Source organism: Onychomys torridus, chromosome 10 (genome assembly GCF_903995425.1).
Source record: "Onychomys torridus chromosome 10, mOncTor1.1, whole genome shotgun sequence".
In the NCBI taxonomy this organism is placed as follows: Eukaryota; Metazoa; Chordata; class Mammalia; order Rodentia; family Cricetidae; genus Onychomys; species Onychomys torridus.
In genome coordinates, this window is record NC_050452.1 from 88,890,734 (window position 1) to 88,962,822 (window position 72,089).

General features: G+C 36.7%; 2 protein-coding genes across 5 annotated transcripts; both read left to right on the forward strand.

Moving 5' to 3' along the window:
- The first annotated feature begins 14,461 nt into the window (after positions 1-14,461).
- LOC118592241 (UDP-glucuronosyltransferase 2A1) lies at positions 14,462-44,010 on the forward strand. Of its 4 annotated transcripts, XM_036201054.1 has the most exons (7): positions 14,462-14,491; positions 17,326-18,093; positions 37,901-38,049; positions 39,090-39,221; positions 40,661-40,748; positions 41,310-41,529; positions 43,466-44,010. In XM_036201054.1, the coding sequence occupies exons 2-7, from the start codon at positions 17,379-17,381 to the stop codon at positions 43,743-43,745; spliced, it is 1,584 nt and encodes a 527-aa protein (XP_036056947.1). In that variant the 5' UTR covers positions 14,462-14,491; positions 17,326-17,378; the 3' UTR covers positions 43,746-44,010. The 4 variants fall into 4 exon arrangements, with proteins under 4 accessions (XP_036056947.1, XP_036056945.1, XP_036056948.1 ...); XM_036201052.1 differs by lacking the exons at positions 14,462-14,491; positions 39,090-39,221 and adding an exon at positions 27,507-28,136 and having other exon boundaries at positions 17,379-18,093; positions 43,466-43,745; XM_036201053.1 differs by lacking the exons at positions 14,462-14,491; positions 17,326-18,093 and adding an exon at positions 27,401-28,136.
- An 11,250-nt stretch (positions 44,011-55,260) lies between these two features.
- Positions 55,261-71,426, forward strand: LOC118591943 (UDP-glucuronosyltransferase 2A3-like). The gene is made up of 6 exons (XM_036200371.1): positions 55,261-55,981; positions 64,152-64,300; positions 65,507-65,638; positions 67,146-67,233; positions 67,629-67,856; positions 70,891-71,426. The coding sequence occupies exons 1-6, from the start codon at positions 55,261-55,263 to the stop codon at positions 71,424-71,426; spliced, it is 1,854 nt and encodes a 617-aa protein (XP_036056264.1).
- The last annotated feature ends 663 nt before the right edge of the window (positions 71,427-72,089 follow it).

Consider the following 72,089-nt stretch of genomic DNA (forward strand, 5'->3'; position numbering starts at 1 on the left):
TAGATAATTACTGTAGACTGAGGTTCTTTGAAGATTGATTTTATTATTTCCTTAGATATTAAACCTTTCACTGTATAAAAACTGAGTTTCTGATGAGATTAGTGTACATGGAACCCATACCTCCAAGATGTTTGATTTGAATTTTTTTTTTTATAATCCTATTTTAGGCTATAAGCTTGAAAGTTACCAGGTTCTCTGCCTTAAAAAATATAGAAAAAAATGAAAACAGGAAAGCACAAGTAGCTAAATTAGTAGATAGGTAAAGCATATTCAAAGCATCCTGATGCCCAGCTTATATAGTTTGAGAGGCACTAAAGTTTTTGCTAGTGTCTCCATTTCCATGCCCGAAAATGTACAACATACACCCAAAAGGAGGCGCCAGTGATGTTCTGGTAAATCTCCCCAAATAAATACTGTTGAGTAATCACATTCAAGTCTTCAGAGAATACACAGAATGCTACCAGAATTGTAGTTCGCCTTCCTGATCTTTTAGTCAATAGTCCTGGGAATAGCAACCACAGTTCTGCTTTCTACCAGTAGAGGTTAGTTTATCTTGAAAAATTCACTGAAGAGGTTGGAGAGGAGGCTCTGCAGTTAAGAGCTCTGGAAGCTCTTCTGGAAGACCAGCGTTCAATTCTCAGAACTCATGAGGCAGCTCACAAACATCTGTAACTCTGGTCCCAGAGAATCCAATATTTTCTTCAGGCCTCTGTAGACGCTGAATGCACGTGGCACACAGACAAACATACAGCCAAAGTACCCACATACATTAAATAAAGTTACAAAAACATATAAAAGAAATAATATAAATAGAATATTTTGGCTTTCTGGGCTTTAAAAACTTCTAAAATTACATTGTGTATGTAAATATTTTCTGGTATCAGTTATTTGTTTACTATAGACATTTCAAATATACTCCTGGTTCCATGATTTGAGTTTTTGGTCACATGGTAGCTTTTTTTAAAAAAATCCTTCATTTTAATTATTATCTAATTTATCATATTTCCTTATTGTTTACACTTGAATCCTATGGAAGGCATACTTGATTGCTATTTAAGGTCATTAGGGCATGTATTTTTTCTTCATAAATTTGTAGTTTTCTTTTCACTCGAAATCTGTAATATATATTTACATGAAAGGACTAAAGCTGTATTTCTTTCCTCCCGGGATATGCAGTGCTCCAGCACAACTTACTAACAACATTGTCTTTCTTACACTGTATCATAGATTAGTTTTCCTCATGTATTTGATCCAGTGGTTTGAGTGAGACATGCTCCCCCATGGTAACCCCCATTTGAATACCTGGTCTCCAGTTGGTTGCATTATTTGCAAAGGTATAAGCGTTATGGCCCAGAGGGAAGAAGTGCATCACTGGGGATGAGCTCTGAGATTAAAATTTAGAGGAACTTCCAGTTCACTCTTTCTGCCTCTTGCTTGTGATTAAAGATGAGTTCTCAACTTTCTGTTCCTGCTTACCCACCATAATGGACACATCCCTCTGGAACCACAAATCAGAATAAACTCTTAGTTCCACAAGTTCCGTATTCATCATGCTTGTCACAACAATAGGAAGCACAGTTAGACAGAACTTGATACCTCAGAATGGGCTGTTACTGTGAAGAACCTGCCCAGGTTGTTTATAGGAGGAAATAAGGAGTGTGGGTGGTAGAGAAAGGCCATTACTGGCAACATCTAAGGCCACATGACCCAGTTCAGAAATGAGGACTTTAATTGACATGAGCACTTCTGACCTATGTTTTAAAGAGCTTGTTTGTGTACTTGTATTAAGGCAGTATTTACATTTTCTTTCCTTAATTTCTTTATTATGTAATACAATACCAATTAACATAATATTGATGGCTAACTATTGTATGTCTGTATTATAATATTGAACTTATGAGACATTAAAAGGCTAATAATTCCTCAATGACTTTGACACCTATTCTAAAACATAAAATGTGTTTGAGTGTGTATTTGGGATAGTGACATCATGTTACAATTATGACTTGCATATTGTTTTCACTTGAAAATTAAGCATGGCAAAGAGGAGATGTGATTGGGGTGTCACCTGACAAAGGGTGAACTTGGAATGGCTAATCTTGGTGGTTGCCAACTTAACTGCATCTGGTATCAACTAAATTCTAACTGCTGAGCACCCCTGTGATGGATTTGCTTCAGAGTGTTTGAAGCATAAACACCCACTCTGAATCTGGGCTGCACTTTGTGGTGGCAGCCCAAATAAAATGACAGAGATGAAGGAAACCCTGACCTTTGCCTGCTTGCCTTCACTCTTGCTGGCAAGGCCATCTAGCCTGATGTTGTGGCATTCCTTCATCAATATTCAAACTGACTTCTTCAGGATTTCAACATAGACTGAAAATTGGCTATGGACTAAAAAACTCCAAGATTCTCAGCCTTTCCTATGTGAGATAGCCACTGTTGGATTAGCTGGACCACGACTCATAAGTCAACCTAATAAATAAATCCAACACACACAATACACACACACACACACACACACACACACACACACACACATGCATGCACGTCGAGAGAGAGAGAGAGAGAGAGAGAGAGAGAGAGAGAGAATAAATATACATATTCTATCAGTTCCTTTAGAGAACCCTGAAAAGTACATGTGTCTGTTTTTAAACTTTATTTTTCTATAATTCCATGTCTATTCTTGTATTAGCACCACAGTTTTATATATAATACAGTTTAGTAACATAATTACATGTTTTGTAATAGAATTTGATCAATTTTGCATTTATTCAAAATTGCATTATTGATTATTGGCCCCATTCATTTCCACATACTTTAAAAAAACAACAACAATTTCTATAGTTCTTAAGGTAAGCATTATCATCCCAAGCAACATAAAGACGTATAAACAAACACTTAGATGTGTCTATTAAATGTGATTTCAGATAAATAAAAATGTTTCTTAGTGATTTTAAAACATGTTTAGTGTTATTCATCCCTTCTTCCCTCCTCCGTCTACTTATGTACTGACCTCCCTCTCCTTATCTGCATCTGACAAATTTTGGAAGTCTGTCCTTTAGTAATCCTCAATAAAAATTATATTTTACTCAATTTAGTTTCTAAATTCTCTCCCTTTGAAGGGGAGAGGATATAAGTTCTTCAATAGTTCATTACATTACAGGAAGTGACAGAAAAAAGCCAATCAGACCCTACAGAGACGGTGCTTTTAACATCAGCACCACCTTGTGTTATACATTATCAATGTATACATTATCAAATCATTGGCCGCACACTTAAAATAAATTCAATTTTACTCAGTTATAGAAAGAATCAGAGACCATGTCTCTAGCCCTCAGTTCCTAGGTGTCTCACTCAGTTCTCAGGCCTCTGGTCAGCCATCTACCATTGCTTTATCACTGAGGTTTTTTTCTACAGCCATTGCCTCCATCTTAGTTAGCCCATTTTTACTTCCTTTTACCTTTAGAAAACTGACCCACTGGTCAAGTATGAGAACTGAAACAGAGAGAAATCCAGCTCTCATTATATATATTGCTTTATAACTACACAGGCACCTAGCTCCAGGAAATAAATTATAATTTCCTTCAGGGATCGCTAGCTGTTTTTATATAATTATTAGGGAAACCTTAGGTAAATTAGTAACAATTTTTCAGGACACCAAGTTAGCCCAAGTTAATTTTAAACCTGCCTTCTAATTTGCTAATTACTTTGATCCTTGAAGAATCAAAGCACCTCCATTTTAAGCAAACGCCTAACCCCAGCTTGAAACAGGCCTGAGTTCTGAATTCTCTGAACTGCTGACATAAATTTCAGGAACTAGAAAGTAGAAAGTCAGAATTCAGGAACGGCCATCTGGCCATCTGGTGACAACTGATTAATCACAGAATGTCCCAACCCAGAGACAGCTCAGGAAAAAAGGGCTTAACAAATGACCAGGGTTAAACTGGACATGAGATAACAGCGAAATTCTGGAACGTTCCTAGACACCAGCCAATCAGGATTGTATCCATACTGAAACCCCCCTGATATGGTAATCTTGTGGTTTTTGCCTTTAAAAACTGTGCATCCTCAGGGAGGGGCACCTCTTCTAGCTTCCCCTGTGTCGCTGTGTCCTTGTGCTCGATGAGGTCCCTTTTGTGGTTTGAACTGCTCCAATAAACCTTGCTTTTGCATTTCAGTGAATTCGTGTCTCTGGTGGTCTCTTTGGGGTCTCATGACTTGGGCACAACAATCCTGCTATCTTCCTCTGACATGTATTCCTTGTATGGCTCTGGGTTATTGAAATTCTCTCAATCTCTGCTAAGAAGCCAATGTTCTTCTGCTGATAACAGAGATCCTTGCAGTGTCCTGGCAGTCACTAGAGCCTTCAGAGAGTCTCATTCCTCCAGCCTAGCTCTGAGTCAAAGGCCAACTGACCTTGCACGCAGGGCTGAGAGCCAGGGTTACAGCAGAATCATCAGTGGGGAAAATGGCAGAGGTAGGTAATATGGCATGGAGGAAAAGCACAAGTTTTCATATCACATACACCAGGGTTTAGAACTACTTACCAGTAATCTGATTTTATAAATCTCTGTCTGTAATCCATAATGTCCTTAACTGCATGAAAACAGAGAGAAATGACACCTGTACTGTGGAAAGATCATAGACTAGAACCGAGCAAACCATAAGGAAAACGCCAGTAAGCAGCACTCTTCCTTGGCCTCTGCATCACTTCCTGTCTCCAAGTCCCGGGAGCCAAAGTTACATACATGGTTATGAGGAACCGTTCATGAGCTCTGGGCACTGACCTCAGGTCTTCGGTAAGAGCAGTAGGTACACTTCAGTACTGGCTCACTTCTCCAAAGACTCCTCCAATGTCTTCTTAGAGTGTATTGATTTATGACTTTCCTTGCTTTGTTAGTATAAAATGTCATCATTTGGTGAAAAGCATTAGATGCTGAGTGTGAAAACAGAAGCAAGAGGTCTCATCTCAGCAGTTCACAGAGAAAAACTTAGCATTCAACACAGAATTTCACAAGTGTGAAGGGTCCTCCCTGCTAAGCTGCTGACCTACTTCAGTCTCCATCACCCTAGGTATAGGGATGCTACAGGTCTTTACATTTCATGTTTGTGCTCCAGAATTTTTGTCCTGTGGGTCAGCCTTTTTAATGGTAGGGATTGTATCCTTGGCCACCACCTGCTGAGAGCCGTAGCTACAGGAGGTCAGCTCTGGCACATCTCTTGATGTTCTTCTCACAGTGGCACAGGAACCAAGAGCTGGAAAGCCAGCCACCTTGTGACTATCCAAACAATTTTCAGATGCCTCAAAACCTAGACTCAAAAAAGTTTTCTTCTCATTTTTCCAAGAGCAGGCCTTACACACAGGGATATGCAGTCCTGCCCTTAAAAGATCAGTAATTAATAGCAAGTGATTTGTGCAAGTACTTTTTAAGTAAGGACTTTTTGAGTGCTTGATGGGGATAGGCCAGACTCTGAGTTAAAGTTTTCATTTGCCCTTTTGTTCTGACCTTACAAATATTAGGAGTGGGTCAAATGTGGGCCATTTATTTTGTAATATATATATATATATATATAATATATAAAACATGTTAGAAAGCATTTCATATTCTTCATTTTCCCTGCTGAATTGTAAATTTTGCTTCCTGACAGATGAAATGTTAGGGATGGGAAGGTTAATTTATTTTAGCCTCTGTGTGTTAACATAACCCTGAATAAAAGGTACATGGTGTACAGTCACCAAGATGAGCACTAAGTATCCTTGGCAAACAGATTGGAACTTTGAGTTCACATTCCAAAGAAATATTGTTCTTACAGCATATAGGAGAGGTCAAGTACAGTACTTTACAGAGTTTGCTAGTTCTATGTAGATGTAACCGTCTTGTTAAATAAGGAACACAGAGCCAATTGCAGAGTTAAAAAACAAGAGCTCTGGGGTGGAGAGGAAAGACAGAGCAGCAGTGAAGGGTAAGGTTTTCAGCTCTCAGCTATTGCTCTGACCTCTTAGTTTTTAACTGCAATTGGCTCTGTGTTTCTTATTTAACAAGATGGTTACATCTACAGTTCTAGGCAATAATTTTGCTTAGAAATGAATGAGAATTATGAGGGAGGCAGAATTAGAAAATGTATTCAACAGATGATGTTCAAATAAACCTCTCAGCTTCAATTTTAAAACTACCAGTTGTACTGAATTAGAGGAAAAAATCAAATTTATCTCTTAAATCGTTGTTATTAAAATAGTTTTATTTAATTTGAATTCATTTATATGAAGAAACTTACTAAAAGACTGGAGTATAAAAGTGGGAAAGAAATGGTGGCATTGGCCTTAAGATGGTTGGATGCCTCTGAGCTCAAGAAACCCTCTGTTACAGACAGCATTATCAGAAATAATGCTTGGAACTTAACTGTCATAGTTGATTATGGATTGTTTTTGAGAAATTAAATTTGGTTCTTTCTAAATCATTTATTTTCTGTAAAATGCTGAAGCTAAGCTTGACAAATCATAAACTAAAGCTTTACTGATACACTCAAGTTTCATTGATAAAATAAAATAACCCTTTGATATAGGATGATGAAACACGGTTGCTCTCTGTGTACTTTGGAAGTGTGCAAAACTTTGGAGTTAGTTGTTTTCAACTTAATGTTTATCTAAAAGAGAATACTTCCTCCTTTTTTTGTAGATGCTTTGGTCCCATGACTTTGCCACACTAAAAATCAAAGTTCTCTCTTGTACTTTAGAGTTGGTTAAGGAAAAGATACTTGATGTCTAAGTTTTTTATGCTTTATAACCACATCTAGAAACAGAACAATAAATAAGTCTCCAAAATAAAGTATATGTCTAATACAGTACAAAGTACTATTTGTCCCATAATAAATACAACTTTCTAAAAATGCTGACAGATAGTTCCAATATGCATAGTCATTGTCAATTACAGTAAAGTCTTCACAGGGTGATCGTGGTGGGGAGAGAGTCATGAGCCCATGCCCTCCTTAAGGATATCAAGAACCTAGTCGTTTCTGACAAAGGGAGGACCACCGTTCTCAGCAGTCCAACCACTGCTAAGTTGCCTTGCTCAAATAAATAACCTGCCCCCCAGCCCTACCATTTCAGAAGTGAATTTTTATAAATTCCTGCTGATAAACCCACACGACTTTGGTCAGACAGCTCAGTATAGCCACCTTCATTTGTGGAGGAACTCCCCTTGCACCGATAGCATGCCACCTCTCCAGAACTGTGGTAAATGCCGCATACATTTAATCTTTGTAAACTTTAACCTTTCTTCTTTTCCTCCTCCTTCTCTTCCTTCTCCCCCATTTTCTTCTTCTCTTCCTCCTACTCTTCCTTCTTTTTGTAGCATTATTCCTACATTCCTTCTGCAGTAAAAGTGCAAAGTAAAAATCTATGATGTGGGGCCCCCCATGTCCACCTCCATTCCCTGTTCCCTTTGAATCGAATTTGTGCTTATAATATTTTCTTCCAGGAACACTTCTCAATGAGACTTTGAGACATGTTATAGTTGGTTTTAATGGCAACTTATCACAAATTAGAAGCACCTGAGTAGGGATTGGCCACTGAAAAATTGTCCCAATTGCTTTGATGGACAGGGAAAGCCCACCCCAGTTGTTTGAGGTACATTCAGGCTGTAGTGCAGATTTTTTAAGAAGAGTATTTCAGAAAGGAAATTTGTCTCCTTCTGTCTGCTTGGCCTGCCTTCTTGCAGTGGAGTTGGTTTGTCTTGTTCATGCTGTTGCTTCCTTCACAGGTAGCAGAATCAGTGTATGAAGCTTTCATCATGGGACAGTAATGACAAGTGGCTCTTCAAACTTTCTGGGCTTCAAGAGTCAGGTTGGGCACACTGAGGTTGGCATTGGTCTGTGGGCTAACTTCTGGTCATGTCTCCTCAGTGAGAACCAGCTCTTTTGAGACTCTTCTGACTGTTGAGGCACTCATCCTCAATGACCCAGCAGCAAGTTCTCAGCCTCTCAAGTGTGATTTGGCTGTCATCATTATTTAAAGACTCTTTAGACACACATGCATGTACACACACACACACACACACACACACACACACACACACACACCTCTGATTAAAAGAAGTTTTTACCACCTTTTTAAATGATTCTGGGAAATTTCTCTGAAATTCATTTTATCATAAATTTTACAGCAAGTCTTAATTGTTTCAGGAACTCTTTCTCATCTTTGAGGAAAAATGTTGGTTGTTTAAGGAGCGAGAAATAAAACAAAACCACAATGAAATGAGAATCATTTTGAATAACTTCTGAACTTTGAAGCATTATCTTTTATGTATAAAATGTCCATCTATTTTTATTAATTTATTAATAGACTAAAGTCTACCAAACGCTCTAATTCTTGCAGAAAATTTTGGCTGTGATTTTTATCTTTGCTCTCTATTAGCTGCTTTCAGTCTAGTAACCAGAAATGCATGTGTCAGTGCTAACCCCTGCCTGAAACTCTCCTTCGCACAGAGTCAACACTGATAATTTTTCAGTGGCTACAGGAGAAACTACATCATTTATGTGGAGGTCAGAAGACAGGCTGTGGGCGTGGGTTCTCTTCTTCCACCACGTGGATCCTGGAGTTCTAGTTCACACTGTCAGCCTTGGCAGCAAACACCTTTACCTTGCACCAGCATTTGAGCCGTGGTTATTAATCCTCATTTCCTTCTGTGTAGGCGAAGTTCTTTATACATAGGTCATGTCTCTCAGCAATGGCAATTAAGTAGAAAAAAATTAATGGTGTCTGCTCATGCTTTTGTTGGTAAAATTTGCAGTCAAAAGATAGCGAAATAAAACGTGTGATTGGTTGATTTTGGTACTATTGAAGCTTTCATTTCCCTGGAAAAATCTCTACTTGTGTGGTCTTTCCTTTTCCATTCCAGAACTTTTGTGAGACCTCAAGAAGAAATGACAAGGACATTCAAACCGGATAATACAAATGTGTCCCGTCTCAGATCGGACACCAAATGTCCTTATCTAGCAGCCTTGGGGTGTGCTGCCCCCACGTGGATGCTGTCTAGTAGTGCTTACTAGACAGGAACCCTAGGGTGTTAACTAAACAGACCTGCTGGGAGAGGGAAAACCAGTTTTCTCCAAGGGAGTAACACTGAGTTGATCACCCTAACCGGGGCAGGCATCATGTGCAGCATTTCATCAATGTATAATGGACTCCAGCGGTTTTGTTGTTGTGTTTTATTTTGTTACAGTTAATGTTTTGGGTTTTTTTTTTTTTGTTGTTGTTGTTGTTGTTGTTGTTTTTGTTTTTCCTGTTGTTTTATTGATTTTGAGGTGTTTGATTGTTGTGGTGTGATTTTTGTTTGTTTGGTTTTAAGAAAGAACTTCTGTCTGGGAGGGTAGGAAGCGGGAGAGGATCTGAAAGGACCCGGGGAAGGGGAAGAATATGATCAAAATATATTTAGATTTAAAAATTGCTTTGAACAATACCATAATATAATGAAAAAGGGAAACAAGAAAGGGGTATAGGGGAGGCTTTAGAGCAGTGGTTCTCAACCTTCCTGATGCTGGGACCCTTTAATATAGCTCCTCAGGTTGTGGTGATCCTCAACTATAAAGCTACTTCCTTGTTACTTTATAACTGTCGTTTTGCTACTGTTACGGATTGTAATAAATTATCTGTGTTTCTGATGGATTTAGGCAACTCTCAAAAGGTTCCTTTGAGTCTGTGTGTGCTTCAGAGGGCAGAAATGGAAGGAGAAATGGTACAGTTATGCTATAATCTCAAAAGGTAAAGGCTGAATGTTGGTGGCACACGCCTTTAATCCAAGCACTCAGGAGGCACAGGCAGGTGGATTGTTGTGAGTTTGAGGCCAACCTGGGAGTTCCAGGACAGCCAGGGAGGTTACACAGAGAAACACTGTCCTGAAATACCCACCCTCAAAAATTGTAAAAGGAATATTTTTTAAATAATTAATCTAGAAAAAAAAAGTAAAAGAATTGTTTTAAAACAATCTAGAAAGCTGGATTCTTTACCTAAATAAGTAGATTATATTTTATAAAAACAAACTACACAAACACACACACACACACACACACACACACACGCAACATATAACATAGTGTTCCACGAGGAACACTTTAGAAATGGGTTAATTTAAGATATAAGAGCTAGCTAGCTGGGAGGAGGGAGAGCAGGGGAATACAGGTTGATATGTAAAACGAATAGAAAAATCTCTTAATTAAAAAAAAGAGCTAGCTAGCAAGAAGCCTGCCATGGCCATAGTTTAAAGATAATGTAAGACTATGTGTGTTTATTTGGGACCAAGTGGCTATGGGACATGGGTGGAAGAGATTCCATAGGACCGGAGAAAACTTCCGGCTACAGAACACTACTAAATGAAAATTATACAAAAATTAAAAGTTCATGTTAAAATTATGTAAGTACATTAAAAGTTATAGTTCATTAGCAATATATATATATGGTCTAGTAATAATATAGTGATGAAATAAATTTTAAACATTAAAACCTCTACTCTACTTTCAAGTTTATGGTGCCCTATTAGATTTTATTGCTTATCAAGTTAAATTACAATATTAATCCTGTTCTTCCTGGCTGAAACTGAAATTACAGACTTTTGGAAATTTTACTATGATCCTATTTTCATCAAATGGGTTTATAGAAGGCAGTTGCCTGTCTTTCAACTATCATTCAGTGTTACTACACAAGATTTGATTATCAGAATTCTTACACCAAAAAGAAGCAAAAAAGATGATTATTAGAAAATACTTGTATCATTCTTTAAATATATTAGGAACCAATAAGGCCCTCATTCTGTAAAAGCAATGCTTGGATGGAGGGTCTTCACATGACAGTATCGGTATGGTAGGAGAAAAGGAATTGCAGCTTCCCAGAGTTCAGTGGGAACACTTCAGACAATCTCAGCGGAGCTGATTAGTGAGGGTTCTAACACAGAGGGACCAACATGACTCCAAACCATGAGAATTATGTCTGAGAGATGAGCAGAACTGCCCAACCAAGCACAGTACCTTTACCCACAAAACTGACAGTGGGTGAAATGATTTCTTTTGCTTCAAAATATTTAATGATTGAATAATTGTAATGGGAATTTACATTTTGAGGTATAAGCCTTAGGGTGATCTTATAATAGATTGTTTTTCATGACAACTAACAATCGTTAAAGAAACCAATCATGTAAAACTAATATTCAAAATATCAATATGAATTGGTTAATAAATTAAACACTGATGAATTATACTACAGTATGTGAAATAAAAAGTATTGTTGAATGATAACCATGCTACAATCCAGAGTACCAGAAATACTAGATAACAAGGAGGGCCCAAAGGGGAACTGGGATGTGAGGATTTCCTTGAAAAGGGAAAATAGAAGAGATCTCTGGTGTAGACTATGGGTCAGCAGGGATGGGAGCATGAGAGATTGGGGAGCGGATGGAAGGGGAGAGCAATGAAAGAGAAGGCTTGGGGTGGGCATTTTGGGGTCAGGTAGAAACCTGTTACAAGGGAAACTCTCATGAATATACAATAAAGACCCCAGCTAAGACTTCTAACAACAGTGGTTAGGTAGCCTGAACTGGCCTTCTGTAATCAGGTTGGTAACTATCCCAATTGTCATCAGAGCCTTCATCCAGTGACTGATGGAAGCAGATGCAGAGATCCACAGCCAAGAATGGGCTGAGTTCAGTGAATCCTACTGAAGAGAAGGAGAAAAGAGTGTATGAGTCAGGCAGGTCAAGGTCATCACAAGGGAACTCACAGAACAACTAACTGTGACTCATAGGAGCTTACAGACTCTGGACCAACAGCTAGGGAGCCTGCATGGGACCAACCTAGGCCAGAGGGTGAATTGCATAGCTTGATCTACTTGTGGTACTCTAAGTGGTGGGAGCAGAGCTTGCGCCTAATGCTTTGACTGGCTTTCAGGAACCTACTCCTCATTCTGGGTTTCCTTGCCCAGGCTTAATACAAGGAGAGAAACTTAGTCCTACCTCAGCTTAATGAGCCATGCTTTGTTGACAACCATGGGAGCCCTGCCCCTTTCTGAACAGAAACAATGAAGTAGATTGGGAGGAGAGGAGGGAGGGAAAACCCACCGTTGGGATGTAAAATAAATGAATCAATTTAATTAATAAAATTTAAAAAGGAGTAGGATGCATGCAGAAAACATACTCAACAGCATCTTTGGAGGATCTTTGTTTCATTGTGTCATGTCAGGGCTTAAACTGTGGAGCCTCCATAGGACTGAGCGAGGCCCCCTGCATAAGTGAGACAGTCGTATACCTTGGTCTGCTTAAAGAGGCCTCCCATAGTAGGATCAAGATCTATCCCTGGTGCATGAGCTGGCTTTTTGGAGGGTGGACACCTTTCACAGCCTTGATGCAGGGGGAGGGGCTTGGACCTGCCTTAAGTGAATATACCAGACTCTGCTAACTCCCCATGGGAGGCCCTGCCTTGTCTGAGGAGGGAATGGAGGGTGGATTGGGGAGGTGGTGAAGGCTGGGGGGCGGAAAGAGGAAAGAGAGGGGCATCTGAGGTTGGTATGTAAAAGTGAATAAAAAAATTTCTTAATAAAAACATTTAAAAATCTAAAAAAAAAGTATTGTTGAATCAAAAATCAATGTAGAGACACCCAACATATTTTTAATAGATTAAAAATATTATTTCATGAATATGAGTATTTTGCCTGCATTTATTTATGTGCAACACAGCACATATGTGCCTGGTACTTGTTGAAGCCAGAGAAGGCATCTGGATTTCATGAACTGGAACTACAGAAGGTTGTGTTTTGCCATGTAGTGCTGGGAACCAGCCCTACATCAACTGCCAGAGCAGCAAGTGTTCTTAACTGCTAAGCCATTCTCCAGATCATCAAAGTTTTAAAAGAAAACAAGTAACATTTAAAATTAAAGTTTTTTTTATAGGTGAATTAAGTCCATTGATATTAAGGGATATTAATGACCAGTGATTGTTCGTTCCTGTTATTATTTTTAGTTTTTGGTGGTAGTGGGTGTGTACTCCTCTTCTTTGGGGTTTACTGCTGTGGTGTTATCTATTGCCGGTGTTGTCATGGGTGTATCTGCCTTCCTTAGGTTGGAATTTTCCTTCTAGTGCTTTCTGTAGGACTGGGTTTGTGGATAAGTTTTATTTAAATCTGGTTTTGTCTTGGAAGGTCTTGTTCACTCCATCTATGATGATTGAAAGTTTTGCTGGGTATATTAGTCTAGGCTGGCATCCATGGTCTCTTAGTGTCTGCTGATTTTCTTGAATTAATAGAATGTATTTGCACTGAATGATCTTATTATGTATGCATACTACAGGAGGAGGATTGCAAGAAATAATGTAAATAAAATGCACACATCTTTGGCAGAAATGGTGTGTGTTTTATATTTGGTGATAGGGAATGTTAAAAAGAAAGCACTGTATGCTTTAATAGGTCCCCCATATAAAACTAGGCATTAAAGAAATTGAATCTTGTTCATGCCATTTTCTATTAGCAGATTTGTAAGGTGAGGGAACTTTTATCTTATATCTCATGGAAATGACTTCTTGGATTTGCTGTACTTGGTTGAAAAAAAGCGTTTACTAGCAACTCAACAATGAAGAAACATTTCTGTAGGACATGCACTATTTCTAGTTTGAATTCACTCCGTGACTTGGCAATATATTGGATTACGTGTGTGCAATCCATGCATACTTGATTTCAAGGAAGTGTGTTGCTTTTTTTACTGTCTCTTTCCAATATTATTACAGAATAATGTCTCTTAGGAAGAAAGTTGTTCCCCACTAAATCTGTATGAAATTTATTGCCACCTTTGCATATCAACTAAAACAGTGAAGGATGAAATTCTCAAATAAACTTGTTATTAATAAGTAGAACACATTTAGAAAACCATGCCTAAAACACATTAAATATACTATTTTGACTAAATCAAAATATTTTCAGAATGAAATGTAATGGGAATTGCATTCCCTAAGCGTTGTATGCTAAAATCATGCAACCTTAAGTGTACAGTTCAGAGTTTAAATACTAATCTTTTTTTATAGACAGGAGAGACTAATAAGGTCTCTCGTCATTATAAAGTTTAAGAAAATTAATTAGTTGACAGATTCAGGATATTTTAATGGAAATACTCATAAATAATCATAAAAACTGTTATTTATGTTACATGAATTAGAGGACATTAATATTCTATTATTCTAAATAATAATTCCAAGATTGCTAACCATTGCCATTTTGAGATATATTTATAGTAGAAAGCAAAGGCAACATTCAATGTAAATAATTATAAAAGAACCAATGGAAAGACATACCTCTAACAATAGGTGTACTTGGTGGTGTGGCTAAGTGTAACCAAATATATTTAATCTCTCTGCCTTCAAGATCATATTCCATCATATCACCGTGTCTAGCTAGACTTTATTTAAGTTCAACATTTTCTTATTGTCAAATGAATGCTGCTGACACTGCTGTGAAGACCAGGTAAGAGATTTATAAACATAAAGACAATCAATGTAGAATGGCATATTAGAGAAAGGGAGTTTTAAAACTTTGTCTTATGGGCAAGAGTTTCGTAACCTGGAATTTCTTGTTAGTCTTCCTTTTGAAGCTATATTAAATCATTCTGTCATACTGTGGAATGTATTTTTGGACTGACTTCATAGATTTTAAAGAGAATAAACAATGACAGGGTTTTGAACCGAAACTGAGGTGTAGGTTTTTGTAGCTGTATCCTCTTGGGAATATGACATTCAGAAATAAGCTGAGCTTTTTGGGTTTTGTTCTTTATTTTATGCTTATTTATTTATTTTTCTGTCAAGTCTGTGTCTTTCCTATTGATTTATTGCTTTAAATGAGATGTGTAAGAGGGAAGTTAATTTAGTTTGTTGTGCAAGTAAATTCCTTGGCTTGTTTGAGGAATTGTCTCAAATCCCTATCTCTTTGCAGTAGAGAGCTAACTTGCTTCTTTGTTAGGGAAGCATAATGTCATAAGTGAGATTCACATTCAATTATGGCAAAAGGAAGGATGAGTCACACAGAGACCCACTGCAGTCCTCATGAGACACCTGCACAAACCTAGGCAGTGTGTTGGCATGATGGGGCACTTTTATTTTTTATAAATTACGTAGTTAATTTTAATTTTTGTGTCTTTCAAATATTAATGGAATATGCTTTGCACAAAAATAATTAAAAGTGAGAAAGAAAATTCAATTTCTAAATAGAAATCTTAGGTGTAAAAGCGGTCCCCTACTCCAGTAAATGCTATGCTTAATCCTTTTGTGAACAAATCAGCAAAAGCTTTACTTACTTTCACTGCCTATGCTAAAAATTTGAATATTGTAGCTTCTTTTCAATTATGTTAACTTCCTTCTTGCACCTTCCAGATGATGAAAGCACAGCAACCATTCTTCTAGGTTTGCTCCTGGTTTTCTTTTTTTTTCTTCTTCTTTTTCTTCTTTTTTTTTTTGTTTTAAATTTCAGACAGTGTCAAGGCTGACCTTGATCTAGACTCCTCCCACCCCAGTCTCCTCAGTGCTAGAGCTGTGGGTATATACTACCATGCCCAATCATACCTTCTGTTGCGTCCTCTTTCAAAATCTTCCCTGAACAAGAAACTTAGGTTTACAAGGACTTTAGGTCAGATAAATAAAATAACAAGATTTCTCCTTGTCTGTGGCAATATTTAATTTTAGTCTCTTTACATATTTATCAGTACAACTTCTGGTTTAGCCTCCAGTTTAATTCAGGGACAGAAGTTAGTCTAAAATTTAACATCCATAGTTTGAGAAATTTTTTGATACTGGCCATATTTCTTGGATGTGTATATGAAAATCAAGACATATGTTATGGCATGCTACTAGTCTCATTTGTATATCCTGCTAATTTCACACATCCAAGTGTTCCAGACCACAAAACAAAGTCTGAAAATCGGGTCCCTCATAAAGCCATCCCTATTGTCTGCTCCACTGATAGTCCCACCTAGAAAACAGTATCCTGTGAGCAATCCCTATCCTGAATGAGTGAAAAAAGATTACATTTTAGTCTAACTCAGAACACTTCTCACTTGCTTGAGGTAAGAAAAGGAGGAGGGGTTATAGGAGGAACATATTACATTCTAAACCTATTATCTATTCTGACATTCTTTGTTGATTAATAAATATGATTTCATTTTATATGCATCCATTCATGATATTCATATGATTGCATAAGTATTAATTCTATATTAAATAATTATTATTTTAGATAGTAACACATTTTATGTACTTTATTTTAAAATTTTATGTACTATATAATAGATGTGTAAAACCTACTTTGCATTAAATTTCCAACTAATAAAGGATTTTACCCAATAAATGAAAAGTAACAGTAAGATACTATATAAAACTAGAACTGACTTCTTGCTAAAAAATGAATAAAGTGACTTATGAACAATTGTCCAGTCCAGTGAACTATTATATCTATTTTAAAGATTGCATATATGTATGTAACTGCAGATGAGGCTGGCATTAGCAGACAAAAATAAGTGCAATAAAATCAAATCTTTTGAAAATGCAAAAAGAAAAGAATGAGATTAATATATGTGACATATTCCCCAGTGTCTTTCTTATTAGCAAGTGTAGCAAATATTAAAGGTTAAGCGTGTTGTATGACAGCTGTTACTGCCTCCTTTTAGGTTGCTTTCAACATAACTTTGTCAGATTGTGCTTGAATATGCAAATCTATTCAAACAAAAACTGTTTTCCAGAGCATCATTCACCATCAATTACATACCTTTTAGTATTTATTTGTTCACCTACTTATGAAATTTCTCTCAGTAATTGACAGAAGAGTTTTCTAAATGTGTTGCAAAAGTATTTATAGATGTACCACATGTATTTAATTTTCATATTATTATACTTTTGTCATAAACATATAGCTATACAATTAAAACAAAAGTTTTAGCATCAGTAGTGTAATTATTTGAATGTACTACAGCAAATAAATAAAACTTACTGTTCCTACATATCAAAGTAGATTCTGGCCCTTTCAGCTGATGTTATCTAGACTTGAATGTAGAGTTGAGGAATACATGGTATTGTTTGGTTTAAGTAGAAAATTATCAAAAAATAGGGTATATAAACAAGGGTCCAAAGATCAAATTTGGAAGGGTCCAAAGGTAGGAATCACATTGAAAGATAGGATACCTTAATTTAAGCCTGAGTCCAAGACGTATGTGTTTATGGTTGCTAATAACACTTGGAAGAGAGAGGATTATTAAGAAATACCAATTATTTAAATAAAAATGGAGCCATATTTTTGTATTTCTTTTTTGCTAGAAAAGTGGAGAAATTTGTTTATTCAGCATCTTCAGAAATCTACAAGGCACATCATGTTGAGCAACGTTTTGCTGTGGTCTCTTCAGATAAGTCTCCTAGGGATCAGTTTTGGCGGGAACGTTCTCATCTGGCCAATGGAAGGCAGTCACTGGCTAAATATTAAGATAATAATAGACGAACTCATAAGAAAAGAGCACAATGTTACTGTCCTCGTGGCTTCCGGTGCACTTTTCATCACACCGTCGACGAGCCCATCTCTATCATTCGAAATATATCCAGTGCCCTTTGGCAAGGAAAGAGTAGAAAATCTGATCAAGAGTTTTGTTTTGACATGGCTGGAAAACAGGCCATCTCCTTCAACTATCTGGAAGTTCTACAACGAGATGGCCAAAGTCATTCAGGAGTTCCACACTGTGTCCAGAGGGCTCTGTGATGGTGTTCTTAAAAATGAAAAGCTGATGACGAAGCTGGAAAAAGCAAAGTTTGAAGTTCTGTTATCAGACCCAGTATTTCCTTGTGGTGATATTGTAGCTTTAAAACTGGGAATTCCATTTATCTATTCCTTGCGCTTCTCTCCCGCTTCCACAGTAGAAAAGCACTGTGGAAAGGTCCCATTCCCTCCTTCCTATGTTCCTGCAATTCTGTCAGAGCTCACAGACCAGATGTCTTTCACTGACCGAGTAAGAAACTTCATCTCCTACCGAATGCAGGACTACATGTTTGAAACTCTGTGGAAGCAATGGGATTCCTATTACAGCAAAGCTTTAGGTATGTAGCCATTTTTGTTTTATCATTTGAATATAAACAAGGCTTCATTCAGTAAATTCTTCTTTAATTGTGTAAATATATAATTTTAAGTCTACATCATAGTGCACTAGTATTGTCACATGCAAGAAGGAAGGAGTATTTTTAAACAAACATAGGTTGTAGAACTATGGGGACCGATTTACTAATTTTATGGACTTAAAGTTTCGACCTTTATATGAATAAATTTTTTGACAAATAATTTGATTGTTAAATAAGACTAAAGTTTATTTAGAACTTAGATGGAAATAAAATTTGCCTAGAAATTTCAGTTTTGTGTAGATACATCTGGAAGAAATTACATTTTTCATAAGCTTTGTGTTGTATAGATCATCATCTATAAACATTTTCTTACATACATATAGTCCCCAACTAGTGTTTAATAAAGACCTAATAAAGGTCAAAAGATATTTTCATTCTTTATTTGTTATATTTGTACACAGCTAACTTAAGTAAAAACACAAAATGAAATACCTAATTATTTTACTTGAATTCCTTAAATGCAATATAATTTTTTGGTGAGTAATTACAACATATTATTTAATGTTATAAAACATGTATATTGATAGCATCATTGTGTCTATAGTTAGTCTAAAAGTCAAATAGCCTTTGCCTGTTCTCATTTTTTTTTCTGAGATTTGTTATTTATTCTTCACTAACCATGAATTTCCTAATATTAACCAGGCACTGGCTTAGATAAGAAATTGCCATATGAATGATATAAAGCTGTAGGCATTATGTTTATGAAGGGAAGTATCTATTAATTATGCAGGAAAATTACAGAGATAGGGTAAAAGAGATAGGCTTTGCTTGAATGATAGAAGTGAGTGGTATTCTGAGATATCTTTAGATTTCATCAGGAAACCAACAGACAGGAAATATTAGTCTCCCTGAAAAACAATCAATGGACTGGAAATTGTGCCTAAGTTGGGAACCAAAACTAGTATAATATATTCTGGGTATCATGTGTGCTGTACTATCAGTGTAGGTCAATATGAGAGGTGGGAGATATGAGAAAAGATGGTAGTGATGTCAGGCTTGTTAATTCAATGTTTACGTGTGTGTGTGTGTGTGTGTGTGTGTGTGTGTGTGTGTGTGTGTGGTGGCATATGTACACATGTGTGACAGTGGGTGCTTGTTCGTGCCAGATGTTAAGAGGAAGATGTTGGGTTTGCTTCTCTGTCACTTTCTGCTCTATTCCTTTCAGACAGCATCTGTCATTGAACTGAACCCTTTATCTAAACAGCAAGCCCCAGCAACCTTCACATTTCACACCGTTCTGGGTTACAGACACATGTGGTCATAGTCATAATTGTTTTCAAAGTGAGTCCTGGAATCTGAACTCAACTCCTCATGCTTCTCCATCAAATGCTTTTACCTACTGATCCACCTCTCCAGATCCTTGATATATATTTTTAATAAGTCTCTTATAAGATATACTAAGTATTTCAGCTTGAAATTGTTTAGAGGGATTAGTATTGACAAAAAATATTTTACTGAAATGGCTGGACATGCAGAGACTGAGTGTAGGGCTTTAAGGCTTTATTACTTCATCATTCCAGGAAGTGTACAGTTGGGAAGGTGGATTAAAAATGGGGGGGAAAATCATGTACAGAATAACACAGTTAATCAGTTTGTTGACACACAGTAGGAGCCTACAATTGTGTGGACACAGAACAGTAATACTGTCTGTTTTCATCCACATTTCATTTGTCTTATTTCTAACAGGAATGTTTAAATAAGTAACAGAATTCTTGAGTATGTAGAGTTACATTATAAATTGATAGATACTACACACCTAATTTGTATTAGCTTATTAGACATAGTTACTTAAAGCTGATGGACTCTGTGAAGACAGATAAAAGATGTAAGATTAAAATTATTTCAGTATTTGTGATTTCAGTAAGTTATAAATGACATGGTTAACCAAGGTAATGATCATAAAAGAAATAAAATTTGGTAGTGTGAATAATATATTTCATTTTTGTGTATGTGCTACTTTGTGGAAGATCTGGCAGGGTCCAATACCTAATGAGTTAAATAGAATGTTTTTTCAGAAACAAGGCAATGGATTGATGAGAAGTTGGAATACCATCCATATGAAGACAGTATTTGTTTTCATACATTCTTCATTCTATGCTTCCTGCTTTCCCTGCACATTCAGGTTGCTTGCTCTTTTTCTGTTTTCTTACTTATTATATTTCTGGATTTGCCAGGAAACAAATGGTTTAAAATCAAGCAATGGGTTTACATGATGAAAAGATCTTTGGAGATACCTGTAATATTTTCAAGATGCATAGTTATCACTATGCATTTATAGGGTGGTAGATGCTATCAATATTGTTTTTGTTCTGATGCAATATACCAGATGGAACTCTTCTCAAAGAGAATGAAACAAACAAGAAATTATTCTCACATTTGATGAGATATGTGTCTTGTTGTTAAGTTCCAAAGTTTATTATCTCTTTTGGAACATCAAATTTTGAGTTTGATTTCACTCATCTTCATTAATAGAGCTGGTGAGATTCAAATTTAGTTCAAATCTGTGGACATCATCATGTACAGTGGAGAAATTACAATATTTGCCAGTACTTGTATGATCTAGCTCTACTTATTAACTAATGAATGAAAATATTAAATGACATCAAGCAGGCTTCAAAAATGATAAACAAATGGTTCACAAGAATTTCATAAAGAAAAGTACAGGTTTCTTCGTAATAATACCTTGAACACTGATTGCTTCCAAATATAAAGTAATTTTAAATTTACACCTATTAATTAGAATAAATATTCACAAATGAGTTTTGGATGCAAGTAGAAGGTACTGAAATCAGATGAATATGACTAAAATCTGGGGTGCCTGTTTTAAGTTTTTATTCTGTGTTAAGTACAGTTAGCAACTTCTCTGACTGTGTTAACCTTTGTTCCATGATTCATAAACTGATGATCGATTTCAGCATGTAAATGATGAATTAGTCCTTCTGCTCATCAGAGAAATAAAAGATAGATCCGATGACTCTATTGGAAGCTATGAAGATTCAAATAAGTGGACTGCATTGAACAGCCAAATAAGTTCTTTAAAAAGATGGAGAGGTGAAGAAAAGGAGAGATTTCATGGAAAAATGAAGCTCTATAGTTGGTCCAATCTCCTTTATGTAGTAAACAGGGTACTTAATGTGTGCAGCATCTCATCTACTACAAGAGAAGAACTACTTGAAGCATCTCTGGGTCTTTCTGCATTATGTCATCTTTATATCATCACTCCTATTGTCAACAAGCCACCTTCAACTTTGCAATCATAGTTCTCATGATGACTATGCTACTTATCATACCTGTGAGATTATTTGTCATTTAACCTTCCCCAGGATGGAGTTTCAGAATCACCCCCAGGATGGAGTTTCAGAATCACAAAGCCCATTGTTCTTTGCTTTTAAGTTAGTGCTGATTATAGAATCACACTATTCTAGATTCAGGGCAGACTAATCTTACTTAACAATTGTTCATAAGAAAATAATGAGGGTTTATGCAAATGTTCTTATATGTTACCTAGATATACAGCATCATGTTACTAATTGAATTATCCTCTTCTGACTCAGAATGCCTATATAAATTTCTTTTTTTTGCCAAGGCATAGTAGTCTGGTGATCGGAGGGATATGAACACTCCTTTTTAAAAGATCAGGTAAGAATAAAAAATACTGACATGCTGGAGTAAATAACTCATTTTAGTGCAATATATCATTGATGTAGAACAGTAATGAGAATGATGTGGGCAACAAGTTTGGATTTCCTTCTACAGGGTCATGTGAATTTATCATCTGTTTCCCACCCCCCTGTTCTAATATGAGTTTTTATAATGGCTCCAAAGATATTCAAATTGTCTCAAATTGTCACAGCTGAGGAAATAAGTAAGCCAAATTTCCCAGAGATTACTTCTCTGTGGGAGAATGTAATGAGAACCACATAGTGGGTTCTTAATCTCATATAATTACTTGGAATTGGATCTTACAATGTCAAAATTATACATTTTTCCAAGACATGACTATTTTAAAACTCATGAATCTGTAGTAATAGTAGCTAGTGATAATTAACTTCTCTAGTTCCTAGGTGCTGTAATAAAAGTTTCATATATATTGTGTCACATATCTTTATAATTAACTTATTCCACATCATACAAGGAAAATTATTATTACAGATAAAGGTATTGAAATTTCAAAATATCAGGCAGATTAAAGTAAAATTATATACTAATTGCTTAAAGAAATAGTATTCAAATTTTCTTACTTTTAGACTTTTGTTCTAATTTGTTTTTGATAACTTCATATACTATTACTGCATCTATATCACCCCCACCTCTCCCATACTTTTCAACTCCTTCTGACTTCCCCCTCCCCTTCCTAGTCATGATCTTTGTCAATTATTATTATTAGATATATATGCACATATATGTATTTATAGATGTATAAGTTTGACTGAATCCATTTAACATTGCTTATATGTGCGTACGTCCAGAGCTCATTACATAGGATTTGCAAACCAAGGTAGGGGCTCCCCACTGAAGAAAACTGGTTATCCCTTTGGGGAGCTGTTAGCCCCTTGTAGCTCTTCATCTAATATGGGACAATATCGAATTCTCCCTGCCTATATTGGCATGTCAACTGATGTCATTATTCTGTTCTTTTATAGGCAACCATATTGTTGAGATCTCATGGGTGCATTTTCCTGTTGTGTCTAGGGGATCAGAGGTGTCCTGGATCCCCTGTTCTTACAACCTTCGCACCCTGTCTTCTTAGATTTTCACCGAGGCTTAGCTATAGAGTATATTACAGTTATATCTGATGAGGTTGGACTATCTCAATAAACCCACAGACCACATCATCCTAAATGGAGAAGAACACAAAACAATAACCACTAAAATCAGTATAGATAAAGGCCTGTCCACTATCCCTGCTTCTTTTCAATGTTGTGCTTGAAGCTCTAGCTAGAGCAATAAGACAAAGTTAGGAAACTAAAAGACTATGAATAGGAAAACAAGCCAAGTGGTCCCCATTTGCAGTTGATATTGTAAGAGATCCCAAAAATTCCACCAGGAAACATAAAAATGATCAATAGTTTCAGCATTAAAAAGTAAGTAGCCTTATAAAAATAAGCAGCTCTATATAGAATGTAGTATATACCAATAACAAGCATGCTGAGAAAGAAGTCATGGAAAATTACCATTCATAGTAGCTTCAAAAACAGATCAAAGAAACTTGACTTAGGGGCTGAAAGAACTCGGAAATGAAAGATGTGACTATCTGAAGGAAAAGATCGAGGAAGACACAAGAAGACGAAAAGACTCTCCATGCTCATGGATCAGTAGCATTAATATTGTGAAAAAGACCATGCTACCAAGAGCAATTTACAGATTCAATGCAATCCCAGTCAAAGTCCCAAAGACATTCTCTCAGAAATAGAAAAAAACAAAAACAAAAAACAAAAACAACTAAATTAAACCAAAGGAAACTAAAACTCCTACGAAATCACAAAAGACCCTGAATGGCTAAAATAATCCTAAACAAAATGAACCATACCGAGGGATTACCATACCAGACTCCAGAACTTTTTCTTCCAATTTAAATGTAAGATAAAAATTAACCAGTCATTTAACATAGCTTTCTTTATTTGAACAATCTTAGATATTTTCCTTTCATTTTTTCTAAAATTTGAAATTATGTCTTTTGCCTATTCTTAATTTGCTGCATGAAGTTTAATTACCTGTGTTGTTAACATGTTATTACTATTCCTTATGGAATAGCTCTCTGATGTCTGAGATCCGTTGTCTTGGATATTTTTGCTAGCTCTAAGAGATGTCTGTAAACAATCTTTAGATGAAAATAAGAAAAAGAACCTGCACATTTCAAATGTTATTGTTTAAACTTAAAACAGGTAAATTTTATATTTATTTTTTATAATATTTTCTAAAACACCACCAAATTTTTAAATATTTTAAAGTGAAAATAATATAAATATTGAATAATGGTGGAATATATAAAATTTAATATATATTGTTATAAGTTTTATGCTCTGACCACTACAAAGCAATCAGGAATTTAAAGGAGCATCTTTTATATATTTAGGATACGATATAATATATTATATAATATAGTATTACATATAAAAATTAACTGAGAAATTTTAAATAGAAACAAATTATTTTAACTAAATGCTGTATTCAGATGTTTATTTGAACCAGGTACTCATTACTAATGGAGACTACATGATTAATGTAAAATAAAGTATTAGAAATTAATAAGTAATTTTATCTAGCCAAGTGTCACTTTCATTATTAAATTATTAAATCAGACAGATTTTATATGAGTTTTTTTCCATTTATGGAAATTTAACTCCATAAGATAATACCTACAAACATCTGTAAATAAAATGCACTTGTATATTTTGAATTTGCAATTATGAAATATTTTGGTAGCATATGAAACTAGGGAGCAAAATACATCAGATACTTAAAGCAATGCTCATGAAAATAAGCTCTTTACCATCCAAGTATAATCTTTAAACAGAAATACATACATCTGCTCTTAACTAAATGCATCATTTCTTTATCACAGATTAATAATGCTGATGATAAGATAAAGCTAGTCATGGCTATTGCTCTGATCTCTTTGGCTATTACCTCTGTATTTGGCTCTGTGTTTCTTATTCACTAAGACAGTTTAGAATTTTGTCTACATTTGGCGCCCAATGTGGGGCTCAAATTCATTAAAAAACTGTTGGTGGCCTCGGCCAGGGGTTACAGGTCCTGGCTCCATCAGAGTTTACAGGCCCCAGGACCTGCTGGAGCTATAAGTGATCCAGCTGCACCGGATCAGAGCTGCACTCAACCTAGCTACAAGTGGTTACATGCCTCTCTCTGGGGAAGCTACTGCTGATGGTAAGCTAAAGCTAGTCATGGTTATTGCTCTGATCTCTTTGGCTATTACCTCTGTATTTGGCTCTGTGTTTCTTATTTACTAAAACTGTTTAGAATTTCATCTACATAACAAAGTTGTTTTACCATCCAGAAAGTATCCTTTAGAGGCCAGCCTGGGCTACCAAGTGAGTTCCAGGAAAGGCACAAAGCTACACAGAGAAACCCTGTCTTGAACCCCCCTCCCCCCCAAAAAAAGTGAAAAACTGACTGAAATTTTCCTATTTTAAACTCCCAAGTAATTTAGTGGTGCTGCCAATGACATTTTTATGGCCATCAATATGAGATCTTCCATACTATCCTCTGGCTTCTGTGTTTCATAACTGAATTGGCTGCAAAGTACTACAGAAATCTCTAAATTGAAGATGTCTCCTCAGAAATAAAAAAAAAAAAGAATGACAATTCTGACAGCACACCTTTCTCAAGTTTCTCTTTCTCCCTCTTCTTTGCTCCTTTAGTTACTGAGGGACTTATAACTTCAGGATTCAAGAGTACCTGATGTGTAGCTGGAGTTTTCTCTCTGGGTTCCGCCAAGCCCTGGCAGTCTGACAACCCCCTTATAAAATAAACATACAGACACTTATGTTATTTAAATTGTTTGGCCAAAAGGCTAAGGCTTTTTGTTAGCTGTTATTATATCTTAAATTAACCCATTTTTTAAAATTATAAATCTATACCTTGCCACATGGCTTGTGGCGTACATGTTGGTACTCGTGGTGGTGGCTGACAGTGATTGGTTAATAAATAAAATGTTGATTGGCCAGTAGCCAGGCAGGAGGGAAGTATAGACAAGTCAAACAAAAAAATTCTAAAAACAAAAAGACTAAGTCAGAGAGACGGTGCCAGCTGCTGCCATAAGTACCAACATATAAGATACTGGCAAGCCATGAGCCATGTGACAAGATATACATTTATAAAAAATGGGTTAATTTAAAATAGAAAAACTAAACAGCTAAAAGCCTGAGCCATTAGGCCAAATACTTTATAAAAAATATGTCCCTATATGTTTACTTAGTTGGGTCTGAATGGCTGGCTACAGGACTGGTGAGTGAGAGAGATTTGTCCTGAGCATGGGCCAGACAGGACTAAAAAAACTCCAGCTACACTGATTGTGAAGTAAAGCTGCTTAATGTCCTTTCTTTAACTTTGCTTTTTATCCACCTGATCATCTTATCCTGATCTTTGTTCTCATGGCTCTGTTTAATGGCATCATGGTGATTCTAACATTCCCATATTATGTAATTGCCTTTGCTTGGTTCGGATTCACTCAGTATTTCAAGTGGTGCCTCTAAACCCATGTCAAAAGCTAGATCACTAGTTCAATCATCAGACTCTTTAATCTGCTAACTTTGGGAAAATTTATAGAACTATTAAAACATCATATCATTGCTCTGAGGGAAAGCAGTCTTCGTGGTAGCTCTGCAGAGACGGCTGACTTACAAAGCAATCTAACAAATTAGTTCACCAGTTGTCTTTCATTTATACCCAAGAAAGGTGATGCTGAGAGAATCCAGACAATTCTCCAGCATCCCAAACCTTCAAAGGATAGAACGTGTTTGGTTGGGGCTTACTGTACTCCTGGCTTCCTCTTGTTTAGTCTCTTATATAGATCATGTAAAACAGACCCTATTTCATCAGCCTTCAAGGAACTGTGTTTTGAAGTGTTTTAAATGATGCCATATGCAGGAAAAAGATTATCACCTGTAACAAGGAGGTGGGAAGCAATGATGAATTATCAGAGAAAAGGGGCATCCTCTACACAATGTTTACTAATGTACTCCACCATCCAATCGATCTAAAACTTCTAAAAGTAGTTGTTGAAGGAAATAGACAGTAAACGGAAGTTTTCTAGCCTTTCTTCCTAAATGTGAATAATAATGCTGATTCAGCAGTGAATCAAATAAAGTTATGAATAGACTCCAAGTTGGATAAATTCGTCATATTAGTTTTAGGACTCGATTACAGTTCTCAATGAATTGAAGGAGGTAACACACAGTGTTGGAGGGTCTAATAAAGCAATATATACAGAAATGCCTTATAAATGGATCTATCATCACAGAACACACAGACACACATTTCATAGCATCTTTTCATTACACTTTGACTAGATTTCTTTCCTACCCACAATATAATCACATTGATGCTAATATTAAGTTCTATTATGTAAGTTCCTTCTTAACTTACATAACAAATGGCATATGAATGAGTGTAACTAGACTATCACATTCAATATTATTTTACCTGCAATCTACCTAAATACATTGAATTTTTCTTTTTATCTTAAAAGAGTCACAGTAGACAGTTTTTCACAGTGGATGCCACCATGATTAAGAAGTTTTCCCAGTTGCTTGTTTTTCATTTGGCTCTGACTGAAATTGTCCTCAGCGGGAATGTGCTAATTTGGCCTACAGATGGCAGCCATTGGTTAAATATTAAAATCCTTCTTGAAGAGTTGATTCAAAGAAATCACAGTGTGACTGTCCTGGCTTCATCAGAAACTCTATTTATCAACTCTAGTCCTGATGCCTTTGTGCATTTTGAAGAGATTCCGGTTTCCTACACGAAAAACAACATAGATGAAATAATTGAACATATGATAGCCCTGTGGCTAGAGCACAGGCCGACACCTCTCACCATGTGGACTTTCTACAAAGAGCTAGGAAAGCTCCTTGAGACTTTCTATCGAATTAATATTGATATCTGTGATGGTGTATTAAACAACCCCACACTGATGGCAAAACTTCAGGACCACGACTTCAATGTGTTAATAGCCGACCCAGTAACAATCTGTGGTGACCTGGTGGCTCTGAAACTGGGAATTCCGTTTGTGTATACATTGCGCTTCTCTCCAGCCTTTACAGTGGAGAGGCACTGTGGGAAAATCCCCGCACCGATCTCTTACGTACCTGCAGCCTTGTCAGAGCTCACTGACCATATGTCCTTTGGTGAAAGGATTAAGAACACCATATCTTATTCTCTGCAAGACTATATATTTCAGTCCTACTGGGGAAGATGGAATTCATACTATAGCAGAATTCTAGGTGAGTCTCGACATCCTCCTGCTAATGACTCCGAGAGCCTTCATTTTTATCCATTGAACTAAGTTACCCACTCCCATGGATGAGCCACAAAGGAGTGAATGTACTTGGGGTGTATCTCTACAAGTTGTTAATTACTGTTTTTGTTTAAGAAAATTCTTCAAAAAATGTTGTGGTCATATTAATTTGTTTGCAGTTATCATTCATTTGAAAGAAAATGTTCTTATTTAGCCAGTAGCTTTACAATGTTTAAAGAAAAATTTCAAATATCAATAAAATCTCCTTTACTAAGGTAAGTTATGACATAACCCTACAAACAAAATGGAAAATATAGTGATGATATATAATCCTCTGTTCTTCAGCTTTTTTTTTAATCTGCGAAGAAAAATACATTAGAAAACATAAAAGAGTATCCTTGGAAAACCCACATTTACAGCCTAGCCTGCGGTCCCCTATTCGTCCTAGACACCTCAGGAGGGCTACTCATCTCTCATCATGATGCTTCTGTTTCTCTTGTGTGTCTAAAGCCTTTTGGCTTTAAGGCTTCCTTATGAGAATCAATCAAATAAAATAATGTCAACTGAGAAACTCACTTCTGGATGGTTGTTTTTATTACTGTTCTTTCTAATCCTCATGAGACTTCCTCCCATATATATGTTTTTTTTTCTTTCCTGACTAGCTTTCTTCCAGCTATGTTAGTACTCAGGGGGATTAATTAGTTCACAGATTAGCACTGAATGCTGCCAACAGCATTTGCTTTCAGAAGTTAGGTGCAAAACATTCTCCTCTTACATGCTGTTCACTCTTTTCTACCCCCCCCCATTCTTTTCTTTTTCCCACTTTACCCCTTGTTTTCTTTGTGTAAAGAAATATTTACAAACATAAATTAGGTGCTTAATAATTGCCTACATATAAAAAATATAAATAAGTTTAGAACTTACATTCTAAGTTAAGAATATAAAATGTAAAATATCATATGTACCTATAATGTATATTTATATATGTTTTATATATATTAACCGGTGATATGTGCTATGTAGTAGAATAAGAAAAGAAATGTTTTGGAGTGAAACTGACATTGAAATTGTACTTATATAAGGGACCATGGTAGGTATCAAAAGTAAGAGTGACATTTGAACAAGGATCCACGGATGCTGAATGCTTTGCCTGTGTCATAAGCATTTCAGGCTTAAAAGTAACTATTGGCCACAGGATGCTACAAGTCCTAAAATAATGAAATTCTATTTGACTTTAACTCTTCCTGTGACAGGTAAAATCATTTGTGTTTTGCCTTTTTGTGTTGGATGCTCTTTAACCAAATTTCCACAGTAAGTTTTTTTACTTATTTACAAAGTTTCATAGAGGAAAGATATTCTACATGTCAAGCATATAAGGTAAAATATAAAAACTGATTAAAATTTTCCCATGATCTTTGAAGGTCTGATAACCAGAAACTGGTAAGTTAAAATGGTTCATTTTTATATTCTGTGCAATGTAACTTAGAATCCTTTTGGAGATATTTTAGTTTAGGCCTCAAAATCACTTCATTAGATTTTATTTTTTCATTTTTTAAGTTATGGATATGTGTATGTGTCTGTGTATGGGTACATGGAAGTGTGTGTGTTCGTGTGTGTGTGTGTGTGTGTGTGTGTGTGTGTGTGTGTGTGTTCCCGTGTAGGCTAGAGGGGTAATGTGCTCCTGGGTTTGGAGTTACATGTGACTGTGAGCTACCTGGCATAGATACTGGTAACTGAACTTGGGTATTCTGAAAGAACTTTATACATTCTTAAGTGCCAAGCCATCTCTCAAACTTCTCACAAGGTATACCTAAAATTAATAAGTAAATATCTGCAAAAGAAGGTGTAACACCAAAGTTCAGTAGGTAAAATATTTGACTTGCAAGCATGAAAACTTGAGTTCAATACCCAGAACATATGTTTAAAACAAAACAAACAACAATGATGATAAATGAACAAAACCAGCAAGGCATGGTTGTACATACCTGTAATACCAGCTCCCTAGAGGGTTGCTGGTCACCCAGCATACTCCACTGGGCAAGTTACTCAGAGATCCCAGCTCAACAACAACAACAAAAAGTAAATAGCATCTGAGCAATGACACCTGAGGTTGATGTCACGTGTACAGACACAGACAGACACAGGCAGAAGCAGTACATGATCTCATATGTACATACAGAGGTGCATGCAGAGGCAATGGTGACCTCATATATAAATACACAGAGATGCATGCAGAGGCAATGGTGACTTCATATGTACATACAGAGGTGCATGCAGAGTCAATGGTGACCACATATGTAAATACACAGAGATGCATGCAGAGGCAATGGTGACCTCATATGTAAATACACAGAGATGCATGCAGACGCAGAGGATGACTGCAAGGAACAGCAGCTTTTGGATGTGGCAGGGCTACACACATGAGCTCACTCCAATTGCAGCAATATAGACAAAACCTGTGCAAGCCAAAGCTGTACCAAATCTGAGTTGGTGACAGGTGTTGGTCATGAAATTCCAACCATAACTCTACAGCTGTTGGCAATACTCTACAAGCTCCAATGGTGGAGCATACGTTTAAGAATATTAAGACAGCACAAATTGATCTTGAAGGATTTAAAACAAAATAGAACAAAAAGTCAGGTGAGTATGGAAGAGGGTCAGTCTTCAAAGAGTTGGGTAAGGGGTGAAAATGATCAATCCAAGTTGTGAAAAATTCTCAAAGAACAAACACACAGGGTGTGAGGGGGTTCACAGTGGAGCCCAAGAAGGTTAACTATGAGTATTTATACCTTTGGATGTAGTAAACTGGTAAGTTCTGGTCTTCCTTGTATAACTGGATGTTTTATTGACAAATGTTATGGGGTTAGTTGAAAATAATTTAAAACTCTTATCAGTTTTTAAAACTGCTATTGCCCTGTGTAGTAAGAGTTATGTTTAAAAAGACAAAAAAAAACTACAAAGTATGTGGCCTCTGGTATGTCCTAAATCCTTCCTCTTAAAGTAAGCCATAACCGTAGTATAATGCCCATGAAAGCCTTTGTAAATAAAAATTTCCCAACTTCTTACTTTACAGGATACTGACTTACAAATCCTACCATCTGAGAAATTGTTTGCTAAACACTTAAGTCCATTGTTTTCCTCATGTTACCAAACTTCCTTTTTCATTTTTTTTTTTTCGTGTGTACTTGTGCCATGGTATGCAGGTGGAAGTTCTCAAACAACTGTTTGGGTCAGGGATTAATTTTCTCCCTCTGCCCAGTGAGTCCTGGGGATTGAATTCATGTCTACAAGCTTGGTGGCAAGTGCCTTTACCCACTGAACCATCTCTAACCATCTCTGAACACGAAATGTTTGAAATAGTACAATGCCCAAAACTGGTAATTGCAATTACTTCTCTTAGTGATTATGTAGTTTTTACAGTGTTAGAGATACCCAGTGTGAATAAACTAATATTGAAAGAAGATAACTACATTATTTTATATTATTATTCTGAACATGAGATTTCATAAAGTATATGTTTCCTACAGAATTTCCATTATAATGTTACCCTTCTATTCTTTAGGGGAAAAGTAGAGTGGAAAAGCTAGACTGTGGTTAAAGATACCACACCTGGTTTAAGGGAACAGAGATGAGCACAAGCACTCATCCAAGTTAACTTATCAAAAAGCCTATATTTCATATCAGCAGGACTGTAAATCTTGTGAGCAAAGTGGCTAATCACTATTATACATCTAACAGCCAGTGGGGCAGGAGTATCAGGAATATGACAATCATTATCATTCATTTCCAGGAGTGCATGTAGCAATTGTTCTTCATTTTGTTTACCTTTGCTCCTTACCTTCCAGAATGACTGCTCTCTCACTTTTACACGCATTACAGTCATGATGCTACTGTGTTTTGATGTAGCCAGAAGCCCCTCACCCCAAAACCTTCCCAAAGTCAGATTTCAGCCTCCCAAAGTCAGATTTCAGCCTCCCAAAGTGAGCTAACTAAACTGATTCACTTCACACAATTTAACCAAATAAATTTTGTCATGGCAACAGATTACAAAGCAAAGAATAAGTTTAATAAATAAAAGTTTTTACTTTTGGTAAGAAATCAAGTCATCCCTTGAATTTCATTATCAAAGTATTTATCTTGTCCTTAAGTCACACCTTTAAATTCTTTGTGCATTGTCTTTGCATTTTCTGAGACTGATAATTATTCAGATAGACACTGTTAACTAACCATTAGACATGTTTATTTACCTTAAAAATACTTCTACAAATGAAAATAACCACAGTGGGTCTGATGAGATTGCTTAGCCCATGATGGGATAGCTTTACAAGCATGATTGATACTGATCCTCAGAATCCACATGAAAATGTAGGACACTGTAGCACACACTTCTAATACCAGAGCTCTAGAGAAGAGACAGTTGGATCTATGGAGCTAGTTAGAACACAAAAGCAATTTAAATGTCTATTGGTAAATCATAGACAAAATAATATGGTTTATGTCTCAGGTAAAATATCGATCATAATTAAAAGTGAAATTGTGTTAATGTAATTCATCGAGCGAAATTGAAGCTTGTTATAGTTTGTGTAATAGGCTTCACACAGAAGGACAATATCATAAAATACTATATATAGTTAAATATAAAGTAGTCGAGATTACAGTGGAATAGTGAGAAGTAATGATTTCTGGGAGCTAGACATAGACAGGAATTGCAAGGTATTGGGTGAAAGTACAAAGGTACAATTATGAAAGTGAATGAGTCCTTGAGACGGACATACTATAGTGTAGTAGTCAATTGTAATGTATTATACACCATAACATTTTGCTAAGCACTCATCTCTTAAGGCTTCCTTCCATACAGACATTGTTAATACGATAATATTCACAAAACAGTAACAAAGGCAAGATGATTGCATGGCTTCAAACCCATCAAACTGGATATGCATAAGAGTCCTTTTGCACATTTTCACAATAAATAAGTGCTAAAGATTAAAGTAAGTTTTATCAAATGTGTTTTAACCATTATGAGATATAATAGTAGTGTTTGATATACTTTCTTTATGCCTAGTAGCATTGTTTATGAAGTTATTTTTTATGAAGCCTTCCTTCTAATCTCAAGTTGATTTCAGTGAGATACAGATATTTTTACATTTTTCAACATTACTGGTTTTATTTATTCAATTTGGGTAGATGTTTATGTCCATAAGTGGCTATAGGCTTTGAGTATGTAGACTAGTAAGTGGCTTACCTCTCTTTTTGTAGCTAAATTTCTATACCTGTTAAAGATGTTTCTTTCTTTTCAGCCTGGTAAAAAACAGTAAGATTCATTATAACAGTCAGAAAAAAATATATACACAAGAAAGCACATTTGTGTAGTACTTTCTTTGTGAAAGATTTTGATCATTGCTTCAGTGTTCATAAATTTTATAATAAATGTACTCTAGTCAGCAAAAGTGTATTTTACAAGCCTATTTGTTCACATTGTAATGACTGAAGTTTCTCACTTTTTGAAGAAAATATTTAGATGTGAGGAGAGGATAGACATTTACGTGCACACTCCACCATTGCTTTGTCCTGGAAAGATTGCCTGAATGCCGTATGAAACAAAAATGCCCATGATGAATGCTTGGCTTTTAGAGTCTATCCCCTAGTAAAGTGAAACCCTGGTGTATGAAGAAATATTCATTTTGAGGCTTAAGCTCTGAAAGTAGAAGGTGAGTCTAAAACATCTTCTGGAATTTAACAATGAGGGGAACAAGATCATGAAGGAGAAACCAATGTGAAAAAAGAAAAATTTGATTATCAACTTAAGTAATTGTAATAATTGAATAGAATGTAAAATGAGATAAATTAATAGAAATAGGCACTAATAATTGAATAAACAAAATTAAGTTCCAATTAATAAATATAACAGGAACAAAAATTAAATTTATCCTTATTTATTTGATGTGAAACTGTATTACTAGCATTTAATATTAGCCAATTCATACTTAATATGAACCAATAGGCATATATATTTAAACGGTCTAATTTCATGAGCAAAGTGTCTATAGATACATACAGAGACAACAACTGACAAATTTCTCTCCTTTTACATGCTTTTATAATTCTGGAAGTTAATATTTGACTTGCTTCATATTTAAATTACCACTTCAATTGACTAGACACTCAACCTCTGCAGAGCAGAGTGAGGAGACACAACGGTAATTTCTCAGAAATGGACCCTGACAATTTCTTGGCTGTGGCTCAGCTGTGGCTCTGCCTTGCTGATCATGGTTTCCTGGAGTACACCTAGGAAATGAGCCATTGGCTCAACCTAAAGGCTCTTCTTCAGGAGCTCATGGAGAGAAGGTAATGGTGACAGTTCTGACTTACCAGAATATCTTCCCAGATCACAACACATCAAATGTTCTGCACTGAACTGTGAAAGAACCTCTGTGCCCTGTGAGAGGGAGACCACTGAGAATTCGCTATGTAAGTTTATAGAACTAGCTGGGAATGCAGTGCCAACATTGCCATATCGGCAAGCAGTAGGGCAAAGGCAACATACTGCTCTTCTAGCAACTGGGAAGTATGAAGTTCTCACCAGACTGCTTTGTGATACCGAGAAATGTAATAGATGTTATCAAAATATATAAAAGCCACAAGAGAATGTCAATTTAATAGAAAATGCTTTTTTGTCACAATATTTTAATTCTTTATTTTGTCAACTTGGTATAAAATTGTGAGTATTGTGAGAGGTAAACAGAGGCTTTTCTCTGTTCTGCCATTGCTTCCAAATAATCACTCAGAGCCTTATATTACTTATAAATCTTTGGCCGATGGCTCAGGCTTATTATTAACTAGCTCCTACATTTAAATTAACCCGTATTTCTTATCTGTAGTTAGAGTTTTCCTGCCTGGCCCACAGTCAGGACAAATCTCTCTTACCCGCCAGTCCCACAGTCGCTCAGACCCAACCAAGAAAGCACACAGAAACTTACATTGTTTAGAAACTGTATGGCCGTGGCAGGCTGCTTGTTATCTACCTTTTCTATCTTAAATTAACCCATTTCTGTTAATCTATACTTTGCCACATGGCGTGTGGCTTACCAGTGTCTTTACATGTTGTTTCTCCTGGTGGCGGCTGGCTGTCTCTCCCCAGCCTTCTCCATCCCAGAATTCTCTTTCTTCTCTCTTGTCCCGCCTATACTTCCTGCCTGGCCACTGGCCAATCAGAACTTTATTTACACAGAGCGATATACACAGCACTTATCTATGCTTTGCCACTTGTTACTTCATTTTCTACATGTCCTGCTTCCTTGGCACCTGACTGGCATCTCCTTGACTCTGCACTTTCTTTTCCCAGAATTCTTCTAGTCTGGATTTTACACTCAATCTCTTCCTGCCAACTGTTGGTCAGTCAGCCTTATTATTAACAATGAGCATAACCCATAGCAGTAAACTACTTTTTATATATCTGGATAGGTTCAACTTAGCATAGCTTATGACTTTTAGAAATTTATTTTTCTTATTTTTGTGATTAATATGTTATTACATCATTTCCGCACTTCTCCTTTTTCTCTTAAGTCCTTCTGTATGTGCCTTTCAAAACATCATGGCCTATTTTCATTAATTGTCACATACATAAATGTATTTGTTTATGCCTATGTGCCTATTTTATATATATATTGGTTTTTCGAGACAGGGTTTCTCTGTGTAGCTTTGTGTCTTTCCTGGATCTCGCTCTGTAGACCAGGCTAGTCTTGAACTCACAGAGATCTACCTGGTTCTGCCTCCCAAGTGCTGGGGCTAAAGGCGTGTGCCACCACCGCCTGGCTTTTAGTCTTACATTCGTAAATACAACCTGGTCAGCCTATTACTTGCATATGTTTTCAGGGATGACCACATGTGGTAGAGAATAACCCATTGGTGTGACCCTCCCTGGCAAAGACTCTCTCCACTACTTTCAGCATTACCAATAGCCGTCTGTGTAGGGCTGAGGCCTCCAGGTCTGTCCCCTGTCCACTTTGACATATCTATTATTGTTGTCCTTGTCCAGCCCACATTTGAGCACTCTTGCTGGTGAGATGTATGGTGCAGAAGCTGACATTACTAGGAATTGCAATTTGACAGCAAACTCCCCAATCCCTTGGTCTTAAAATCTTTTGGCCTCAGTACATTAAAAGTGTAAGTTAAGAAATTATTTGTCAACAAGTGTAAATATGTGTTCAAATTTTCTTTGCTTTCCAGGGGCTTCATATTTATTACTGTGAATAGCTGCTTTGAGTATGTGTAGTTATACGTGTGCATTTGTATGATGTTATGTGTTGGTGTGTGTGTAGAGCCTAGAGAGCATCTGCTGGTTTCTCTTATTCCTCTACCTTAATTATTAAGATATGGTCTCGCTGAGCTTCAATCCCAATTTGGCTAGTCTGGCTATCATATGAGTTCCGAATACTCATTTCTCTCTACATCCCCAGAACTGAGATTACAGGCATGGACTTCTAACTGTTTTGTTATAGAATGCTATAAAAAGAATACAAGCTCGGGGATTCTTGCTACAGGACAAATATGTTACCAACTATGTCATCTCCATGTCTGACTGCTTTAACAGAGAATTCAGTAACTACTGTAATTGTTTGTTAAATCTATGCATATAAAATTCACATACTCAACTTTTTGTAAAGGCTGGAAGAAGACACATAACATAAAATGAGCAAGGGATATAAACACTTTGGTGGGGGAGATGTGAAATGGTTTTAATGTACTGCCTGGAAACTTGAAGCTCGCTTTTCTTGATTACTGATTCTTTGCTACCTAACTATTCCATTAGGCTGTGTGAATTCATATATGTCTCAAAACAATACTAAATCATGACCATTAAAAATTATATCTACCCTTCCTGCATATAGATCAACAGGTTTATATAAAAAGATTTTCATTAAGGGTCTCTTTTCTCACTTGCAGCTCATGGTTTTGTTTTTGTTTTTGTTTTTGTTTTTGTTTTTCCATGTAGAATTGGCTCATGTTAGTATTTTAACATAGTCACCTCTAAAAAGCTTTTGAAATTAGTATTTAATATTTTCCTAGTTCCATTATTTTTTTCTTAATGGTAAATGTAAAGAGAGATATTGGAGAGTTGAGGGGTGGGTTTGAGGGGAAGCTGGGAAGGCGGAGTGGGAGGAGAGATGAGAGGGAGATCAGCAGTTGGTATGTAAAATGAATAAAAAAAATTCTTAATAAAGAAAAAAAGATATTGGTCATCCCTATATTTGTATCTCCCATCTCAAAGCGTATTATATTGCGAGAGAATTAATCAGGCCTTTCTGACTGAGAAAATAATGACGAATCATTTGCAGAATAGAATCTTCTAACATAATGCTGAAACCCAGAATACAACACTGTGTATAATAGAAATTTGTTCCTAGCTAGAGACTCGAAATCAATTGAAAGGTGGCAAGTAGTTTACAGGATATAAATAACCTACTTTCTTCCACTTATTGGAGAAAAGAAATCATTGTGGAATTCATCAGCAGTTGTAACTGCATTTAAATTTTTATTGCCTTGTTAGAAGATGATACTTGCTTATTACCTTTCTTTCACTATCCCTCTGGTTTTTACACTCTCCTCTCTTTTAAAATATAGCCATGATAAGCATCCTAGGTGACCGAAGTTTTCTTCCCAACAGTTTATAAGAAAATGTGAGCTACTTTTTTACTTGGCAAACTTGAGTCCTAATTTTCTCCATGCAATATTATGTGTGCTCTCCAGGAATACCCACCACATTATGTGAGACTATGGGGAAAGCTGAGATTTGGCTGATGCGAACATATTGGGATTTTGAATTTCCTCGTCCATATTTACCAAATTTTGAGTTTGTGGGAGGACTGCACTGCAAGCCTGCCAAGCCTTTACCTAAGGTAGGTCTATGAAGGATAAGATCTTAGGTGTTGCATGATACAAGAGTTGATTTTTCCTTCAAGGTGAAACAGCTTTAGTAACAGAGGTGCATTGCTGAGTAACTCTACTCTGATAGAAGAATAAATTGCTCTTTTCCCAGTTGCTCTACTTGAACTACAGTAGATAATTTGGATTTGAGAATTTGAGCATCACAGGGGTGGGAGGGACTTTGAAGTCTTCCTCATGTGCAGACAGAGTGTGAATGGGGACACCTTCCCCAACTGTTTGATAGAAAAAGATGCCATCACGGGAAGTCCTGATGAATTCTTTAGGATGTGCTGAGTAAGAGAAGGCACATGTGGAGGGTCTGCAGTATCAGGCAGGGCTCTCAGACTTTAATGTGGTGTGTTAATAGACCCGGTGGTTACCTGGGTCTATTAACCCACCCATATTAATGACAGGTATGAAAATGCCAGGAAATGATTGTGATGATGATGATGATGATGATGGCTTTAGGTTTTAGTATAATCTCATTAAGGAGATAAGGGGATATTTTAGACAATTTTTAGAGAATATTTGGTTTGATCAACAAAGCATTTGATGCAGACTGAGACTCATCTACATCAAGTGAAAATAATGAAATGGGTAGACAGATTCAAATATTATAGTAGTTATATGATTATTATATCAGGGTTATTTGTGTTTATCAGGCATGATAATAATTCTAAAAACCTGGCTTCAATTATGTTCATCCAAGTCAACAAACATTTCATTTTATTTCAGTTAAACTTTGTGAATTGCATGTCAATTTAAAAAGAGAGGTGTTGTCCCTATTTCTGCTCTGTTCTATGGTGACTTAATGTCACTTTTGTTCTTGCATATACTTCATGCATTTTTCAGAAACATGTTTTCTACATACAGTTACTATCTCATTTTACATGGTGTGACAGACATAAAAATTTCTTTGACCCTTAGTTCCATGTTTAATACCTAAAAGTGTAAGTGAACAAAATTTCACCTAATGATTCTACATCTTTTCAATAGAATGTTATGCTTGCAGGAAATGGAAGAATTTGTCCAGAGCTCAGGGGAACATGGTGTTGTGGTGTTTTCTCTGGGGTCAATGGTCAAAAACCTGACAGAAGAAAAGGCCAGTCTCATTGCCTCGGCCCTTGCCCAGATCCCTCAGAAGGTCAGTAGAATCCCTGATCCTGGAGACCAGCGCTGCTGCAGACTGACCAAAAAGTGCAACCAGTAGTGGTCTTTGCAGACAGAAGCTGAAACCTATCATCCACTAAACACAACCAATGCCAGCGTTCAGTAGTTAGCGCTAGAACATATAAATGATGTTTTTAGATGTATTTTTTCACCTGCCGTATTATCCTGTTACTGTGAAAAATAAAGACTTCTATAGTCATTTTCTACATAGACTTCTACATATAAAATAGAGAAGAAATAGTAGGTTACTTCTAAAATCATTAGGCCTGTATTGACTGCCACTGAATTTTTGAAATTTGGTTTACTAGCATGCTTTTGAAAAGAAAGAGAGTATATACACATATACCCTTTAGAAAGAAATCATGTCGAAAATTATGCTCCAATTTTCTGAATCTCATTAAGATTATATGAAAATATAGGTATTTTACAAGTAAAAAATAGTTTCTTATTCTTTCTAATTTAAATATCCTACAATTGTAAAAACAAAATTCAAATATTATTTTAAAATATAATTTTTTATAATTTATGGCACTCAGTTAACCTTAGCATTTATCATTATAATTCTTCAATTCAAGTCTCTATTCATTTCTATTCTATGGAGTAATCTAGAATCAGTCATGTACTGGTTAGTGCTCATATGATTGTGTAAAGGTAATATGCTGATAGGCATCTTAAAATTGTGGCTTTCATGCCCACACTTGTCTCTTTCAGTCTTTCTCATTTAGAAAAGAAAAACTTGTCTCAATACTCCAAAAGTAAGTTTCTAAAAAGTGACTTATAGGCAAGCCTTATCTAGTTCTCCCTCAAAAAATAAAAATAAAAAAGTGGAAGAATGATATGGGCATTGAGATAGACATAAAATGGTAATAGAAAAAGATAAGAGCAAAGAAAAGAAGAGATGGAGGGAAATAAGAAAAGGGAAAGGTAGAAAGTCTGAAGGGAAAAGGAGGAGAGGTGATGGTTCAAAACAAAACAAATGCCCAAATAAACAAGCACTGGCCTCCAAACCAGAAGCTAAAGTCAGTACACTCTGAAGCTCCACATCCAAGAGATGCAGCTTGTGTCATCAGATCACATGGAACTAGTAAGTAGACTGTGCATTTGTGTTTGCTTTAATAATTTGCACCCATATTCTGACTTACTAAGATGTCCCTATTTGTGCTCTAGTTTATTCCTAATGGTATTTTCAGTAATAAATATCAAAGTACTAACCTATGTTTAACTGGCCAGTAGTTGAAGCCAGTAGTTGTTCACTAGCCTACTCTAACTCAGTGTCTATAGATGCCCATATCAGTAACCACCTTCTCAAATACCACCTAAAGTATGTACACCAATGGTTCCCAATAACTCACTGCCTTAGCACAGAGTCACCATGTGTTTATACCTGTAAAATCACAGTGTTGTCTTCCACAGGTTTTGTGGAGATACAAAGGAAAGGTACCAACCACATTAGGATCCAATACTCGACTGTTTGATTGGATTCCCCAGAATGATCTTCTTGGTAAGACTCTGAGGCCAGGAAAATATCTGTAGTCAAGAAACAAGTTAAGCAATTGCTTAAACATCAAGTCAGTTGAAAACATCGGATAATTTTACATTTTTATATATTACTCCAAGTTTCTCTGTGGTAGCAGTACTGGGTATAAACTCTAGGACAGCATGCACGCAAAGCAAACACACACACACACACACACACACACACACACACACACACACACACACACACTGCAGCCTTTCACCTCCAGGTTTAAGTTAGATATAAGTTGTATAGATCCACAGTGTCCCCGTGCACAAAAGAACATCTTAAGAATCTCATCAGTCTTAAAGTTTTCATCAAATGTCAGACATCACCACCTCAGTAACACCTTCTCAGACAATGAAAAAAGAGTTAATTTCCCCTTTCTCTGGGAGCAAAATTTCCTGGAGTAGCAATGTCTCAGATGCTCAACCTTTTTAGAAAATGTTGCCTTATACTGTAGCCCTTTGTCCCTTCTATTTCTGAATTTCTGCCAACTAATTAGCCTGACATCCACATGCACTCCTTCCTTTGTCCTCCAAACAGGACATCCCAAAACCAGAGCTTTCATCACGCATGGCGGAACAAATGGGATCTATGAGGCCATTTACCACGGGATCCCTATGGTGGGAGTCCCCATGTTCGCTGATCAGCCTGACAACATCGCTCACATGAAAGCGAAGGGAGCAGCTGTGGAGGTGAACATGAACACAATGACAAGTGAAGATTTGCTCAGTGCTGTGAGAACAGTCATCAATGACCCATCGTAAGTGCTGAATCTTCTAAAGCCCTGTCCGACTTGGTTAGGCTGTCCATCATTTTGGAATCGTTCCACAATTTCATACTTTTGAATTTGGTTTACTCTCAAGTAACCAGAGACAAATGCAAACACTGCTTGTTTCATTTTCAACTACTGAGGTTATATCCTAAAAATTAAAAATAAAACTGCCTTAAATATTCAGTCAGAATATCTTCCAAATATAATATTAATTGCATGCATTCTCATGTAGTTTTTATTTTATGGACTTATAAATAGGAAGTTGAGCATTATAAACCATTCAGTACAGGCAAAATGGAAGTGATAATGTGCTCAACATTAGTCATGCACAGATAACTATTAACATGGTGTTTCCAAGCATTAACGTTAACACTTACTTCTGAGTGTTTTGTAATTGCCTAAACATTTATAATGTTTATAACATTTTATATAGCTTATAACATTTATAAACTCTTGATTCAGGAACTGAATTATGGGTTAGTATGAGCTTTCATCTTTCATAAATGTTGACCTTACAGTCTATTCAACTACACAATTACCAAAATTTTAATTGCTGATAATTTTGCTCATCTTATCAAATGTAAAAGTAGGAAAGTCTATGATTCTTTTCAGCATAACTGCACATAATGTTCACTAGGTTTTATGCTAGATCTTAAAACCACTTAGACAAGAAAATAGAATCACAGCTGCTGTCAGAAAGCTCTACCTGAACACTAAAAACACAAGTTGTTTGAGACACCGTCACACGGGCTCCAAGCCTCACTATTGCTGATGTCCCGGGGATTGAGCTAGCTGCATTCCAGGCTAATCTCACAGGATAAGACTCTCGTGTAAATGAGAGTGATTTGAATTATTTAGAATGTTTGAACAGTCATACTACGTTGCTACATACAATGTGAAATGTTATGTGAATATGGTCATTAACTATCCTGCCTCGTTTATAATAAAATTATAGGGTTTTTTTTGGTAATCATAGAAATGTTTTCAATCAAACATATGCAATGTTTAACCATAAAGTCTCTACTGAAAATCTTAACCAAAACATTAATTTGCAAAGAAAAAATCATTTACCTAAAATCCACTAGAATGAACATGTAAACTACTCTATTTAAGTGACTATAGAGCAATACAATTGAACACAAGTAGATGTTTTAATATAATATTTTTGTTCTTTGAGAATTATATATATGTTTTTTGTGTGTGTGTGTGTGTGTGTGTGTGTGTATTGATCATATCCATCCCCTACTACTCCCACTTCTCCCAGATCTACTCCTTCACATTTCTTGTCTGATTTTTTTATAAGCCACTGTGTTCAATTTGTGCTGTGCACATACCTATGGGTTTGGGTTTATCCACTGGAGCATTGTTAAATCACAAAGAGCCAAACTGACTCTCCCTTCCCTATCAGTCAGCCTCTGCCTAGAGCTCCTCCATTATTGTTCACAAGGAAGAACATACGTGGATAAGCCCTCACAGTTGCTTTTGAACACCCAACTCCACTCACTTTTACCTAGTACTAAGGATGTCTTTGAAGCAACATTACTTTCTTCAACTCCATGAACATAGTCTGGAACTTTACCCTGTGATGAAACCTAAGTGAAATTCATTAATTCTCCACTAGTTATTGAGAAACTACAAGAGAAAACATGCTTTCCAGATACTTAGCTCTTTACTTGATGTTGTTTGTTTTTGTTTTTGTTTTGTTTTGTTTGTTGATTTGAGATAGTGTCAGACCATATATTCCTGGCTGTCCTACCTGGCCTGCCTGGCCCTGGAAACTGTTTGAGAAAAGGTTAAAATTATTAGCAAAGGCTCTTGTGATTAAAAAAAAATCTATCTATTAGTTAAACATGTGTCACATAATTACTTTTTTTAAAAACCACAAAAACAAAATAAATATCCATTTGTGCATTTTTTTTTCAAGTTATAAAGAGAATGCCATGAGACTATCAAGAATCCACCACGATCAGCCAGTGAAGCCCCTGGACAGAGCTGTCTTCTGGATTGAGTTTGTCATGCGCCACAAAGGAGCCAAGCACCTTCGTGTGGCAGCGCATGACCTCAGTTGGTTTCAATACCACTCGCTGGATGTGATTGGGTTCCTGCTGGCTTGTGTGGCATCTGCTATATTCTTGCTTACAAAATCTTGTTTCTTTGTATTTCAAAAGTTTGCTAAGACAGGAAAGAAGAAAAAAAGAGACTAGATCAAGGAAAAGACAGCAAAGATCTCTGGGTTTGGTGAAGAACCAAATGGAGTAGTCCTAGTACTTAGAGGCAGGCACATGGAGCTGCTAATCACCCATTACCATTCCATTTTCAAACATCACATTTCTATCCCAATCTGCAGCTAAATTCTAGAGTGCAACATAATCATACTCTCCAAAGTGCCTCATCATTCCTTTGCTATTTCAGTGTCAGTTCTAGCATTTTCTTATTTTCCTGGCTCGGGGCACTGTTGATTTAAATATGTCCTTGGGGACTGGAGAGATGGCTTAGTGGTTAAGAGCATGAGCTGTTCTTCCAAAGGTCCTGAGTTCACTTCCCAGCACTTCCCAGGGTGGCTCACAACCGTCAGTAATGAGATCTGGCTTACATGCAGACCGAGTATCATTTAAAACATAGACACGATGATAACTGATAGCATTCTGAATCCTTGGAAGGTACACAGGACATATTAAATATTACTTCAGGGTCACATACACAGGTCCTCATGGACCATGCAAATGGAGTACTGACCACAGGGATTAGTGTATTGTGAGGAGATTCATCATTTCCTTTTTAAATAAGAGCCAGCTCTTGTGATTCTCTGATGTCACAGGTACTAGAGGATGAATTCAGAACTGTGACATCATATTATCATATGAAAAGTATATAAAAATTGTTAGTGTCTTTAAATCATGATAGTTTATTTTCCTTAAAATATATATCTGTGTGTTCTCCAGTGAGAGGTTCTAAACACTGTCTCCAAGAAATGAAGGGATGAAACTAGCCATCATTTTTTTCCCCTTAATAATCATTACCAACAATATTTGAAAAGTTACTTCTGGAAAAATTTAAAAAAAATAATTAATATTGAAAATTGTCATAATTTCTTTAACTTATAGTGCTTTTGATAGCTCTCTGTTAATCCATTATTCATAAAAATTGTATTACTCATAATCTATAGTCACTATTTATAATAAAATGTTTCATTTTATGCACAATAAATACTTATATTGAGATCACTGTGTTATTTCCTAGTCTCCATTTTCTATAAACCTAGACTGACAATTTAGCTGTAACTATAAGTACATATTAGTTTATTAGTTTCCCTGGGAATGTGACAGACATCTAAATTAAAGAACAGGGTACTTATGTTGATGTAGAAGAGTCCTGAAGTGATAGAGTCAATGCTAGAATCTATTTGCTCATAGATTTGCTTAGGAAGCATTAAATAACACAAAGTAGAATTTAGCTAAGGGAGCACTGCCTCTATAACACCACAAAGGCAAGGAGTGTGCTCACCAGGCCTGTTAGAGACCAGCAACATTTGGGATGCTAGGAGGCTGATGCTTGTTCTCTAATTAAGCTCCATTCCCATAACAATAGAGACAACCTCGATTTATAACCAACAATGAGGCCTATCCTCCTATCCCAAACATTCCTCGCCAGGCGGTGTTGTGCATACCTTTAATCCCAGCACTCAGGAGGCAGAGGCAGGCGGATCTCTGTGAGTTTGAGGCCAGCCTGGTCTACAGAGGGAGATCCGGGAAAGGCACAAAGCTACACAGAGAAACCCTGTCTCAAAAAAACCAAAACCAAAACCAAAAAACATGCCTCAAAGGAGCAGCTCAAGTTGGCAGGACAGTGTGACAACCACCATTACGTCCAGGTCTGACATCTAGTCCCTGTGCTCCTGTCACAGTTCTGCCAGGTGGGCAGGATGAACTCGGGTAACTGCTATCAAAGAGAACAACAATGATGTACTGAAATAATTCACATGGTATCTTCAGACTTGCACTGTCTTTTCTCTGTTTAAACCATTTAAAATATGACTTAAATCATTTAAAACCCAGGGTCAGGACCTAAAAGGAATTTAAGAATGAAGGTGTTTATGGGTTGCATAAGCTGTATAAAAGTTAGTAGAATCTTCTATTCATATCCGGCTCCTCTTTGAACAGTAGTCTGAGCTGGATGTATACTATTATTAAAGAGCTTTCCCCCCTTATTAATCTCTAAGTGTGCAGAGTGATTTATCACTGGAAGTGCACATCAATATTAATTCTAGAGCAAGGTAGCATGTTGAAGCCCTAGCTTTGATTGGTAGTAATGTAAATTTTTACTGATAGAAATATTATTTGTGAAATGATAATTTAAAATATAATAAAGATTGTATATTCTTAAACTAATGACATCCTTTAAATTTTCACTTTAGTATTTGTTGTACAAATAAGGAGATGACAGCCACTGTCTCAGTGAAAGATTTTGAAATTCTTTATATTTTTTTATTTTTCTCTTGACACATCATCTCATTTTATAGGCTAGGCTGGTCTAGGACTTGCTATGTAGGCAGGATTTATTACATTGGGTTACTAAATGGAGCTGAAATAGACTGACAGAAGTTGTCTGTAGCATGAAGATTAAAAGATCTTATTAATAAAAACAAACCCAGAGTCAGATATTGGGGTGAATGCTAAAAGATCAGAGAAACAGAACATGCCACAGCTACCTCACCTCACCAATTCCTCAGCTGATCTTGTTTCTTCAAACTGGAAGCCTCTGTGTCCTCATCTGAATGGATCTCAGCTGAACTGCTGCTAAAACCCTAAAAACCTAACCAGACTCTAGTTCCTGGTTTTCATGACTTATATACCTTTCTGCTTTCTGCCACCATTTCCTGGGATTAAAGGAATGTGTCACCATGCCTGGCTGTTTCCAGTGTGGCTTTGAACTCACAGAGATCTGGATAGATCTCTGTCTCCAGAATGCTAGGATTAAAGTTATGTGTGCCACCATTTTCTGTCCTCTATGTCTGTCTACTGGCTGTGCTGTTCTCTGAGGTAAATTTATTAGGGTGCACAATATATTGGGGAACATAATATCACCACAGTTGCCTCATACTTGAATGGCTGAGGACCAATTAGTTTCTCAGTACACAGAGGACTGGTGTCTCATTCAGCAAACCCAATCTTGCACTGAAGGCCTAGAGGGTTCCTGGATATCATTGGTCCTAGGTCCACACTGGTAATCCAGAAAGTTGATTCTAATATCAGCAAAACCATCATCATCAACATGATACATAAGCTCAGCAACGAGAGGGAAGGCCACGGGAGCAAAAACGTGAATAATCTTCCTTCCTCTGTGTCCTTTTTCATCTTGGCTGCTACCAGAATAGTACTGCCTTAAGTTGGGGTGGGCCTTCCTACAATAATTAAGACAATCAAGATACCCATTCCTGAGATGTGCCCATAGGACAACCTGGTGTAGAGAATTCCTCAGTCAAGCTATCCTGCTCAGGGAATTCTCAAATTAACATTTAAATCCAACCATAATAGCTGGTACTACAGGCATGTATCACCTAAACAAGAGGACTTTAAGGTGGCTTATCTCTTTCAGTATGACATCTGAAGATTACTCCACCCAAAAAGTAACTATATCATGAAAATATGTCTTTATTCTTGTATATGTACATAACCGAAAATGCATATACAACATTATAATATTGTGAACACTGAGAACACATGGTAAATATTAACAACTTTATCAAAAATGACTCACATAGGTGTATTTTGATTCTTATCCTTTTTTATTTTTTGAAAGAGTTTTTTGTATTGGCTGTATGATTGCCTCCCTTTCTTTTCTTTTCTTTTTTTCAGGTGAGGTCAAACTCTGGTAAGTATATATTGAGAGGTAGGGCACTGGCCCTCCTAGCAGTGTGAGAAGCAGGGTTTGAACACCACTGAGCATTAGGACCTCTTTTGTTCTCTGACTGTTAGACCACTCAAAATTCTGCTCGCTCAAGTTTTCTCCTTTTTTCTTCTCCCCTTCTCTTGCCTATATGTTATCAGAAGTCAAGTGAGGCTCCAGAAACTCCTAGGTGATGTAAACTGCATTTATCAGTGTTACTTTCTTTACCTGTAAATTACAAAACAAACAGCTGAGAAATGACATTTGTAGTACACATTCCTGCAATTATTCATATGAGGAAACATTGTTTTAATAAAACAGAAGCCAGGCCATATCAGGAGAGTTATTGCTACATAACTCTAATCATCGCAGAAGTTAGATGAACACAAGAGAAGGAAGGAGCTACCATGTACACTGTTCATAAGTGGTCCATGTTCCCCAAGTCTCTTCAGAGGACTGGGTTAATTAGCTGTTAATGTTCTAAAATCTACCAACTCCAAATCAACATGTTAATACAATATGTCTTCAGGATTTATCCTGACCTGGTGACGAATGAATGGTAGGGATGTACGCCATCAGTTGGGTGATAGGTATAAATTGTGCCTGTTCTCAACCTGGTTTTGTCTGTTGGTTTTGTTTTCCAAGACAGGGTTTCTCTGTGTAGCCTTGGCTGTCCTAGAACTCACTCTGTAGACCAGGCTGGCTTCAAACTGAATGATTTGCCCACTCCTACCTCCAGAATGCTGGGGTTAAAGATATGTGCTACCACTCCCCAGCTCAACCTGTTTTTAAAACTGAGTTCCTTGCATTAGTGCAAGAGAATATGGCCTTTCCTTACTGACAGACCCTAATAGTTTCCAATTGAAATAAATCATAGCAGTTCCATTGCCCTATTTAAAATATAACTACTAAACTACCTGATTATAGACTAATAATAAAAACAAAATTTTTGAGGGAAATAATGAAACATACATTTTAGAGTTCCCATTCTCCCTCTAAACCCTTTGGAATTTAGACCTGCATATACAAAGTAAAATGAAAAACCATCATATATTTGCCTTTGAATGTAAAGAGAAGCTACATCCTTTCAGATAGTACCTTGAGGACCTAAGGTGTGGCATCCTAACCAAAACCTTAACCACTAATCAGTAAATAATGCATCTTTAATAGTGTAACACTAGCCATTGTTACAATTCCTTTGTTATTAATATATCACATAACCATGTTCAATATTATGACCAACACTGCAACACTGGTGAACACTTTATGAAGATTGTTAGAAATCACTGTTTACTTGCCAATGAACAAATGCATTATCAAATATTTGGCTAGCTTACTTTACAAGTGAGTGACATATTAGGAAGCACCTGGAATGTAACTGTGGTTACCATAGTAATTGTGTACCAACTTCAGTGGCAAGACTAGCCTTGGTAAGATTAATCTGATGTTGTCGAGTTAAATATATTCTCCATTCTAACTATCATAGCTCTGTTGCACACAAATTATACAAATTTGTGGAGAATCAAAAGAAAGAGATTGACAGCCGAAAGGCAGCTGGCTCATCTAATCTTCATTATGAAAGATACATTGCTCGACCTATGAAATACATATTATAGAAAGCAAGATCTTTGTACATTGTGCTTGTCACTAAATTCCTTTTACCTGAGTTAGGTAGATGTACTAATTACAAATGACAAAGTAAAATTTACAAAGCCTGTTTATAATGACTGGACAGTCAAGAGTCTTCTGAGAGAGAGAAAGAGAAAGAGTCCCCTAGGTGCCCTACGCACACAGTTAGGCAATTGATAACTAGGTAAAAAACGAATGAGAACATGCACATTTGTTGTGATAGTTATCTTAGATTAGAGAGAATTCAAAAGCTGGAACAAAACCCTATAGCTACATTGAGTCAGAAAATCAGATCATTTCAGTAGATGAAGTAGAAAGAAATATTGAGTAAAATGTGGTTATCTCAACTGGAGATTTGCTTGTTGATGCTATCTTGAACAACTTTAGTGAAATCAGGAAGCAAACAGAGCTATAACATAGAAACTATAAGGAACACATGCTTATATCTCTAATAAAGTTATTTTGTGAGTGAGAAAAAAAGAACAAGCATGAAGATAATTGTATTATGTATATGTTATCAGTGCTACTCTGATAATTCTCAATATTTTTCTTCCATTTTCCATAGCAATTACACTGTTGTTTTTTCTGCTGTTTTTCTGTCTTCATAGAAAGTGGAAGACTTTATCTAGAGCTCTGGAGAGCATGGTGTGGTGGTGTTTTTTCTGGGGCTAATGGCCACCAACATGAAAGCAAAAGGCAACACAATCACATCAGCCTCTGCATAGTTTCCACAAAGTGTTCCCATGTGATGCCACTACTACTCAGACCAGTGATGTCTGTAAGGGTCTGGTTAGAGAAACTTCTTGTATGAAAGATAATGTGTCTGTATAACTTTTAATTATTTTTGCCAGTTTAAAAAGAAAGATGAATATGACAGATGCTATAATAGTTCAGACTGCATTTTTGATTGCCTACAACTTTGACATTAACATTAGGTCACTATGTGTGCAATGTAAAATATTGGCATTATCTTGATACTGCAACCAAGAATACGAAGACACCAAGATCCGGCCTTTTCCTTGAGGATGATTTGAGTGATTTGAGGCCACTGTACACATTAAAGACTTTTTTTTAATTAAGAAAATTTTTTCATTCATTTTACACACCAATCAAATATCCCCCTCTTCCCTCCTCCCACCCCCAGCTTTCCCCCCAAATCCCCTTGCTCCCCCCCACAAGAAGACAAGGCCTCCAATGGGGAGGCACATCCAGTAGAGGCAAATCCAAGCCCTTCCCCCTGCCTCAAGGCAGCACGAGGTGTCCCATCATAGGTAGTGGGCTCCTAAAACCCCCCTCATGCACCAGGGATGGATTCTATTTCTGTTGCCAAGCCCCCCACCCCAAGCAAATCAAGCTACACAATTGTCTCACCACGCAAAGGGCCTAGTCCAGTCCCATGTAGGCTCCACAGATATTGATCCAACTTTCATGAGTTCCCACTGGTTTGGTTTGGTGGGCTCTGTAGGTTTTCCCATCATGATCCTGATGCACTTACTCATAGAATCCTTCCTCTTTCTCCAACTGGACTCCTGGAGCTTTGCCTGGTGTTTGGCTATGGATCTCTGCATTTGCCTCCATCAGGCATTGGAGACAAGCTCTATGACAGATCAGGTACTCACTGATCTGATCACTGGAGCAAGCCAGTTCAGTTCAGGCACCCTCTCCACTATTTATGGTAGTCTAAGCTAAGGTCATCCTTGGGGATTCAGCTTTGACTAGATTTATAGTAAAAGACATGAATTCCTTCACATGATTAAGTCTCAAACTATCAGAAGGTCATTGATAATAAACTCCACCCCAAACAGTTATGCTATATTTTACCATTAGGTTGATTCTGTGTAGCTGAAGTTTTCCTGTGCCTGCCCAGTCCTGTAGCCACTCAGACCCAAATAAACACATGGAGGCTTATATTACTTATAAACTGTATGGCGGTTAACTCGGGCTTATTACTGACTAGCTCTTACATTGAAATTAACCCATAATTTTTATTTATGTTTAGCCAGGTTGCATGGTACCTTTTCTCAGTTCTGCTTTGTCATCTTGCTTCCTCTGTGCCTGGCTGGTGATTCCTGACTCAACCCTTCCATAAAAAATAAGAAGAGGAGGGGAAGAAAGAGAAATGATAGAGGAGAAAGAGGAAGGAAGAAAGGGATGGGGAGAGAGAAGAAGGAAAGAAAGATAAGAAGGAGGAGGAAAAACAAATAACTCAATCAGCTTCAATAGAGCTTAGTAGTCCAAACCTGATAATGATATTTTTGAGCTAGAATTTAGTTACCTCTAAATTTTAAAATTACTTTCTTTCTTAGTCATCTGAATGAATTTTACTTCTCAGTCATAAAGTGGAAATATCTCCATATATTTATCTCCTTTTTTTGGTCGCTATTGTGATTGGTATAAAGCACATTTTAGTACACAGTGTTCTACTGTTTAATCTATTTAGTAGAATTTTGTGCTCCTTTTAAGTGATTCCTTAGTGGATTGGTTAGTGAATTTTTACTTCAGTGTGTCTTCTACATGGGTGTTTTAGAATTAGATTTACCAGAACTTCTGGTACTAATGGACTGGGTTTTTTAGATTCTCTACCTCTTATCAAATAATGTTTCTAGATTTTCAGCCTCTAATACAAATAACTGAAAATAAGGGCTCACATATATTTGCAAGAGAAGCAAGATTGACAGTGAGCAGCATGCTTGAAGACGCTTAAGGAGCACAACTATTGTTCAGGGTACAGTAGATGCTAATAAAAATTGAGTATGAATTGGTCCAGATGTAAAGCCTCCCCTACAGAAGTCTGAGTTAGGTGGACTACAAGACAAGTAGAAAGGAGTGGCAGGACCAAGAAAGAAGCTAAGGAGAAAGTCTGAGAGAAAATGTCTTTGAGAATCTTCAGGTATATTCTATTCTGAATGATTAACTAATTTAGAGCTTCCTACAAGGAAGGTGGATGTGGAGCCACTGTTTTACAATCTTTCCATTCAGAGGCATGGATCTTTCACATTGGGCATAGGCAAAAATAGAACTTAATAGTTTAGTCCCAAGTTAAATTTATGAATAAGGGCCAGAAGAGAACAAAGGTATTACATTTTATTTTAATTCAAGAATGGAGCATGCATTTGTGGTGGTCTGAATGAATATGGCCCCCATAGACTCATAGGGAGTGGCATTATTGGAAGTGTGGCCTTGAGGAAGTGTGTCACTGGAGGTTGCATTTTAAAGTTTCAAAAACTCAAGCCATGCCTAGTGGCTAACTCTCTTCCTGCTGCCTGTGGATCCAGATGGATGTAGCTTCTAGGAGACACAGTCTCACAACAAATTCCTTGATCCTCTGGCTGTTACAAAATTTCTAACCCTTCTTTTACCCTGAGTCTTAGGTGACAGAGTTGTTTTATATATGTACCTCTTGGGACAGGACTCCAAAACTCTGCAATTTTATTAGTTGTGTCTTTCTGTCATGCACTCTATCTTTTGTTTTTTAAAAAAAAGTTTCCTTGATGAAGAAGGGGGAGGACTACACTTATTTGTAGGTAAAAGGACAAATATTTATGATGTAGTTAGGAATTATACTGTTCAGCAAAACTGTCAGGAAAGTAGGAAAGAGTGGAAGGCTCCAGTTAAGAAAGAGGAGAAAGATGAATTCAGAAGAAGGGCCAAATAACAGCAAGGTGCCTTATAAAGTCATGAAGAATCATACTATTAATGATCTATATAAAAATCCTCCAATACATGTAACTCTGTATCTAAATATACACATATAGTTATACTAAATTTTCTCTTTGGGCTGATTATGTGCCCCAAATAGCTAAAGACCACTGAAGAGAAAGGCCATCACCAGTCATAAGAAGCTCTATTGTGAATTTTAGGGTGCATTTTCCAAGAGACTCCCAAACCATTACAAACTATTGTTATTGCCCTTTGTTGCCAGGAGGAGGTAAAAATTCCATATTGATGAAGACATCATGTGCTTTTGAAAGAAGGCCCAGAGGACCCTGAGCTAGAACCGATCTCACTGCCTCCTCCCTGTAGACTGGTTTTCATAGTACCAAATCTCCACGCAAGCTTCCTAAAGAGGAGAGTCACCAACAGTCTTAGCCAGCTGTGGAATCTGTGAATCACATCAATGATCAGCATGTCATTAAGACCCTAAGGGTGCAGTTGTGGCACACATACCTTGACAGTAACCAAGACCTCTCTAATTAGACATAAGACCCACTCATCAAACAGGAAACTCTACCTGGTACTGCAAGCCTGGGCCACTACCCATGATAAGCGATGTTGTGGATATTTGGAGATAAACCTACAGTCACTGCATACTGAACTTTTTTCATTTTCTTTAATCATCTGTTTCTTTCTGCAGACTAGTGTATGAGTTACTCAAGAGAAACCACAGTATAAGCAATAAATCACATTCTTCAGGTTTGCATTTCCAAAAGAATAAGGTTATGAGAATTATTCTATATGAACATGAGGCTGAAAAGAGGAAAACACCTTTTTAAACTCTCAGGTAGCTGCAAGAGTTTGAAATAGGGAATGGGAGGTAGGTTTATCTTGTCCCAGATTTTACTGCCACTCACTGCCATTTGCTATCTCAAGCAAAGCAGGGAACTGGTGAGAAACGTCAAGCTGCAGCCATCCCCATGTTGTATGGCAGGGAAGCCACTGCCTGGTGTCTCTTTCAGACCAAACTTTCAGAATGAAAGAGAGGACCCAGAAAGTAGGTAGGGAAAGTTTAATATTCAAGAGACAAATTACTCTCTTATTCCCTGGATGTTTTGCCCAATGTTTCTGGTGGTTGTGGTCTAGGACAGGTGTCCCAGGTTCTGGGCCTTTTATGCAAATAACTGAAAATGAGGACAGGCTCACCAGATTTGCAAAAGAAGCAAGAAAATTTGCTTGATGCAACATGGTTAAAGAAGGTAAGTTAAGGAATACACAATCATGATTGACAGTAAATCCACTACATGAGTGAAACTACTACAACAACCCGGTTATTGTACAGATCTTCATTTCATGTGGTCTGAAGCAGTGGTTCTCCCCCTTCCTTATGCTGTGACCCTTTAATTCAGTTCCTCAGGTTGTGGTGACCTTCAGCCATAAACTTGTTTTGTTGCTACCTCATAACTGTAATTTTCCTACTGTCATGAATCATAAGGTAATATCTGATATACAACCTCTAAAGCAGTCATGATCCAAAAACTGAGAACCACTGGTCTCAAGGCACAGATGGCTGGTTGCTAACGGGAGTGGTTCAGGTGGCTCATTGTTTTGACGAGTGTATTAAGTAATATAAACATTTCTTGATTCGATCCTATTTTCCATAAGGCATCTTACTTAACCATATACATACCAAATTCTGCACAGATATAAGATGGTAAGTAGAGATTTCTACCTGTGGGTTACTAGAGGGCACAATATTTCCTTTCTGCACACTCATCCCAATCTGTTTCAAGGCTAGATCATCCTTTCTATTCTTAATGCTTGGATAAGTTGAGAATATATTCATATATTTTTTTTAATTTGATTATTGCCAAGGAGAGGGAAACTGGAAAAACAATAGTTGGACTCTGGTAGGCATTGAGTTATGGGCACTTCAAGTTTCAAACAAAGTACAGAACAAAGAAAGACACAATGGCTTCTCAAAGACATCCACATGTTTCCATGTCAATAACAGTAGCAGTCATAGCAGTTATGGGGCAAAGGCAGACTTGCTAGGTAACAGACAAATTTCTGAGAGTTTGCCATGAAAGTTTTATGCTGATGAGTTATTCTTTTCCATTATATTTATTACAAATAACTCCATCCTATTCTATTCTATTTTACCCTGTCCTATACTACTTTATCCTAATTATAGTATGGTCAAGTCAAATAATGATCAAACCAACATGAAAAGGAGAAAAATTGCAAATCTGAGCAAAAAAAAATGACAATAACTTAATGGAATTTATACAATGAGGTAGATTTGTTACTCTTCATTGTATCAATAAATACTAAGTAAAAAGTACATAAAACAACTGGATCCTGCTCTTCATAAGTACTTAAATGATTAACCTACAGAAAAATGTTCCATGGGTACTGTATCAGACAGACATCTCTTGATCTGTGTGTTTTCATAACTTTGGAAGTTAATGTTTGATTTGTTTTAATATCTAAACTGACGCTCAAATGAATAAACACTGTATCAGCAAAAGCAGCTTGAGGAGGCACATCATGGCTTCTGAGAAGTGGGCTCTGGCCGTTTTTCTGCTGCAGCTTTGCTGTACCAGTTGTGGCTTCTGTGGCAAGGTCCTTGTGTGGCCCTGTGAGATGAGTCACTGGCTGAACCTAAAGACTGTTCTTGAGGAGCTTGTTGAGAGAGGACATGAGGTGACAGTCCTGAAGTTTTTCAATACCATCATGGATCAGAACAAAGATTCTGCACTGTACTTTGAGAATATCCCTGTGTCGCATGAGAACAAGATTGCCAAGCATTCTCTAAATGAGCTGGTAAACATAGCTGTGAATGTCATTCCAAAATTGTCACTTTGGCAAGCAGCAAAAACATTGAACAATTTCATTATTCAACTGACTGAAGTTTTTGAAGATATCTGTAGGAGTGCATTGTATAACCAGACATTCATGAGCAAGCTCCAGGATGCAAAATACGATGTAATGGTTATAGACCCTGTCATTCCCTGTGGAGAGCTGCTTGCAGAGGTACTTCAGATCCCTTTTGTGAACACCCTGAGGTTCAGCATGGGCTCCACCATAGAGAAATATTGTGGCCAGCTTCCAATTCCACTCTCCTATGTACCAGTTGTCATGAGTGAACTATCAGACAATATGACCTTCTCAGAAAGGGTAAAAAATATGATGCTGTCACTGTCTTTTGAATTTATGCTCCAGCAATGTAACTTTGCATTCTGGGATCAGTTTTACAGTGAAACACTAGGTAAGAGACTACATTTCATGCTAAGTTGGTTGTTAGATAGTATTTTAAAGTTTAATAAATGTTTTAAAACATTGAAAGTAATGCATTTTATAAACTTTCATTTTCATGTAAAACTCTACAAGTTAAAGTAATAAATTGGTCATTGATAACTACTCAGGGAAGTATGATGAAGTCATTTTGATATTATTACCCTTTATTTATAATTGTTAAGCTGTTTAGTAGTACTTTGAAATTTAATAGGTCAAGATCAAATCTAAGAAAAGGGATTCAAAGATCATGTTAATACAATAGAAAATGATTTTATTTGTCAGATACAAGAAGACAGTTAATTACAGCTCATTATATCCTTTCAAGGAAGATAGATCTCTTATTGGTAATACATTGTTCCCAAAATAAGAAATCTTTGTGCCAGTAATAAGATGAAATATAAACTAATTCTAAGATGAGAATAATTCAGTATGTATTCATTACCTCTGAATTATATTCCACAAATATTTACAACTGTAAATTATTGCTTTCAAATATATACCATTCTCCTGTCAATTGAGGTGCCTGATATTTTGATACATGCTGCCATTAAAGGATTACTCATGGAAAACTGTGATTAGAGCAGCCCTGGCAATCTAGCAGAATCAAAAATTAAACTATCACATATTTTTATAATTCCATGTGTTCCTGTTTTGTAGTTATTAAATCATTCATATTTTCCTTCAGAAAAAAACTGATAGTCTCAGTCTCAGAGTGAACATCATGTTGTAAGACAAAATCAGTTATTAGAAAAGAGAATGACAAAACCAGCCTGGGCTACAGAGAGAGTTCCAGTAAAGGAGCAAAGCTACACAGAGAAACCCTGTCTTGAAAAAACAAAAAAGAAAGAAAGTAAAAGAAGAAAAGACAATGAAATTAAAAATATAGTATAAGCCCTTGATGAGGAGGTGAAAGATTTTACTTTGCTTTAACCTCTGAAGAAATCACGTCTTTTAGACAATGATGTTGTTTCCAGGTTTCTGTATTGCACTGCTTGAAGTTTAAACCATTCTAGTAATTTTGTTACCCTGACAATATATTATGAAGCTATCTCCAGTGACTATGCCAAAGCCTCATCCTTTTTGAAAGGGTTATATTTCTCAAAACTCTGCATATATCAAATATATTAATCAAAGTTCAATATCAATCACTTCCCGGCCTTGTTTCTAGTTTTACATTTTAATTTCATATAGTATTTACATGGGTTTGTGTGTCCGTGCCCCAGGCTGCCCACGTAGGGGTCAGAGGACAACTTTGAGTCTGTTGAGTGTACAATGATGACAAAGCAAGAACTTTTTACCTTTGGTCCCTCTCAACAGGTCCAGGCTGGTTCGTGTCAGACCTATTCCCTGCTCTCGCAGATAGCTTCTTTCCCTTGTATTACTTAACTTCTCTGCAAATGTGTTCCCAGTTCTCTTTTCAGAGATATGGCAGCCATATTGAATTACTGCCCCAGCTTTCAATCCATGTCTTAAGTTGAATATGACCAGTTTCATGACCTCCGCTTTGGCTCAGAGATAATTGGAATACAGAGGAGCAAGATAAATTACTGTGCACATTTGCTGCAGGAATTATGAGTAAAGCCTAACTATCTTCTCCTCAGCAGGGGGCACACTGAGGGAGGCAGGCATCTTGGTGTATAACAGTAAAGTTTGCCACTATTTCCTCTGTAATTAAAATTTGTAAGAGGAATTTCATTTTATTTAAGCTTTAAACTCTAGGACAATTGACTGCTTTTCTCCTGTAGCAGCCTACATAGCACTTCAATACTCTGAGAGCTAGCCCTCAGGAGCAATGATTCAGGTCAGTTTTTACCTGGATTCCTCTACATTCTGTTTCAGACTTGGGTCGTCTCTTCATCAATAGGATCTTTCAGATTTTGTGAGTTGCTAATAGCTAAAACTTACGTTGTGTTACGTATCTCTTGGATTCCTCCAGACCAAAAACTTGAAGGCGTGTTTTCCCGTGCCTGGAATTGGGATTTTCGCTAGTTGGTCTATGATTCTTGTGAGGCTTGGAGATATTATCACTCTGTATGTTTTGTGGCATAATTGTGTGTGTGTGTGTGTGTGTGTGTGTGTGTGTGTGTGTGTGTGTGCAAAAGCACATTTTTAAGTATTTTTAGGTAAGCTTATGAAATAATGTTGTTATATTCCTACAGCCGTTTGTTGTCAGTTGTTCTCTGGGTAGCCATTGTAACTGGAATAGAATGAAATATCAGACTAGTTTTAATTTTCATTTATCTAGCTGCTTAGGATATTAAGCACTTTTAGAGGTATCCCTTACTCAGTTTTGTGTTTCTTTTGAGAAGTCTCTTTCCAGATCCAGCACCCAGTTTTATCACTTTTTTTTTAAGATTTATTTATTATGTATACAGTATTCTTCATGCATGTATGCCTGCTTGCCAGAAGAGGGCGCCAGATCTCATTATAAATGGTTGTGAGGCACCGTGTGGTTGTTGGAAGTTGAACTCAGGACTTCTGGAAGAACAGCCAGTGCTCTTAACCACTGAGCCATCTCTCCAGCCAGCACCACATTTCAGTTGCTTTGCTTTTTCCTTGATAGTTATATTTGATTTCATTGTATGTTCTAGTTATTAACACTTTATCTGATGTATAACTGTAGAATATTGTGAATTAGGTGTGGACAGTTTTATCATAGTAGTTCATCATCATGAAAAAGTTTCCTAGGATTGTCTACGGTTCAGGGAGTGTAATACAGAAACCTAGATATTTAAATCTGACTCAAAAATGTGTTTTTGGAAGGTTAAAAAAATAGTTTTGTTTTGTTTTTTCTTGCTCTCCACTCAAATTCTTTGTCTTCTCTCCAGTTTCTGAGGTCCTGTTTGTGGAATCACAGTGCTTAATTTCCTACATTTACTTTTTGGTAGAATTTTTCTGTTTTTTAAAGTTTCAGGTTTTCTAGTTTTCACTCTTTGAAATCTTTGCTGCACTTGGAGCTGCTCTTGTGCAAGTTGATAGACACAGGTTAATTTCATTCTTCTCTGTGTATTACCCAGTTTTTCCACTGCCCTTTTTTGAAGATTCTGTGTATTTGTTGGCATCTTTGTCAAATAGGAAGATGGCTGTAGTTATGTGCACTTACATTTGTACCTTCTACTCAGCCTCTTGAATTTGCCTTTGGCTGACTGTAGAAGCCATGGTGGAGTACTGCTTAATGTCTTACTCCAATGGCTTTCTCAGCCCACTTCCTTATACCATCCAAAATTTCCTTCCCAGTAGTGGCACTGCCTTCACAATGAACTGAGCCCTCCCACACTAATTATCAATCGAGAATATGTACTAAAGTTTTCCTATAGGCCAATTTGACACAGGTAATAAATAGATGAACAGAAATTCTTGAAGTGCGATCCAAGTTATTCCTATTAAGTAAAAACCCTGAGTCAGATATTGAGGGTGAAAACTGAAAGATCAGAGGAGCATAACATCAAGCCACTAGAGACTTCTTACCTCCAGGTGTCCTAAGATTGAATGAGGGAGTAGGGGATCCTGTCTCCACAAATTTTCAGATTGAATGGGGCGACATCCTGTCTCTACCCACATTATCTTCCTGTCTCTACCTCTCTAGTATTGGGATTATAGGTGTGCACTACCACTGCCTGGCTCTGTTTTTCTCTTAGACTGGTTCAATCTCGTGTAGCCCAGGGTGGCCTTGAACTCCTGATCTTCCTGCTTCTTCCTCCCAATTGCTGAGATTAAAGGTGTATGCCACCACTGCCTGGCCACTATGGTTAACTAGTGGTTAGCTCTGCCCTCTGATCTCCAGGCAAGCTTTATTTGTCAGAACACAAACAAAATATCACACGACAGATTCCCTCTTGCCAGCTATGTCTAGATATGTGTCAAATTGACAACAGTTAGCCATCATAATTGACCCCTTGTCAAGCTGATAGAAAAACATATCACTATTCATCTATAACCTTTCCTTTCACAGTTGTCCCCAAGATGTTAATGTTATGTTAACATGAATATCACAATATGAAACATAATATAACTTTAAAAGTTCCACAGTCTTAAAAAAAAACCCTCAATACTTGGAAGTCTAAAGTCCTCTTGTAATGTCTCTAAAAGTCCAACATTTCTTACTATGGGATCCTGTAAAAACCAAAGATTTCTAGCTCCAAGAGAGAAGAACCAAGACAAAGTAAAAATCAGATCAAAGCAGAATAAAGTCAACAGTGAGAAAACTCATTATTTGACATCTCAGAACTACTCATTATCTCTTGGAAACGAAAGGGCCTCTGCAGCTCCACCTCTTCAAATCCACCTCTGTAGGATGGGTAGCTTGTTGCATAGGCTCAGACCATCTCCATTTCACAGCTGTAGCTACCCTAAAGTACTTTTATCTCTATTATGCTACATTCTACTGCAACCAAGGCTGTACCGTCACCAGTGGCCTCTTCTTGCCTCTTCAGGGATGTCAGTCCTGCCACACAGTGATAAGCCCCAGTTGTTCTCCAGAGAAGACATCTTCCATGCCTCCAAAATAGTACCACCTGGATGATTCTTACACATTAGCAAGTCCAGCTGTCAACATGACATGCATTCTAGGTCACCTCTGGACCCTATTATAGCTTCTTTATGCTAGCCCTGAAAAATTTCCATATCTCTATCAGGAAAAAGAAGAAAAATGATATGCAATCAGATTCTACTTTCATAATATGTCCCTTTTTGGGGGCCAGGTACAGGAACAATTTCCACTGCACTGAAGTTTTTTTCTAGAATTAACCTGTCAGACGAGGGTACCTGCCATTATTATGTGTCTCTGAAATTAAGAATAAAACTTAGATATATCAGGGATGGACAGTTTTATCACAGTTGGTCGTCATCATGAAAAGGTTTCCTAGTATGGTCTATATACAGTTCAGAGAGTGTAATACAGAAACTTGGATATTTAAATTAGACTCAGAAATGTGTTTTTGAGAGACTAAAAAGTAAGATTTATTTTCTCAATATTAGCCTTCATTCTGCTTTTTCATTGTTTGTCTTCTTGTCTATTGACCAACCTGGACCAGCAGGTTGTTCTTCATTGACAAGATCTTAAATGGGAAGTGGCTAGGAGGTGAGAAGATAAAGGAAAAGCTAGGAATACTGGGGTTGGGAGTCTTGCGTAAGCTGTCTTATCCCAAGCAAGCTTATGAAAAAGTACAGCATCTTATACAATATTTACAGAGGAGAAATGGGATGAAACCAGTGCGAAACTAACCAAACAATGTTGCACAAAGGGAGTAAGGTGTATATCAAGACCAGTATAGATCAAGCACATGCACACATCAGACTAGGAACTGCTAACTATAGCCCCATAATGATGGCAAGTGTTTGTTTCTCTGGATATAGAGCCACAGCTCCCCAAAAACCCTGGCCCTAGGCCATTCCCATTTCACCAAGCATTCTGGATTTGAGAAGGAGCTGTGTTCCTTCTCCTTAGGTCAGGACTTCAGGGGAAGCCTGGGATCAGACAAGTCCTCAATAATTCACGACTGGGTATTACATTTTATATGTAGTTTTCATCTGAATCCATGTCCACTGTACATGCTATTATGAGGAAACATGAACTGCTAATCAACGTCATGCTAGATTTTCTAACATTGCCTAATTCATCTCTTTGATTTACAGTTTGTTATGCTGCTTTGACTGGTTAACTGGATATCTTCTATAAATAATGCTTCCTGCTCTGAGAGCTAGAAAGTCAATACCAAGCGCCAACAAGAGCTTATTTCCTGGTCTTGACAAGTCATAAGCTCATTTCTTTACAATGAAACTTTCCTAGTGTGCTGCCCTCTTTCTGAAAGGCAGCAGCCATAGTGTAATGGTGTATTGACTTCCTTATTTTAACCTGATTCACCTCTAAAAGCCTTGTAGAAATATATTCAGGTTCAATATATAGGAACTGAAAGGAAACAGTTTATTTCATAATATACATTTCTAATAAATCCCCTTTTGTGATATTAAATAAAATACATTTAAAAATCATAGCATAATGTATGATTTTAAATTTGTGCTGCATTCTTTTCACATTATTTTAATATCCAACAAATAATACCTTACAATGTACCAAGAAAGTGGTGTGTTAGGCAATTTGTATTTAAGAACAATAGAGTCTTGGTCTCAGTTCTACCTCAAAGAAAAAAGAAAAAATTAGAAGCGCTAGAACTATGAGAATGCTACTTTGGACCTTGGATACACTGGTTATAAGTAAAGCCCTGAGAGAGCAAACAAGCAGAAAGCAGATAGAAACAAAAATGTTACCATAAGATTACAATACAGAAAACCACCAGAGCATAAACAATGACAGTATAGTTAAGATAACGATGGAGAGGGGCAGATGTCTTGGCAGAGCTAGATCTCTCTATAGTAGCAAAAAATGTGGGACTATACTCCTGTAATGAAAACTCAGACGGGGCCTGCATTGCATCAACTTCTAACATCCACAGTTGGCATGCTTGACAGGCCATACGCCCATTTCAGGCCTGTCTGCCACTCTCCCGTCTTTTCAATCACTGACTCTAATGATAAGCTCATGGTTACAATTTGTTTGCTGGTAATGGTCCTATCCTCTTGGTTTCTAGTTATTTGTATTTTAACCAGATTAATCACACCTCCAACTCTTATTTTTTTTCTTATCACACAATCAATCCAAAAAGAATTCCTGTGGGTTTAACATCAAAAAATACTTGTCAAATTTGAGCAAGTTGCATTATCCACTGACGTTACTCTGGTTTGTGTTACTGTAAATTCTCAGTGTGAAACAATTGACCCTACTCTATAAACTAAAGGAGGCAAAATACAAAGTGCCGTACAGTAAGCTCAGAGTTTATTTCTCTCTAATGGAAAGACCCATAAATACATTAAAAAGGCAAACTCTGCTTATTGGTTATCCAGCTATCAAAGAACTGGATCTGTAATTGTTTGGCATTTTTTTTTTTCTTTACTCTCATCCACAATGTGGCACAAGATTACTGGTAAGCTAGGCTGACACAGTTAACAGATGAGCTGAGACAATAAGCATTACTTTCTGTACAAAATTGGTGAAGATTTGTATGTATTAACTTCCTCACTCACCATCAGATGGGACTCATTATCTGGATAGCTTAGGGAAGTTGCTTATGAATAAATACCCTTTTCATCGGAGGGACCAGTGACTGACACCTACTAAGATGTTCCCTTGTCTCTATCTATCAGCCAGGGATCTAGCCATAAACACAAGTTACCTCTAAGATGTCTTTGAATTAAAAGCCATCTGATTAAAAAGCCATGTCCTTTCAAGTGGGTAGAGACGATTGTTTCTTTTTAAAAAAAATCACTTAAAAATAAGGTTAAATTTGTGATATTATGGATACCTATGTCTGTATGTCTCATCCCAAAGTGAAGATTGTACTGAGTGTGTATTCATTAATCATTTCTTACTGGAAAAAATACTGACAACTCAATTTAAGGGATGGGATTTGACTCAGGAAGAAAGTCTAAACTGAGTTTTGTGGGATCCTACATTATATATAGATAGAGCAGAGGACAGCAAGGGATCAAACAGGATGCATGCTTGGGTGGAATCAGAAACCACAGAGAGGTGAGAAAAGGCTTAACATGGAGGTAACCTATCTTCAGTCATGCAATTGTAGAGAACATATGATTGTGAAATTTATCAGTCATTATAGCTGTATTTATATCATCATTGCTTTATTGTTATGAAATTATAGTTACTACATTTACTACTCCCACCTCCTTGCTTCTTCTCCTCCCACAGTCCTTCCTCCCTTCCTTTAAACATACAGTCATGATAAGCATACTAGAGGATTGAAATTTTCTTCTTAATAACTTATGTGGAAATGTGGGACATTTGTATACTATATTCTTTCTGTGTATTATTATTTGACTGCATGCATGTCTGTGTGTCTAATGCCTGTAGAAACCATAAGATGACATCAGATCATTTGCAACTAAAGATATAGATGCTTAGGAGCTGCCATGCAGGTGCTGGGAACCTAATGTAGGTTCTCTGCCAGAACAGCAAGAGCTGTTAACCACTGCACCAACTCTTCAGCCTCCCTATTGTGCATTTTTTTTTCTCAACAAACCTCACTGCTAATTTTGTCCACTCACTCAACTTTCTGTGTGTTTTCAAGGAAGACCCACCACGTTCTGTGAGACCATTGGTAAAGCTGACATTTGGCTAATCCGGACATATTGGGATTTTGAATACCCTCGTCCATATTTACCAAATTTTGAGTTTGTAGGAGGGCTGCACTGCAAGCCTGCCAAGCCATTACCTAAGGTAAGTCTGTGATGAAGAAGATGCTTGTTACCTCATGATACAATGGCTGGTTTTCCTTCAAGGTTGATTATTTTAGGAACAGAGACATTACTATGTAGTAACTTCCCCATACCAGGATAATTGACTCCTCTCATCAGAGGTACTCTTTGTGGAGACCTGCTGGATCTTTCAAACTTTACTGAAGAATTTAGGATTAAGAATAAAATTTAAATGAATTATTAAAAGTATCTCTGTGTCTGTATTGTGGATACTGCAATGAGCAATGAAAAAAAGAGCCCAAAAATCATTAAGGAGACTTCCTACAGTCGTCTTCATGTGCCTGACAGAGAACATGTTCTCCTATGAAGAGCTCAGTTTCATTCTTTGCAGAGCAAATTTTTTAAAATGTGAACGTTTAGACAAGTTTATTTGTAAAGTATTCTTTTACTTTGACTGTAAGGCTCCAGTTGATATAATTATTGTCAGAATTAGGTGGGATATAATCCATCAGGAAGAAAATGAGCATTGTCCACAAATATCACCATGATTATAGCAGTAAATTAATCACTATGCTCTTCTTAAGTGTGTAACTATAAAAGTCCCACCAAAGCAGATTTCTTCTTGGTTCTTTGAAGTAGTGAAGACAATATATGAATAAAAGTAGCCTTGATTGTTTGTCTAACAATAAAGAAAGAAGGTGGATCAATCTAACAATATATTTTTATGTAACAGACATAATAATACTAAAATCCTAGCCTTGATTCCATGGTATAATGCCCTAGTTTTGCAAACAGCTCAGTGGTTTTAGGAGTGTTAAATTTTGAAAGCAACAATTCCACTTAATGGGAGATAAGCTGCTGGGAGCTGCTGTTCACTTCTATTTTGATTTAGGATCATGCTTTTACTGCATATATTTTATGTATGTTTCAGAGAGGTGTTTCCTCTTTAAAAGACTACAAGTCTTACAAGTCATATGACAGAATTGGTCTAAGAATTTCTCTGACAGTTTTGCTAATTTCTTTCCTTTTCCCCTTATAAAACTGTCTGCTTTTGAGACAGGTCTTAATGTGTAGCCCAGACTAGCCTGGAACTCACTATGTAAACCGGGCTGTCCTTGAACTCATAGAGATCTGTCTTCCTCTGCCTCTGTAGTACTGGGATTAAAGGTATGAGCCCCTGTGTGAAGGGTGGTGTGTGTTTTTAATGGAAAGAACGTTATGCTTACAGGAAATGGAAGAGTTTGTCCAGAGCTCAGGGGAACATGGTGTTGTGGTGTTTTCTCTGGGTTCAATGATCAAAAACCTGACAGAAGAAAAGGCCAATATCATTGCCTCGGCGCTTGCCCAGATCCCTCAGAAGGTTGGTGCATGCACTTGATCCTGGGACGCAGAGCAGCTCAGGACTGACTGGAGATCACAGCTGACAGGGTTCTTTGAAGACAGAAGCTGAATTTTGTCACTCCGGGAACACAGATGGCACTAGCTTTCAGTAAATATCGATGGATCATATAAGTATCTGTCGGTGCATTGGACCATTCGCCTATTGACTCTGAGCACGACTGGGGCAAACGTGCTTTTGCAGTTTCTCCTTCATTTCTCCTTTTGTTCCTCCCCCACAGCACACCCCCTGCAATTTCCCTTCCCTCCGATGTCCCCTCCAACTCCAAAACTCTTCCCCTCCCCAGACCTACTCCTCCTCCATTTCTCTTCAAAATGAGAGCAGGTCTCCCAGGGACAGCAAGTGAACACAGTATAGTAAGTTACAATAAAATTAGGCGCAAAACTTCAATGAGGAAGATCCAAAGCCACTTGAAATCCCATGGCCTGCACTGGATGTTGGTAAAAATCCCAGTTCATGATTTAGCAAAGTGTCCCACAAAATGGGAAGGATTACACACAGAGCAGAGGGAAATAAAAAGACTATAGGTTTTATTAGGACTTTACCAAAGTGTATTTCATCTACAAGTAGACACCTTAAGTTTCTAATTTGTAATAGTCAAAGAATATTAATTTTCCAGTTTGTATTTAATATTTTTATACAATTAATACATAGAATTCTATATTTGCATTTTCTATATAGATTTATATTTATATGATAGACAAAGTACATAAAATTATATGAAGCATGCTAACTATGCTTCTAAAAGCTTGTGTTTTAGTCTAGAGTGTACCTTTTAGTTATATGAAATTTTCTCATTCTCTCTGCAGGAAGTATTATGTAACAAAATGTAAAATTTTTAGCCAAACAACTGTCTAGTCTAGGAACAGAGAAACAGGCACACACACACACACACACACACACACACACACACACACACACACACACACACATACACACGGGGCGGGGGTGGGGAGGAGGTGGGGGAGAGGCCAAAACCAGAGAGAAACGAAGAGGAAAAGACAGAAGGAGAAACAAAAAGAGGTGAGAGGCAGAGTCAAGTAAGGAAGGGGATGAGAAGAGGGAAAAAGTCATCAAATAAATAGTAGAGAAATTTACCACAAACACTAAACCTAGTTATATTTTTTGGGGAAAAAAAAACATCACATTTTGAACATGAAGATTAGGATCAACAGATCATATGAAATAAATGTGTGTGGCATTCACATTCATAGTAGTTTTAAACCCAACATTCTAATTTAGTAAAGTAGTTCTTCCTTTAAATTCTTGTTCTGTATTAGAATACTCATAGAAGCTGTTATGAACAGGTCTACTCTGTCTCTGAATTTTTACAAGCTGCCAGTAATATACTCCCTTCTCAAGGATCACCTAATAAATAGGCTACCTTTGTCCTAAATAACATCGTGGCCATACCATATCCCCATTGTGTGTTTTCAGCTTGCAAAAATCACAGCATTGTCTTCAACAGGTTTTGTGGAGATACTTGGGCAAGAAACCAGCCACATTAGGATCCAATACACGGCTTTTTAGTTGGATTCCCCAGAATGATCTGCTTGGTAAGACCTTGGGATGATATGCTTTGCATTGAGAAAACCATCAAATCAGTTGATAACATTGAATAATTTAGATTTTCACATCGCAATCCACTTTAGAGACAAACATAATTAGTTAATTAGCCATGAAGTTATGGATTTGATATTGTTTTTGTTCTGCCTTGGGTCACAAAAGAGCATCCTCAGTTAAGATTCTCATCAGTATTCAGGATTCCATCAGATTTCATCACTCCATTGATACCTTCTCATTCAGTGAATTAATTCTAGGAAAGTCAGGGGTCGCATGCCCCCAGTTGTTGTAAGTTTTGTTTCCTTCTTCAGTGACTCACACTATGCACTTTTGTGCTAATATGATGGCTTGAAACCCATAGCAACCTGTCATTCTGTCCCTCAAACAGGACATCCCAAAACCAGAGCTTTCATCACGCATGGCGGAACAAACGGGATCTATGAGGCCATTTACCACGGGATCCCTATGGTGGGAGTCCCCATGTTCACTGATCAGCCTGACAACATCGCTCATATGCAGGTCAAAGGAGCAGCCCTGAAAGCACATTTCAACACATTGACAAGTGCCGATTTACTCGGGGCCTTGAGAGCCGTCATTAATGAGCCTTTCTTTGTAAGTATGACAGTTTGTTGAAACCTGCCAGCCACAGATTAGCCTTGCCATCATTCTGTAAAATGTCCTATGTTTCATATTGTATATTGTCTTATTTTCCAACAGGATAACATAAAACAGATACAAAAGAACAAGAAAATGCTTTTCTCATTTCTTATCTACTAAAGTTAGCTCCCGAGACTGGGGAAATTATTTGCTTTGAAGATTGTACCAGTCAATACATTTGCAAAATATATTATGAATATACAAATTCACTTGTAGTTTTCATTTAAGAAATAAATATAAAAGCACTTAGATACAATCATTAAATATAAGATAGAACCAATAATATTCTCAATACTATTTTTTTCAAAAATAACAATATATAGTGTTATTGAACATTACAATTATGTAATAATTATTTCTGAGTAAGTATGTCATAATATTTCAGTTATTCAAGAAATATATTTCAGGATATAACCTTAGGGTTAAGAAGGGCAGTGTGATCAGAATCTATCCCTGGCACATGATCTGGCTTTTTGGATCTCTTTACCTATGGTGGGACACCTTGTTCACCCCTGATAAAGCGGGGGAGGGTGTTGATCCTGTCTCAACTGAATGTACCAGGCTTAGTTATCCCTCCATGGGAGAACTTACCCTGTTGGGGAGAGGGGGTTGGGAGGAGGGATGAGAGGGGAATCTGTGGTTGATATGTAAAATGAATTAAAAAAAAAAACTTTAAAAAAAGGAATGTCAATATTTCTTAGGACAGGCTACTATTTTATGTAAATGTTAATATAGATGTGTGATACATTAGACTCTTAGTTTTTAGTTGGTGATAATTTGATTCATTTTTATTAACTACCTGAGTGGGTACATTTTATGATTCTTTTAAACACTAATACACCGAATATTCATTACATTTTAGTATTAATTTTAAAACTATTGATGCAAAAAAGAATCATAACTACTCTCAGAAAGCTCATATATATGTATATATATTAGGAAGCTCATATATATATATATATATGTATATATATATATGTATATATATATACATATAATATGTACCTTTAGAAAAATCATATATATTGTATATATATATATAAAAATGGTATTTAACTTAAAAATTATAAATACTTTTAGAAAGCTCATGTATAGAGTATATACAAATGCTTCTAAAAAATCTCATATATATACATATGTGTATGTATGTGTGCGTATATATATATATATATATATATATATATATATATATATATATATATATGCTAAAATAATATTTAACTTAAAAAAACTTCATATTAACACTAAGCCAAATAGTATTTCTAAGATGGCCTGGGAACACAGGCAAGAGTGTTTTGATTCCATTATCTCATTCTATAAAACAACTAAGAATTTCAACAGGGAGCTGGGCGGGGGCTCCATGTAATCTCTTGCTGAGAAGTGGGGGCACTGAGTTGAGATCTCCAGTGTTCTATCTTTTGTCTGTAATCCCTGGGCTTCTAGAGCAAAATGAGAAAGAAATAGCAACAGGAGAATCCCCCAAAGCAGACCAGCTAGGCTAGTGTGCACAGTGGTGCACACCAGACCCTGTCTTAGACAAGGTAGAATTTGAAGACGTACACTTAGTGATTGACCTCTGACCTCTACATGTGTATATGCCACCCACTCAGGTTCACTTCCACACACAAAATTTAAAAAAGAAAAGAAAAACGGGGTATACTTTACTGTACATATAAATGGTCGTTATAGGTAGTTAATGGTAGTTATATGTTAATTATTCAGGATATTTTAACAGTTTTATGCCTAAACATTTAGTAACTAAAACATGAATTAAATTAGTGAACAAGGTCCTTTATTTTCCTGCTCTGCTTATAAAAATAGGATTAAAAAAATTTAGTTACAACATTTTCTACCAAATATATGTAAATTTGAAATTTAACCTCTAAGCAGAAAATATTGTTGGAAAAACAAATTTGCAAATATTAGTATTTTTATCACCAATCTAGTTAGCCTAAAATTCAGCTGCATGACTCTACTCTGTGAAACTATATTTTGACTTTATTTGTGGTTCAGTGAAATAAAAAGAATACAAGGCTTTGTTTTGTTTTGTTTGTTCTGTTTTCTTTTTCACAATGAGCAAAGTGAAATGCATATAAGTAGTTCCCTGCTATGACTCGTGCACCTATGGCATTCCATGAGCCTGGTGATCACATGACCTCTTCCCCAACTATAGTGAAGTCCAGCAGCCGTGAAGCAACTATCCACAAACCACACACCTTCTCTCATTACCACCAATAAAATGAAACCAAATAGAGCCAACATGAGACAGAATAATTCTGACTCAGTATCAGAAAACCTTTTAAATATATAGATCCCTGCAATGGGTTGTTTCAGAAATGATTGAAACTAAACTCTTAAATATTTTCATGTCAAATAGACTGAGGTATCTGATTTGAGGAAGCTTTATTTATTTCCTACACAACATCTAAGTCCTTGTACTTGTATTTGTCATTCTTAAATGACGGCAGTGTTTTTGTTTGTTTGGTTGGTTGGTTTTTTGTTCTTTTGTTTTTGTTTTTTATCCTGTCACACATTGCTGAGAGGGAGACATCTTTTGGATCAGAGGTATGTAAATGTGCATGAGGGAGTGAAAGATCTCAGAACTCTAAAATTATTGTCTGCCTATTCCCTGTATCTATAACATGAACAACCTAGATTCTATTGCCCACACATACATGTGGAAGCCCCCTGTCTTTATCTGGAAACTGTCTTGGGCACTATAGTTCCTATGACATCATAATTCTTTCAAAAAGATAAGACTAAAGATTTAATGCTGGATCCTACAGTTTTTCTATGTCTGTATCTGACCACATTGTCTTAAGAACAGATTGCTTACACAACTTTTCCTTTAAACTTCTGACAACCTCTGAAATCAATGAAGTTCAAGAAAGTATTAAGCATTTCCTCAATTTACATATGACTGATGGCTTGCATAATGTATAGGATGTTTCATAAGCAATCAATAAATGTGTGTTTAACCTTTATTTATAAAGAAAATGCCATGAGACTATCAAGAATCCACCATGAACAGCCCGTGAAGCCCCTGGACAGAGCTATCTTCTGGATTGAGTTTGTCATGCGCAACAAAGGAGCCAAGCACCTTCGTGTGGCAACGCATGACCTTAACTGGTTTCAGTACCACTCGCTGGATGTGATTGGGTTCCTCCTGGTCTGTGTTGTAACTCTGTCATTCATCATCACTAAATGTTGCTTATTTACTTGTCGAAAACTCTGTATGTCAGAAAAGAAGAAAAGGGGGAAACAGAAAAAAAAAGAACTAGGTCTTTCTAGGTTTGAGGATGTTCTGAGTAACAATTGTATTAGTTCTAGCCGCAAGGAGCTTGCATTCCTCTGCTTTTATACAATTTTCAAATATCCTGTTCTTCTGTTTCTGATGAAATATCATGTTAAATGTTTAGGTTTATTTCATCTCTTTACCCTTTTCTGTTGTTATCTTGTGGGCGATCTTATCATTCTCTGCTCACTGTCCTCAGATATGGAAACTGCTAATTCTAAACATGTTCTATAGACAGGAAGTAATGACTAGCAGTATGTAATTGATGTATGTAAGGATCAATGTCACAGGCCTATCATATTATCTAAGAATGACCACAGGAATTTAGTGTGTTATGAGATGAGACTTTTCTAATAAAAGTGAACTTTTCTGTTTCTCCAGTGTTGCAGTTAGAGCATCTTTTTTTTTTTGCATTTTTTGAAAATCTATTTTTTTATTTAAAAGAATTATTTCATGCAACATATTTTAATTACATTGTTCCCTTCCTCAGCTCCTCCCAGATCCTCAAAATATCACTCCTTAACCAAATTCATTTTTCCCTCTCTCAAAAATATAAAAAAGGAAAAAGAACAAAAATTAAAATCAAAAGATATGAATGAAAGAAGAAAGGAAGAAGGAAAGAAAGAAAATCAATGAAGCAAAATTCAGAAAGCACATGAAAAAACAAAACAAAACAAAGTGCGGACTCTTCTATTGGCTGACTATTCCTGGGTATGGGGCCTGACTTGGAGTGAAACTGCTGAAGAAACCTACTTTTCCACTCCCATCCATCACAATAACTTCTTGGTTAGGGGTGGGATTTATTTCCATTTCCACTTGGTTCTTGGGATTTCTTTGGTCTGAACTTGAGCAAGTCTCATACATGCTGTCACATTCTGTGTGAGTTCACATAGTCCT

Excerpts from the sequence above, each read along its gene's own strand:
- LOC118592241 (XM_036201052.1), top strand. The coding sequence starts at position 17,379 with ATGTTGAGCAACGTTTTGCTGTGGTCTCTTCAGATAAGTCTCCTAGGG. Across the intron at positions 28,137-37,900 it reads ATACTATAGCAGAATTCTAG|GAATACCCACCACATTATGT; the intron begins GTGAGTCTCGAC and ends TGTGCTCTCCAG. Across the intron at positions 40,749-41,309 it reads TCCCCAGAATGATCTTCTTG|GACATCCCAAAACCAGAGCT; the intron begins GTAAGACTCTGA and ends TCCTCCAAACAG.
- LOC118591943 (XM_036200371.1), top strand. The coding sequence starts at position 55,261 with ATGGCTTCTGAGAAGTGGGCTCTGGCCGTTTTTCTGCTGCAGCTTTGC. Across the intron at positions 65,639-67,145 it reads TTGCCCAGATCCCTCAGAAG|GTTTTGTGGAGATACTTGGG; the intron begins GTTGGTGCATGC and ends TGTCTTCAACAG. Across the intron at positions 67,234-67,628 it reads TCCCCAGAATGATCTGCTTG|GACATCCCAAAACCAGAGCT; the intron begins GTAAGACCTTGG and ends TCCCTCAAACAG.